General features: G+C 32.2%; 1 protein-coding gene and 1 pseudogene across 1 annotated transcript; both read left to right on the top strand.

The window, feature by feature from the left end:
* Nucleotides 1-26,352: 26,352 nt before the first annotated feature.
* Nucleotides 26,353-26,946, top strand: LOC129286426 (receptor-like protein 43). The gene has a single exon (XM_054922387.1). The coding sequence runs from the start codon at nucleotides 26,353-26,355 to the stop codon at nucleotides 26,944-26,946; it is 594 nt and encodes a 197-aa protein (XP_054778362.1).
* Nucleotides 26,947-34,016: 7,070 nt separating this feature from the next.
* LOC129286427 (receptor kinase-like protein Xa21) lies at nucleotides 34,017-36,233 on the top strand (annotated as a pseudogene).
* The last annotated feature ends 35,856 nt before the right edge of the window (nucleotides 36,234-72,089 follow it).

The following is a 72,089-nucleotide window of genomic DNA, read 5'->3' on the forward strand; positions in this document are numbered from 1 at the left end:
ACATATTGATGATGCATATTAGTAGAGGAAGAATAAATAAGTCCACACACAAAAAGATAAAAGTGAAGTAAAAGGACTTCATAATTAACATGGAAAAAATTAAAAAGCAATGCTGTTCGTAAGTGATGAGTCTAAAAGCAGAAGAGTTGCATAATATTAATGTTATTTAAGAAATTCACTACATAATCAATATATTGTTTGAATATTAAATAGTAATTGGAAAAGAAGTTAAGAACATGCACTTTTACAGTAACTGGCACTTAGTATTCATTAAACTGTAAAAGCATGAATACAAGCTTTTCAAGCTGACGTTAGAAAACATACGAGGTAAAGTAAAGAATGAATAAACAAATCCAATCTACAAGGAAAAAAGAAGCAAATACAATACACATCTAACCCATGGATAGTTAAGAAGCTGGTGTTCACTATTATATATAAGGAATAATATATAAGATGTTTTGGTAGTGAAAGTATGAATCCTGCTATGAAAAGGTACTTTTGAATATATATATTTATATGTATAGACACATATTTACTTTGTGAATACACACACGCACACAAAAGTACAAAAGTTTAACCTATTCCAAATATTTGATTCTATATCATAATATATATGCACGGCACGTGAAAACTATAGATATATATACATATAGACACAAATTTAAAATATATATACTTTGTGAATAAATATATATATATATTACATATCATATATAATATATTATATTACCATTCCATATATTTCATTCCACATCATTGAAAATGTCCAAATAAAGGCACAAAAGGGTACTACATCAAAATTCAACTACTAACCCATATAAAAAATCAACCACTAATCAGGTAGTATTTTCTACACCTATGCAAAAAGTTAAGGTTAAAATATGCAAAACTTCTCTAAATTTGAGGTAGTTGCATGCATAGAACTCTCCTCATATTTAAAAGTTTGAAATCACCTCCCTAACCTTTTATTTAATTACCACGGACTCTTCCCTACTATTATTTTTTAGTTATCTTACTAATAGAACTTGTAATGTCATATTAAAAAAAGACATGAAATAACTTAAGCTGTTATTCTACTTCAAACCTCGTTCTCCATAAAGCTTGTTCACTACATCAGCCTCACACATTACTAATAATTCAGAATCAAAAAAGTGATTAAGGGCCTGTTTGTTTTTTATTTTTATAAACTGTTTTTTGTTTTTCAAAGAAAAAAATTTAAAAATTTATTTGGATAAATGTTTTTCATTTAGTTGTTCCAAAACTGCTTTCATTTTTTGTTTTTAAAAAACAAACAAATAGAAACAGCTTTAAGCTATTTTCATTTTATTTTTCTTGTTTTTAAAATACACTACATTTGATTATTGAAAATTATATTTACCTTGATCAATTTCCATTATTAATCACCATCATAACTATCTACAACAATCACTATCAGTCATTTTTTAATTCTAAAACTATTTTTTTAATTAACATAGCCAAACGGATTTTCATTTTATATTGTTTTAAAAACACTTTTAAAACTGTATTAGAAAACAGTTTTTAGAAACAAAAAATTAAAACAGAAAACAAACAGGCCTTAAGCTTTTGCAATAATGATGAAATGATAATAAAATAGTAATTGCCATTGTAAAATGTAAGATTTAAATTCCTCTAATGTTACATTTCTAAAGATATCGTTGGATGCATAGCATTTTGGATTTTCACTAATCCCCCATTTAAATACAAAAAAAATGTATGGATTTGGATTTAACTTATTTATAATTTTAAATTTCCCATATACTCATATTACTCTTGTCTTTTCTATCATTTCTCATTTTCGTCTCTTTTCAATTGAAAAATAGAGAGAAGCTCACTACCAATCTTCTATTTTTGCTTCAAATCTTAGCTCAACTCTTTTTTTTTTCATTGAAATTTTTTACATTATCCAGACAAATGATTTTAAATTCATGGATTTTAAATGTGAGATTTTAAATTTTAAATTTAAATTCAAATTTATCAATCCAAATGCTACCAAATGGAATTGTTAATATGAACACAAGAAAAGCATCATTGTAATATCCTAGGAATTTTAAATATGTGTATGTGTATTATATTATTTATTATGGTAAGGTATTTTTTTATTAATTCTGGAACAGATATAACAAAAGGAAATGTTGGTCTAGTCCGAGATTGAGCCAATATCTTGTTAGCCAGGTTCCAAGTTTGATCCTCTTGCTACAAGATAGTGCTTTTTATTTTTGCTTTAGTTTTGCTGCTGAATTTACCATAATGCCCTTCTAGTATTAAGAAAATAATTAAAATAAAATAAAAGAGGGGGGAAATCTGAAACTAAAATCACGCATCCCTTCTCCATTTCCCCTTCGATTTCTCTAGAAACCTATGGAGAGAGAGCTCTAATCTCTCATCCCCCTCTGTCGTTCCTTCACCCTTTTACGCCGCCTTTTTTTTTCTCGTTGCCATCGCCGTGACCGTGGCTATGCTGGAATTAATCCTCCTCTTCCTTCCTCCTCGTGCTTCCTCCACGTACCTGTGTAATGTGTCTAGGTCATCTCCATCCATTCTTTGTTATGCCTTCTCCCTCTACCGTTAGTCCGTCATTGATGTAATCCATCACTGTTCTGGTATTTCTGTTATCATCATGGCTTTTTCGTCCTCCCTTGCTTCACGTTGCCAAAGCTTGCTCCTTCCTGCTTTACTGTGCTTGATTGATGGTTTAGAGAGCATATATAGTTGCAAAAGGTCTAAGTAGAAGTAAGTTATATATTTGGAAATATATCAGGTAAGTGAATAGCATCCCAATTAACTTATATGCTAATTCCATTTTATCAAATATTGTTAAATTTGCATACAAATATTAGCATAACTCCAATTTCTAATATTCACTATTTTGAGAGGAACTACTTCCATTTTATTAAGTTTTTTTAAAGTAAATATAGAATTGTTTATGATAGAGTATCTTTAATCATTTACATGATAAAGTTTGATTTGAGTGAGAGGAAATGAGTTATCAATATGATTCATGTATGGGGATTTATAGAAGAATTGTTTTATGATGCTTATGATGTGAAGAGACAAAAAATATTGTTTTTTTAAAGTAAATATTGAGGGGCTTAATTTTAGAATGCTAATTGCTAACAATAGTTCTATTAGCCCTGGTGTGCTATGGTTAAATCTTAACTAGCTTGGCATTCATGAGCACCACACTCAAGCTTGTTATTTTGAGCTTAGTACTCACGCTTGTATTTGTGGGTTTCATGCATGCGCTTGTTTGTGGGCTTCTAATCGTGCTTGATCATTTCATTGCTTTAATCTGTGTTTGTTGGTTTTTTTTCTTGTGAACTGTGTGTCCAAGTTTAATTGGTGATTTACTCTTCATTGATTGTTTGTCCATTCTTGTTAGTTATTTACCCTCATAGATTGTGTGTCCACACTTGTCAATCTTTTAATTATGTCCCATTAAAAAATGAGTTTTGAAACTTATCGTTTATTCAAAATGATATTGTTAAATGAGTTGTGTTTTTCATGTATAGATTTTGAAGAGTTGCATATTTCTTAATTGTTTAAAACATATATTATAGTAAGAAAGTGAAATTCTAATGCTATGTCATTATTATTAGAATTCATACATATATGATTTATATATATAGATTTACATAGAATCTTCTAGCCTATGAGGTATAGATCTCTATTTTTTTTTCAAGTGGATATTTCTATTAAATCCTTGATTATGTCATTATTACATAGTCTCTTTATTTCTCTTGATTTTAAATTGGGATGTTATTCACTGAAAAATATTTTGGCCTTAAATAATACTTGACCTATATCTACTATTGATCACAAAGCACTTTATTGCTAAACTAAAGTAGAAGAATTCTTGAACAAATCTTAACTTGATCTAAATGTGATCTTATATATTATTTTTATAGTTTGCTTCATGTTTTCTTCATTGAATATAGATAGGATCTTAACCTGTTGTATACATTGATTGTTTATTATTGAGGATTGGAGATCCTTATTGCCAAGGTTCTATCAATTTTTTAAGAAAAAGTATTATTTTTTTTGTTTATAAGGAAAACATGGAAAGAATTTTTAATCTTATTATTAACGAAATTAAAGTATGAATTTAGAAGTTTTTTGAATTAAGGCTTAAGAGATATGGGTTATTTACGCATATCCTATGCCAGTCACATCTTATTTTGGGGCATAACAATCATCAACCCTCACATTGTTTTACACAAATGTCAAATATTGGTCATTGAATCTCATCTCTGTATAGCCTGCATCATGTCTCCCAAAGGTTATAGGCCTCAAGCTCATTTACTTGCTTTTCTGTCATGTAAAGACAGAAAAAGATGTGTAATTGATTGTGCCTTTATTAATTAATTTTATGATGCAGCTCTCAATTAATGGGCTCCAATCTGCTTCAGTTTCCTTGTTAATTAATTTGTAATAACCAATGAGCAAGAAGAGCATTAACCAAAAAAACTAATTATAATTTCAATATATATATATTATAAGCAAAAACATCTGTTATTATTGTCAACTCATTGTCCATTTCCAAGCATGATTCTCTTCATGAATTTGTTTCCATTTCAAATTCTTGTGGGGGCCAAGATTTCAAACTTTCCTCCCTTCATTCCCTTGTTTCATTTGTTTTATATTTTTGAAGGAAGACATTATATCTTATCAAGACTGTTCATCTTCTTTCTCTGAAGACACTTTCACACACGCAGCACTATTCTCATTAATCGATTGAAAAAACAAGGATTGGGATTAAATCAATTCAATTTCACTTTTGTTACGCTCTCCACAAGTATACGGACTGTGACAAGTAATATAATGTGAATAAAATATCATTCCCATGAATATTTTTTAAAAATCGTGACCAAGCAAACACTTCTAAAGGAAGGACTTTTAACAACGGTTATTTTAAACTTTTTACGTCAGTTATTAGGAGAAACAAAAAAATAGGAAGTGAAACTTTTAACAACAAAATAAAAAAAACAGACAAGATTTTTCTTAAAAAACACAACAAATTTTTTAAAAAAATGAACTTTTAAAAACGGTTATGAAAAAACTATTGTGAAAAGTCATGGTTATCTGTAGATAACCATTGTTAAAAGTTCATTTAAAAAAAATTGTTTGTTTTTCTGTATATTTAGAACTTAAAACCTATAAATTGTATAAGTTATACAATGAGTATAAAACAGCCAGTCAGTGAAATCATAATGATTATAAACAAGTTACAATGCACTAAATATATATTTATAAAACGAACTAATATAATATTTCTCCATATAACTAATACGTTAATCCATATATATATTTGTTCAAATGATAAAAAAAATATAAAAAAATATAATTAATCCAAGATCAATAACAATGTTAACTAAATCAATCCAACAATCTAAATACTCAAATGTAAAAACATTCAGTTAAATCAACTATTATGAAGTAAAAATTTGAGAATTAAAAATAAATATTTGAAGGCATAAATTCATCTATTAAAACACCCAACTGTATAAACATTCAATTAAATCAACCAATCACAATACCAATAGGCAATAAAAATTAAGAAAATAAATAAAAATAAAGACTTACAGTAGACGTGCTGGCAAAATCTCTCTAATGGAAGAGGAAGATGGAAGATGAGCAAAACCTACACCAATAAGTTGAAATAGCAAGGAGGAAACTACAAGTGAAAGACCTATGCACTGACCGCCACCAACATACCACTTATGGTAACCCACACACCCCCATGACCAAGAGAGTAGAAAAGGAATAGAAAAGTACTTGAATGGAAGGGAATTATAAAGATGGAGAGAAAAGTTTTCTCATCCAATTCTATTAAAAATGGAGAAGAAATGAAATATACATACCTATGAAACCTAGACGACAACATGATAGAGATTGAAGGGTGGCAAGGTGACTATAGAACAGTGACCGATGGGACTTTAAATGGTGGAAGGAGGAGAAAAGTGGAAGCTTTAAGTGAAAAATGAAGAAGAAGAGACAAGAGAAGAGTTGTATCATGAATCTAAAAAAGCTCAGGAAAAATAGATTTGCTGCGCCTTGCCAAATTTTAAATCGAGATACACGTTGGCTTTTTTCAAATTGATGTGGTATCTTTATTCCACGTCAATTATTTTGAAACGGACGTGGAAAAGAAACAATTTTTTTAAAAAAATAGTTTTTCATGTTGGTTTTTTTATAACCAACGTGGAAAGCATTTTTTACCTCAGTTTTTAGAAAATGGATGTAAAAACTATTTTAGGAAAATTATGAAATTGCTACCGCCTTTTTTAATTCAATTTTTTGTAAAACTGATGTAAATTACTTAGTGACGTTAAAGATTATTTTTATAGCAGTGAAAAGACTATGCAAATTCAATTTAGTTGAGCTAAACACAATTCAAGAATAAAGTTGATTTTGCAAGTCATATTAAAATTAAAAAAAAAAAAGAAAAACAATTGATTCCTAAACTTCAAGTACAAATTAGAACCTATAATTATTTATCCCTCTTACGTCTTATAACACTAAAATTACCTCTTCACATAAATGTTTTTAATGAAAATAAGTACTAACTGGGATTCTAAAAATAATTGAACAAGCTCTCTTAAGTCATGAACAAGTATTTAATTAATTAATTTTCCAATATTTTGTCACAAATTAAAAAGACACAATTTTATGGTCCAACCCTAATTTGGTTATGCAAGTTTAATAAGTATATTTCTATCTTACTAACCCAAACCATCCTCTCATGATATAAATTCAGTTCAAGTTCTTGCACTATTTTATCCAAGTTATACGCTCAAGTCAACCCTCTCTAATATCACCCAAGTGAACACATCATCTAAATGGTGGCCCAAATACTTAGAAGCATTAAGAGAATAGTAAAATTAACACTTATATATCATTAAACACAAAAATAGAGGAGGAATTAGTGTTAATTCATGCAAGGGTTCCAAATAATCTTTAGAGCAAGGAATTTAGCTACTCATAATCATTACAAACCACAAATACACAAAATATTTGGACCCATATCAAATTATAAGAGAGAAAAGGGAAGTGGAACAGGGAAAACCATAAAAATTGATGCAATGAAAAAGAGAGAAAATTATGTTAGCAATGAGAAGAAACTTTGTCCCTAAAAGTGGTCCATATATCACATTTAGGATCATATTTTCCTTACGACTATATTGTATAGGAAATAGAAAGTATATAGCAAATGAAAAGAGGCATTGTCATTTTTGAAATATACTTATTGGATCACATTTTCATTTTCATTGCATTATTTTATTTATGGTCAGCCTTGTAGGACATAGAGAATACCCTGAAAAGAATGTCAGTGAAAGAAGCTTATGTATGGATATATTGTGTCTTCACAAACAAATATAAGAAAAAAATCTTTATTTTTTTTGTATAAAAAGCTCTTCAGTTTAATTTTATTGAATGTATATTATATCTTTCTATCACCTATTTGTTGATACATGGCATGCTTGACATGTGAGTATACTTCAAGTCACACTTCATTTCATAAGAAACTTCTATCTTTCAATGAAATATTTTTTTTTTATCAGCTTTTTCAAGAATATTTAGTTTTCGTAATTTTGTCTTGGTTCAAAGAAAAATACCACTTAGTTAGGTTAAAAATACATGCAAATAATAAAATTTTTATAAATATTATATATATTGATAATGCATATGTTAGTAGAGCCTTTTGAAAGAAGAAATAGATATATATATATATATAAAGATAAAAGTGAAGTAAAGCATTTCACAATTAACATGGAAAAAATTAAAAGCAACGCTGTGCTAATTGATGTGTCTAAAAGCAGAATAGTTGCATATTATTAATGTTATATATATATATATATATATAAGACATTCACTACATAATCAATCTATTGTTTGAATATTAAATAGTAATGGGAAAAGAAGTTAAGAACATGCAATTTTACAGTAATGGGGACTTTTTATATTCATTAAACTGTAAAAGCATGAATACAAGCGTTTGAAGCAAGAATATAAGAAAACATATAAGGGAAAGTAGAGTAAAGAATGAATGAACAACTCCAATCTGCAAAGAAACAAGAAGCAAGTGCAATACATATCAAACCATGCACATCTAATCCATGGTTAGTTAAAAAAGCAGGAGTTCAACTATATATTTCAACTTCACTATTAACTACTATATATAAGGCATTATATATAAGTGTTTTTTTTTTCCCTTAGTAATGCAAGTATGAGTCCATGCTCATTCCAAAAGAGGCAGTGGAGGAGGAGCCCATGTTTTGTTTACTTCCCAGAATTTTTTTTTAATACTATATTATGTCGTTGCAACAATTGAAATATGAAACATACTTTATGAATATACGCTCAGGTGCAAAAGTTTAACCTATTCCAAATATTTGATTCCATATCATAATATACATACACACGTGAATATATATATATATATTATATTCAACAAATTTAAAAAATATATACACTTTGTGAATATATACATATATATATATATAATATATAATGTATGATTTAGACTCCTCTATGGTAATGGAAGGACTTTTGTTTCTTGAATGTTAGATTTCCAAGATCTTGTGTTTGGATGCATGGGATTTTGGATTTGAACCAGATCCCCCATTTAAATACAAAAAAGTGTATGGATTTAGATTTAACTTTGTAATTTTAAATTTCCCATCTACTCGTGTTACTATTGTCTTTTCTCTCATTTATCCTCTCTTAGCGATTACCAAATAGATGTAAGCTTGACACTCACAATCTTCTATTTTTGCTTCAAATCTTAGCTCATCTCTCTTTTTTCATTGAAGTGTTTTATACTATAAAACAAATGATTTTAAATCTATGGATTTTAATGTGAGATTTTAATATAAAATTCAAATTCAAATCTATCAATCCAAATGCTATCAAATGGAATTGGAACACTGGAAAAGCATCATCAACCCCCACATTGTTTTACACAAATGTCAAATATTAGTCATTGAATTCTCATGAACCACCTAAACCGAGTAAAACCATATAGGCCTTCCATATGTATATAAGCCTCAAGCTAATTACTTGCTCTTCTGTCATATGAAGACAGTGGAAGATGTGCAATTGATTGTGACTATATTCATTAATTTTATAACGCTGCTCTCAATTAAAGGGCTCATTCTGCTTTCAAGTTCCCTTGTTAATTGATTTGTAATAACCAGTTAGCAAGAAGAGCATACACCTAGTAAAGTAAAAAAAAATTTAATTCAATATATAAATATATATAAGCAAAACCATCTGTTATTATTATCGACTCATTGTTCATTTCCAAACATGATTCCCTCCCTTCAGCTTGTCCAAAACAAATATCAACGGCACAAATAACCAATTTGCACTCCTTAGTGCTTACACTCAGCTTGTCTTTTCTCCATCTAAATCTAACCTATCGGCCCCAAATCTTTCATTTTCAGCTTAGATGATGTACAATCTTAGTTAGTCATATATAACAATTTTGTTTCTTAACTTCTCTGGCCACCAAATATTTGAGTGTTAAAAGGACTGATGTGGCCCCGAAAAGGTTTTTCTTTCTATGGACTAATTTGTATATTTGTTTTACCAAATAAGTGTAATAATTGAAGAATTCTTGCTCGTTGGTTCCAATAAATTGGTGTTTTTTAGTGTAATATCGTATTTAAAGAAAATGGGTCTCAGTTTATAATCATAGTTATTAATTATTAATTATGGGGTAAATTGTTGTTAGGTTTGTGAAAAGCTTTTTTTTTAATTTGATTCTTTATGTCTATTCTCTTTATTTAATTATTCAACCCATAAAATCCTGCAACGGATGTCTTTCTTTATGAGGCTTAATTAATTGAGAATAAAAGCTGCGACTTCAATGGATAAAAGATGAAAACAATTTGAAAAAGGGCCTATTGCATGGTTAAACTAATCATACATTGACTCACAAGTTGCGTATTGTGAACCAACACTTAGAGTTATCAATAAAGGCTAGCTTAGCCCTTAAAGGCTTAATGCCACAAGCTGTGTCCAAAAAGTGAAAAATCAGTGAGGTTAAAATATTCTAGAAGTTTCTAGAGTGAGGCAGAGGGGATTGGAGTGATCTAGAACTATCAAGAAGGCCGGAGTCTTCTACAATACATTGGCATGGTTTGGAAAAGCCTAGATATCTCTAGAATAGTATGGAGAGTACATGGTGTATCTAGATTATTCTAGAGATATCTCTCATGTATGTTCTAGATTTTTCCTTGTAAATATCTAGATATTTCTATAGAATACTTTAGAGGATCAATATATACTGGAGGATTGGATTGGTCTTCCCTGTCCATTAAGGAGGCGAGAACTCTCTAGAAGAAGGGAAAGGCCTATAAATACCTTCTCATCCCTCATTTGTAATGAATAAAGCAATTCAAGCAAAGTTCTAAGCTTTTAGGTTCTCTCATCTAAGCTCTCTTCTCTCTCGTGTTCAAGTTTCCTAATTTCTTTGTCTACATTTTGAGGGTTTGGCTATTTAGCAAAGATCAAGAGGTTGATCATGTTAGAGCCAGCACAATTCAAGGACAAGGGAGTTCCAAACCGTGACATTAAGCCCACGAGCCATCTTATTATAAAATCAACACTTTTCTCAAGTCTGGCCCTTATTGACAAGGACCCATGCCTGAGCTCAAAAAGCCAACATAACTTTTTTTGTTTTTTTAAGTTAAAAAATTCTAATTATATTATTACATATATAAATTACAAAGTACTTTAATTAAATATCTAAAATGTAAATATTCTTTAATCTCTATTATCATCAATCTTCATTCAAAAATAAAATGTAGACCCCTCAAAGGGAGGTTACTTGGAGGAGGTGGTACTATTTTAACAACCTCAATAATGTCATCTTCATCACCTAAAATAAAATATTAAACAGTTTGTGTTATTCTCATATAGTAATTCAAAATTTTAAATAAATTATATAAATAAAGTTGCAAAAGAAATTATAAGGGCTTAATAACTAGTTAGAGTCATTGTTCATTTTCACAAACCTTATAAAGGTAGGGCCTAAATGCCCTGTGTTATACAAAAATTTTATATATTTTCACACTTTATAAGTCTTCACACTTTAATTTGTCATTAAGTGCTTGACTTGTGAGTTGACCCTAAAATCACACTCCATTTCACACGAAACAGCCGCTATATGTCTCTTTTAAGTACATTTTATTTTGGTAATATCATCTTAATTTATCCAAAAAAATCACAATTTACTTCAAAAATTACATGTAAATAGTGTGGCTTTTAATTTTTCTTTTACAAATTTTTATATTTTATTTAAATGAAGTTGTGCAGTGAAAGAGAAGACCAAACTTTCATTATCATTTCGCTGTGTTATTTCATTTGTGGTTAAAATTGTGTGAAATGGAGATATTTATAGAACGAGTTTGAGATATTTATAACTATTTCGTGTGAAATGGAGTGAGAAGACTGTGAGGTTTATTCATAGGTTAAGTACACCATATACTTATAAATAAAGGTTAATGTATATATTTAATACATCCAATACAATCAATTAACTATAAAATATTCATTTGTGTCAATATTATTTGTTCCTTCACAATTCCTGTGCAATCTCAAAGGCGAATATATATAATATTTAAAAAATTAAATAACATAGAGAAAATAAATAATAAATAATATATATGAAAATAGGATGTAAATCTTATAAAATGGTAGGCGTCAGAGCGTCCCAAAAGAACCTTTGGGAGGAAAAGATTGTAATGATATTTTTGTGTATCATGCTTTAAGGAATAAAATAAAATAAATGAATAATAAATATAAAAATAGGATAATTCTAATTATGGATAAAAAAAATCAGAAGTCTTCCATCTTTAATTGGCTATATCTATCAACTTTTATTTTATTTGTATGTATATGAGATATAGCCTACTTGACTTGTGAGTATATTTTAAAGTCATGCTCCATTTCACATGAAATAGCTTGTAGATATCTCAAACTCATTCTAGATAAAAACACAAATTTCTTTTTCAGTGATCACAAATCAAAATAATGCAATGATAATGAAAGCACGGTCCCTCATCAACAAATAACAAAAGAAATTATACAAGTAATATTCTTTCTCATTCCTTGTATCAATTTTAGGGGACGGAAATTTTTCATGGTGGAGAAAACACAATAATCCTAATTAAGATTAAGAAGTTTATTATTATATGACTTATTATAAATTTCTAAATTTTACTAATAAATTTAAAATAAGTTCAATAAATTTCCTTAATAAATAATATTTATTTTTTTTTATTTTTAAATTTTATATAAAATTTCAATTGAAATGTTCTAAAAATAGTAAGATCCAAATCTTACTACATATATGTGTATGTGGTGGTGTCATTGGCATGTGCTGATAAACATTATCAAATAAGTGATAATCAAATGATGTTTTGTGTTAACTTAAATAATTATGTTTATATAAGCATATGAAAGGAGTCTTTAGTCACACAGCTTATTATTTATATTTTTAATCACTCTTTATTATTATCTATATTAGTGTCAATTTTCTAACAAATAAGTAATTACCAAAATATGGGACGCATTTAACTCCTTCACATGACCAAGAAAAATAGTTAAACTAATTTGTAACACTATAGTGGTAAATAATTGTAACTACTTTTCAAATTTCCTTCCAATTAAAATCAATATATATTAATTACCTTTAATTGTTTTCTCGTATAATCTCTCTCTCTATAATACAATTTAGGGTAAAATAGTAATTGGGCCCTTAAACTATAGACTCAAGAGCATATGAAACCATAAACTCATTTTTTGTGCATTTTCACCCCGAAACATTTTATGTAGTGCCAAGCTTCCCCTTGCCAATTAACTCTGACATTTATTTAATTAAAAAAAATTTAGAAAAGGACTTCAAAAATTACAAAAATGACCAAAAAAATTACAGAAAATTCCCAAAAATTACAAATTTTATTTTTTTGGTCATTTTCTATAATTTGTGGATTATTTTCTATGATATATACCTTTATTTGTAAGTATATATATGGCGTAACTGACTTGTGAGTAGACCTTACATTCTTTTCGTTCTATTTCATATGAAACAACTTATAAATATCTCAAACTTGTTCAAGTTAAAAGAAGCACAATTTTCTTTTTGACCAACCACAAATCATCAAAATAATGCAATGATAATCAAATAAATAACATAATAAATTATACAACATGCAATCTTGTTTCTCATTCTTTGTATCAACTTCTTTTAAGGGGAAACATTCAGTCTTTCATATTGATTTGTGTCCTAAATTGTTTTTCTGATGAGTCAGACCATGTTCACATTATGACTTAAGTCCACCTAAACCCAACAATAAAATTTTCAAAATCAAATCCAATAATCGTGACTTTATAGCATATGATTCACTAATTTTATATTGGTTATTTTATATTTTATATTTTATATTCAAGAAAAATAGATAATCTCTAAAACTTCATTCAGATTTTGCTTTAATCTAAAATATCCTTGCTCATATAATTTTAAGGATTTCAAAAAGTCATAAACTATTGCCGATATAAAATTTTAACACACAAGTAAATGAAGTTGCATTGTTTCCTTTGGTCATTCATAAGACGATGTTTCTTGTCCCATGGATTGTGACTACAAGATAAAATACAAATTTGACTACCATCAAGTATGCCAATGTGTTTCTTCCTATACATTTCTCTGAAGACTTTAATTTTAATATATTTCTTTGTAATTTTGTGGTCTTCTCACTAACATTCTTTTGGGGATACTGTAGCCTATCAAACTTTTGACCACAAATGAAATAACACGGTAAAGCGATAATGAAAATTTGGTCTTCTCTTTCACTACACAACTTCTTATACACGACAACTTTTATTTTTTATAGTTATTTGTGTTCTTATTAAATATTCTTTTTTATGGGCCAGACCATGTTCCCATAATGAGTTAACTCAAGGAAAATATATACAATTTTTATGTTGATTGAGATTAATTATTCTAGTAATTGACAGTTTAATTATCAATAAATTCTAATAACAAATTTTCATTTGAAGAAAAAAAAAATATCATAACATTTATTATTTTATATTTTCTTTTTCAATACAATAATAATATAATATAATATACACACTGTTCTCTTATGCAAAAATTCTATTTGATTACTTGATTTCGATTTAGAGAGAATACAGCTCCTCTTCTTTTTGTTCTGGTTTCTTTTCCCAACAGCCATTTCACTATTCACGCAATTTTTGTCAGATCACATAAGTTAATGGATTGAACTTGTTAGGAGTTAATTAAATATATGTGTGTGTGTTAACAAATATTTTAGACTTATACGAAATATCATGTTAATTAAATGCTTTTTAATTCACATATCAGTTTTTACTATATCTTTTACATTATCATTGTGACGAATATTCGGCTTTGAACCAATATCAGATTATTCATAATGTGAACACACTATCTTTAATTAGTATTAATAATTAAAATTTATAAATCAAATTTACCAATTAAGTTTTAATTTTGTTCGGATGTTAATCCTTCAACAAAATTTTCCAAAATACTTTTTCTTTTAAATTGCATATAATTAATTACCACTTCAAGTGTCAAGCGTAAAAAGTGCATTATTAGGTTGAGTGCACTGATTTTTGAAAAATACATACTCTTTTTTCCACATACATCATATGAAATTTTTAAAAGAAAAATTAAAATCCACGCTATTTACATATGTAGTTTTGAAGTCAATTGTGGTATTTTTCTTTATATAAATTGGCATGATATTACCAAAATAAGATATTCTTAAAGGAGACCTATATAAACTATGTCGTGTAAAATGGAATGTGACTTTGAGATCTACTCACAAGTCTAAATTCAGATCCTCACGCATCCCAATCTACCTAGAACCTTTGATTCTTGTTCCAGATTTCTGAATCTTTTAATTCTCATTTAAATTTATTCAATTGTTTGATCATTTAATGTCATCCCCTTTTCAGGTCACAGGACCTTTAGTGTAATTAATGATTTTTGATGGCCCAAATATATCATTTTGCCCTAAAAATAAATAAAATATTAAAATAGCTAGGAAACTCTTAACGTAAAAGGAGGGAAAAAGGAAATTCTTGTGGCTGCTACTACTACATAATTATGCTGTACCAAAAGATTGCATTATTGCGACGCTAGATTCTTCTGCCATCAAGCAATATATTTTAAGAATGTTTTTAAGAAACAGCATATACAAAATTCATTTAAAATCAGTAAAGTACCATATAAGTATTCTGTATTTGATTTTTTAAATTAAATTTAATATTTTACTTTAGGTTTAGTAAAAACAATTACATTGTTACTCAGGAACACTTGATTCAACTGGTTAAGGGTGTTCGATCAACTTATCCTAGGATTTCGAGCTCAAGTCTTGAAATATACATTTGCATTAAATAAACATGCTAAAATCGTCTAGCAATGAAATAAAAAAGAATAATAAATTATTGGCACTCTAACCTTCACTCATTCAGATATCACAACTCAAGCGCTACCAGATTTTACAAAAAAAAAAAAAGATTAATTTATAGACATTGAAGCTATTTTTTATTTAATTTGATCAACTTTTAGGCCCTCTGATACGTCAACCATTCTTTGCTTTGAAATTATCTTAAGGGGTGATAGATGTACTTCATCTACTCTAAGTAAGACCTAACAGACTTAACCACAATTTAATGAAACAATGCAGTGATTGATGTGATCCTCATAGTAACAACCTAATCAATAAGGATAGACCCCATTACCAACAGCGTCTTTTGTTAAGACTTTTGGATAAGGGACAAAAATATTCAAAAACTTTTTCTCTAGAAATTTTTGGTATCTTAAAGTCAATAATGATATATAGGTACTCATTAACTTTATAAAAAAGGCGAAACTTCTTCAATCCATTATATGGTCAACGTGAGGCTATTTCAACGGATTAGGGAATGTTGGCCTTACCCATACATCAAAGTTGACTTAAGGAAACTAGAAGTTCTTGGAGAAAAAAAGTTTCAAGATATTTTTGCACCTTAATCCTTTTTCATTTAATAAACTAGTTAAGCCTTGAGATTCTTCACCTAGAGATTAAGGGGCGATTGACGGTCCAAAATACATAACAATGTAGTATTGGTCTAAAATGTACCACACTTTGAAAAGTTAATAACATTAATTTTTTTCTTTTTCACTAATGCCTTTCTTAATTGTATTGTGAGGAGGGATTATATATGGAAATTAAAGGCAATTAAGATATATTCTTTCCTTAAATTACCCTTATTTCATAAGGTATTTCACTTAAAAATAAATATAAAATGATTTATTTATTAAGGGCATTTTTGGACAAGGTATTAATTATATCTTGAAACACTAAAAATACCTTACATTTTTTAATGAAGGGAGTATTGATTTTAATTGGAGGGTAATCTTAGAAAGTAATTATTATTTTGTTATACCATTTAATGATCTAACTGCAAATGCATAAGTTTCACTTATAGATAAAACATTTGATTTCTAAATATAATTCTCATAAGTTTCAATTACAGGGATAATTTAGTCCAAATTTATTAAACTCAAACATAATTATTATACTTAACTAACTTTTCTAAACTGTGTGAATTAGTTATTTTCTCCAATATTTTTTGTTAGTCGAAGTTATTTTATCCAACATTTAAAAACGGATATGCGTAACCAACATTTGTGACTGATACACATGGTGCTTCGCGAGGTTTTTGTTATCATCAACAAAATCTTTCACAAATTTAATTCTATGTATGTGCACATCGAACTCCCAAAATGCACTAAATGGAGGTTTTGCATATTAAATCAAAAACTGATTCGGTATAATTCCTCTAATTTAATTTAATTAATCTAATTATGTCTCACCTCACACCTTATGTTTCATCAGAAGCAATTAATTTAAGTAATCACATATGATGAGGGAAATCCCGGGGTATATATATATATATATATATATATATTTGAGAATATTAGCGTAATGAGTCTTATGCTATTAACCTATTTTATTTTACTGCTCGCTTTAACTGTGACACGTGTGTATTTGTTTCTTTTACTTTACACAAGTTTTTATTTTGGTCCTATAATTTTATAAAGTGTTTTTTTTGTCCTTTAACCCCAAAATTGTTAGTTTTGTTAATAAAAGAATGCTGTCACTAAACTTTTAAATGTTGATAAGCAGTTCTCAAATATTGACATATTAAGTTTAGCGTTTAAATTAACAGTGTTTGACACACAAATAAATCATCATTCAAGATTAATGGTGTTAGGATTAGAAAACTGAAAAGATACTTTATAAAATTAAATGAACAAATTATATGAAGTTAAAAGACTAAAAAATAATTCTTACTTGGTATTTATGTATTTCAGTTTTTGTTTGATTCGAATATCAATTTTTTCTCTACAAAAATAACAAATGGATATAAAAATAAGATGATATGTTTTGATGGTTTCCATGTACGTAGCAAGATATCAAATAAAACATTTCCAGCTTTATCATAGCTTTTAGTTTTCATCAAGGAAATATTTTCATAAACTTAATCATAATATGTGTGCACATCAGACTCCCAATAAATGCTCTGAACAAATTTTACTGAGTAGGGCGATCACCAAAGAATATAATTAATATGCCTCACAACATTGCAAAGAGTGTTTATCATAAATTAATATATTTAGTTTTCACACTAAACTAAACCAACCTCAATTTTCTTACGAACTCATCCAGCAGTGTAATTCTATAAAACTTTTTCTTTGAAATTGAAAAATAAAGCAATACCTATTAGTCTCTGGCCAAAAAATGGATTATTAGATTGACAAAGCCGCTTTATTGAAATATACATGCAAAAAGGTATTCTTTATTTGCCACATACAAGAATACATACTTCAAGAATCTCCACATTACCATAAAAGCATATTCTTAATTTTTCACTTTACAGTAAATATTTAAATAAAAGGTTGATTATATAGTGAATGTATTATATAACATTAAAACATATTATGCAATTTCTACTTTTAGACTCAACACACAATTATTCACAACGTAGCTTTCAAGTATTTTCATGTCAATTATGATATGATATGCTTTACTTTTATTTTTATTAATTATTGTATATACCTTTTTCTTTTGTAATTTCTTGAATCTACCAATATAAATCATATGTGTGTGTGTGTATATGTATATATTATATAGTTTACAGAAAGCTTTATTTTCAACGTTAATTAAGTGGTATTTTTATTTGTGAAATAGGGAGTGACTTTGATGCCTACTCACAAGTCAAGCACGGCATTTATCATATACCTACAAATGTATTATAGATATCCAACCCAAGTCTAAAGAATTTTGTTATCCAATCAACAATTTTTTATGGCTACTCATCACAAGTCTTCCCATCACTATTAAGGTTCATTTGGCGTATCCTCCATATACGGCCTACCAAACCAGACCATAAATGAAATAATACAATGAAAATGAAAATATGATCCAAAAAGTAAAATTATATTCATCATAAAGGGACAAAACTTCTTCTTACTGGGTTACTCTATTAACCTATACAATGATATGATAATGACAATATCGTTCATGAAGTGATAACAAACCACTTTGTGGGACAAAGCTTCTCCCCATCACTAACATGTATAATTTTCTTTCTCTTTCCTTGGATCTTCTTTTACGGGTTAATTTTTATGTAATCGTTATTTCTATCTTTTCCCAACCCACAAGTCAAGCATGCCTTTCAGTGATAATACTAACATTTTAAAGTTATTTTTATACTAACATTTTATTATTTGCTTTACTTGCAAATTTTCTATCAAATAATGATGATTTCAATAAATTCATATGTATTAAATTATACAGTCAGTGCCCCTAATGCTTATAAATTTGTACATATAATTAATTAAATTATAACCAATTTGTAGTAATTATAAATTTCAATTTCATGCAAATTATAACCAAACATTTTATAAATTGAAGAATCTCTATATCTTTAAAACTACAAATGTCAAGTAATGATGAAATGAATAATTATCTCACCCAAAAATTAAAAAAAATGCATTATTGAAGAGACAATGTATACTCACAAATTCTTTTTAATGCGCGCTAGACCTGACTATAAATGAAATAATACAACAAAAATGTGGTCCCAAAAGTGAAATTATACAACAACATGCAAGGACAAATTGACCGCAAATAAGATAACGAAGGAAAAAAAAAATTTGGTCCTTAATCAATATGATAATGGAAGAAATTATACAGCATGCAATTTTCTTTCTCTTTTATTGCATCAACTTCTTTGAAGGAACGAATTAAATTTTAATCTTTAATAATTACTTTTATCGTCAAAAGAAGCAGATATATTAATTTGTGCCCATTCCTCAATTCACAATCACAAGTCCAGTATGACTTGAGCCTACACATTCAAGGATTTAGAAAATATCAATCCCGGGAAGTGTGACGTCAAGTCCACTCATCAAGTCAATTAAGTTTCGATTAATTACCTAATCATCAATTAAAAAAACTAGAAAGAGAATCCTCTACGTTTGAAGACTTTGGGTATTTTCATAATTGCAACCAAAAATATAAAAAATAAATATGGTATCTGATATTTAAATTACATTTTGAGAATGTCAACAAAATATGAAAAAAAAAAACACTTCTGAATTTTTTGATAATCAGTAACCATGCATATGATTTTGGCATGTTGTTATATCTAGAAAATGAAAAAAAAATAAATCGTAATAAAATATAGTCATACACTTTGGGAAAAGAATGACTAATGTTTGCCGAATGGAAATTAAAAAAAAAATTGCCATGGAATCGTTGAAGTATCAAACGAGATACCATGAATGATACTAGGTCATCGCAAGTATCAAATTTTGTATTAAATTTTCATAATTAAATTATTTTATAGGGAATTCACTTTGAAAATTTCTTTAGGGTTTGCCATGAGTGATACTAAATCATTGTGTGTCTTTAGAACATCAACCAGTGGATTGTGAGTAATACTAGATCACCACAGGTTCCAATATTGATTATTGTTCTCTTACCCAAATGTATTTCCTTGGAATAATTTAAAAAAAGTAAATAAAATAATATAACCCAACATTCTTTCATAAAATAAATAGTTAAAAGAATAAAAAAACTTAAATAATAACACCTCGAACTACATGGACTTTGATCTCAATCACAGGGTATATAAAACCTAGGCTTTTATCCTAGGTCAAGTCTTCCCATGTAAATAAATATTTTATTTTCACTTATTTTTATTTTGCATGTAAAGGATAATTAAAAATATTAAAAGGCCAATTTAATTTAATGCAATCAACTTAGGGTAATTGTTCTTCTAAATAGGTGTTGTGGGGTGCCCAACACCTTCCTCATGTACAATCGACTCTTGAACCCTTCTTCGCAGACCATACTTTCCATTACATGGTTTTTCAAGTTTTCTCTAAAAACTTTCATGACAACTCTCATTTCCTACTTTTATCGACCTTCCCTCTTCACAAAGATCACGATCCCAGTGCGACAAACCACATATCAAAATGGTATAATAGGCCATGATTTGTTATTAAAAACTTAGCTAATTAAGTGAATATCTTAAATGTGACCCACATCTCACAAGAGTCCAATGCTCTCAAGCTAGGGGACAAGGTCTTGTTAGTTGCAATGTGATACAACACTATAGCTCTAAGAAGAAAGTAAAAAATAAACATGAGAAATTCTTTGTGTGTATGTGTGCGGAAATTAAAATAACAACTGAAAATTTTTTAACTTATTAAAAATTTCTATCATATCTAGCCTGTTACTTGGTTCTCCATTAAAAGGATTGAGGTACCATATTTTGGAGCAACATGATGAACCACAATAAGCATCCAGTGCCCCATAACAAGAAATAACAAGTGTTATCAAAAAATAAAAAACATTTACTCCACCGAAAGTAGCTCACCCTTAGCAGTAAGGAGCAAGAAATATAGTATCATTGTTTGCTCCCCTATACTTAAAATGATCCAAAAGCTTCCTTACTTGATCTTCAAGAGCTTCCTTAGTAATATCATTATAGGGAGAGACACCATGGAGATTAACTAGCTTGAACCTCAAGGCCACCAAGAACCACAAATGAAGGTGACTTGGGTGAAAAAAATAAACAGGTTAATACACACACATATAATTCAAGTAATTAATTAAGCATTATTGAATAATTATCTCAAGTAGAAACTCATCAAACTAGTGCTTGCCATTTTGTGCTTGAGGATTTCATTTAAAATTTCATCCTAGATGACTTCAAATGAGCTTGGTCTACCATATAGCCTCTTATCAAAATTAATGATATCCCCAATGGCCACCTAACAAGCCATTCTTATAGCCATCACATAAGTCTCAACAGAGCCATAATATTTGTGTTCTACAATAGGTATTGGTGTCAGATGCTGTGAAACTGTGGTTTACTCTTTGGTATAGCCCGATGCCTTGCCTTTCAAGTTGATCTTCCCCCTCAATTGTACAACATAAAAGTTTCATAATTATAATTATATTACAAGATTCTAAACAATTATTTAAACCATACCTTTTTAATTCCTTTGGTGACAATCGGTCCTTTGCTGAATTTGGCATTACAACTGTCACAAGGTGCTTAGGCCAAGCAATGAAGTGCCCCACTGCATCTCCTACCATCCACACCTCATTAATAGGAATAGTCAATGGATGCTTGTGATCGATTGCAACAAGTAGAGAAACCCTCATGTAATCGGGCAGGAAAGGATGGTTATGGATTGTGTTCATAGGAATGTTGTACATGCACCCTTTGCATTCAGGATTGTCTCCTAAACAATTGCAATCATTCTCACCCTAAACAAACAATGATAGTCAGTTTTTAAGATAAAAAAATTAAATAAAGTTAGAAGATAAAACATATTATCTTGGTTAGTTTTTCTGAAGGGACTGTGCATCTATCTTTCCTACTAGGGCTATTCTCACCCAAAATCCTTCTAGCTTTCAGTATGCCCCAACTACAACAAATATCATCCCTTATCTCACCATGCATTGTCCAATACTTGTAACTTTGATCCATCCCATTAATCACTAAGTGTTCTTCACAAGTATCTAAACTAACTTGCTTCACAAGCCTGTACTTTAAATACGGGAAAACAATTCTAGTAAGGTCATCCACATGCTTAACTAAAAACTTAACGAAGTCCACCACTCCATCCCAATATTTCTTGGATAGACAATTGGTAGACATCCATTCCTTATCCATAATTTCTACAAAGATTAAGAGGGAAATGTGATTAGTAACTTTGACTACTCTTAGATACTAGGAGAGTTAGATACAAAGGATAAATTAGTTAATGAGTCACTAACCACATGTTTGCACATTCAATCATTAATCTTGTTTTAAACTAGTAACTATTTTTTAATGCTAGACATTGAAAAAATTTTGACAGCATAATGGCTTAAAAAAGAGTTTCCCAAGCTTTATACCCTCTCTTTATTAATTCGTTTGACAACAACAGCAACAACAAGAACAATCACATAAAGTTATACCCAAGAACAATTTAAAAAAAAGTAGTATAATAGTTTAAAAATGACTATTACCCAAGCTTTATGCCCTTAGAAAAATCATATTATTCACAACAAAGACTATATATGGTTCAACAACAACAATAACAACATCAATAAGAAGCCAAATTTTAATGAAAATCATATAATCCACATCAAACACTACATATATCAACTTAAAAACTCAAAATTATTTTCATATAAGGCAATTTCCAATCAATTCAGGCACTAGCAATGTGAAATTGACAATTCAAGAAATAAAAAATCTAAATTAATCATTCAATTACAAAATAAGCACCATCAAGCACCAAAACTCTAAATTTCAAATACCCATTAGCAAAAACACAAATGGAGGTCAAAATAATCAATATTGAAACCACCCACTGTGTATATAAATTAAAATCAACAACCCATGAACTCAAAATGAGGAATAATGATTGGGAAGCAAGAACCAACCTCAAGAAGAAGAGAAGACAACAAAAATGGAGAAATGGCAATCATGAGTGTGACAAATCCACCACATGAGCTTAAGATTGAGGCCGATAATCCAAAGCCCACTATGAATTGAGTGCAAAATCATGTTTTTTAGCTGTTGGAGTAATAGAATATGGTTTTCTGGGGGCCTAGGTGTGTTTCTAATGACTTTCGTGTTGCAAAAATGTAAAGAGGAAAGGGTTTTGGAGGGGAATTTAAAACATAATACTTGATGGTTATTTCAAAATAACTGTCAAGTATTACAATGTCAAGTATGTGCTAGACATACTTAATAGTTGTTTTATAACAAGTGTCAAATAAATATGTTTGTTCAATTTTTTAAAATTATCCATTTGACACTTGTTTAACAATGATCGTCAATTATATTATGTATATATTTGATGGATATCTTTAAACAAGCATCAAATAGATAATAAGTATTTATTTAACAACTATTTCCTAATAGTTGTCAATTATGCGTTTAAATATTTGACAGTTGCTTATAAACAACTGTCAAGTATTCTATGCATTTTTTATTTGTCATTTTTCTCAAATAACTGTCAAGTATTGGGGCGTCAAGTATCCCCTTCCTATGGCAGTGATACTTGACAGTTAAACAACTATCAAATATATGGCCCTATACTTAATGGTTATTGGCAAATGTCAAGTATAATATACCAGCAGAAATGGTTCTGGTCCAAAGTTGAAAAAGTATATTCAATGGTTATCTGAAATAATTGTCAAATATGCCTACCTATATTCTACAGTTATTCAAATAACTGTCAAATATGTTTTGGTATTTTTTTTTAAGTGTGGCATCTATGTTTTAATCAATCCCCTGCAACAAAATTGATAATTTACTCCTAGAACAGTCACCAGACAATCCAACAAGAATTATCATCAATAACATTGTTTCCAAATTAAAAGAAAATATATATACATTGCAAACAACCCCAAATTCAACCATAAAACTTATTCCTTGTGCTCAAAAAGTCACAAATCTTATTCCTAAATTTCAATCCTATCCTAAAAAATGAAATAATAATCCTATCCTAAATCACATTCCTTTTGCTGCTAGACCAAATGCACACTCATTGAGAATTAATGAGTGAATTTTGCATGATCCATACTTGAAATATGTGTTGATACCACTCTTCCACAACTTCATTGATGTTAGCATCCCCAAATTCTTCACAATACGTGTCATCATATTATTGCAATTTGAATTATAACCACAACAAAGTTACCTAACTAATTAAATTTTGTTATAAATAAAATGTAGTTAAATTAAATATGAACCTTGGTAGGGGTTGGAGTCTTGGCATGAGTGATGATTCTCCAATGAATCTCATCATGCAATATCCATAGTCCACTGAATCTGGTCTTTGACGTGTGCACTTTTAAAAACCAATAAAGATATATTAAAAAATTACATAATTGTTAATAAATACTTGAATAATTAATGTTTAAACATATACCCTTATTACTGTCCATGTGAACAATTGGTCAAACGGTTTGACCTTGGGAATAGTTAGAGATTCATCCATGTAGTACAAAGACATAGCCCTAACAAAACAGAAGTTGGCGTAAGAAGTTTGAAATATAAAAAAAAAACACAAGTATGAAACTTAATTAATGTGCTTACTTGTTGATTAGTTCCATCATCTTTGTGATTATGCAAATAGATAATGGAGAAGATGATGAGTCTCTAACAAAAAGGTGATTTTGATTTTGAAAAAAATTATTAACCCGCCCTTCAGTACAAAATGCCTAGCCCTAAAAAAAGTTTGTTTTTTGGGGGGGGGATGGTCTTTAACCCTAAAGTATATGTATGTTTGGAATTGTTTTAGTAAAGATGATTTTATCTCTAACTTTTATTAATAAATTTGTATTTATGGTAAAATATCTATATATATATATATATATATCACCAATTTTATTTTATGTTGGTTTTTATCTAAATCTCTAATCATATAAATGACTGAAAATATTTTTGGCTTTGAGTCTCATAATCGGTGGTAACATTTTAAAGAGTAAGATGATAGATTCTATTCTTTTTTTTTAATTATTTTGGGCCAACCATAGACTGCTTTTGATTCTCACACAGGGCATCAACTACATACACTAAATTAATCTTTCTCGAATAATATTGAATACTCTAGTCCTAATATATCGCTACATTGATTTAAACTCTCAGAAAAGAAAACATCTTGTCATTACATCAAATATTTGAATGGATTGCATAATTGTCATCATCAACATTTCTTTGATCGTATTTCAAAGCTCTAGACTTGACCATCCGTCTGTTCTTCTTCTGTTAGTAATTTTGGGTGTGTATGTGTGTTTTGAAAATTGTGTAGTGTTTTCAATACTCCATAGTCGTCGTGGTCACTAATGTGGAAATATATATTTAAATGCTATATTTGTTATCTAAAATGATAATGACACTCCAATAGCGCCTATTTAGTGGAGCACTTCATAACAATTAAAATCCAACAGAATTTTTGGTATGAAGATTAATTTGATTTTTCCATAATCATTCATAATGGGGCATTTTGAAGTTGTCACCTACCAACTTGGTTGACTTTCAGGTCAACCCTACAGGTCAATCTACTAATTATATTTTGATGTACATACAACGAATAGCAATTTGGAATTGCTTTGTAATTCACATATATTGACAAATGTTATAAACAGAGGTGATAACTTTGGAATTGGAATAGTAGTGTTGATAGTTGGTGTAGTGGTGGTAATGATAATGATGATAGCAGATGAATGAAAGAAGGTGGTGGTGGTGGAATTTTTAGTTCTTCAAGTTTCCATTTATTGAAGTTCAAATTACTTATTACGCGGGTCTTCTTAATATCGACAACATTTTGTTGATGCTAAAAATGAATATGATGCAAAACATTATTTAATTGTTATCTGTTAAAAAACTCTTATTCTTTAGCTAGATTTTTCTTCTCGAATGCACTGGGCGCAATTACTGCATGTTTCACGGCAAAGTCCCTTCACATAAACATATATCCCAAAAGTCTTTAGACTTCCAATATAAAAATAGATATTATTTACCTAACATGCTAATTATAATTAATATTTTAGTTGAAGTTTTTTTAATCTTATTATGAGAGATGTCCTTCTAATTTTCTATCTGTCATTGTGTTTGCACACCTTGACTTGAGTTGGAATTGGAGAGGTATAAAATGATACGTGTTTTCTTAGATACACACCTTGCAATTTTGACAAGTTTGATATGCTCAACATGGAAAAATCTCCTTCCTTTGCTTTCCTCATGTTCTCACTCCATTGCTTCATATCCTCCTTGGCTTTGATTGATACAAACATCACTACTGATAAATCTACCCTTCTTGGCCTTAATTCTTTTATCACTTCAGATCCATATGATTCCTTATCTACTTGGTGTATCTCTTCTTCTCCATGCAATTGGGTTGGTGTCGCCTGCAATACTCGCCATGGAAGGGTCCATTCCTTGAATCTAGGTGGCATGGATCTCAAAGGCACCATATCTAAACTATTGGGAAATCTCTCATTTCTTGTTGAACTTGATCTTAGTAGCAACAACTTTTATGGTGAAATACCAAGAGAGTTAGTTCAATTGCGTAGATTGAAACTACTGAACTTGAGCTTCAATGACTTTCATGGAAAAGTTCCAGCATGGATAGGAGATTTATCTACAATGGAGCACTTAAATCTTCGAAATAATGGTCTTGTTGGATTAATTCCACTATCTGTGTTCAATCTATCAAGGTTAGAGACATTAGATTGGAATTTTAATTTAATTGAAAGAATCGTTCCTGTTGAGGTAGGAAGACTTGAGCGTTTGAAGGTTTTATGATTGGCGGGTAACAAGCTTTCGGGAATCATTCCCCAAATGATTTCCAACTTATCATCACTTGAATTACTGAGTTTGTCTTCTAATACTTTGTCAGGTATGTTTTGGAATTATTTTTTATACCAATATTTATTTTTGCTCTAAACTAGTCTATTTGGTTAGCATGATATAATCCCATGATGAACATCTGGAAGGATCTAGGTTTTTTCTCGACTATTTTATATTCTTTTTTTTTTTTGTATTTTTATGCATTTTTATCAGATTTCATTTTTTATAATTTTTTATCAATTTGTTTTCAATAAATCAAGTATCTACATGAAACTGAAGCAACAGGATATTTGTTTCTTTACTACAGTGCATTCCAATAATGGCTAGCATGAAAATAATAGTCTACTTTATCACCGAAGACATTTTGAAGGGTTTTCCCCCCTAAATGAGCAAAGCTTACAATACATGGACCTGGAACATTCAATTTTAATTTGGACTATTCAAATTATATTTTAATTATATTATTTATTATTAACTATTATTTCTTTTAAAAAATTTTGTCGTCAAATATTAATTTTCTGTTATGTATATTACTTGCTAAAATAAAAATAATAAAATTCAAAATTTAGATATAAAGAATTTATATTCAGTTTGTACATGAAATATATCAATTATCACATTTGCAACGTGACTTGGACTTGGAGAGAAGTGCAAGCTTCTTTTTCCTTCATTTTCATTTCTTTATTTTTTTCCCCCTTAAACCAATGCTAGATGCGAATGTTGCTTTTCCTTATTGATAATGACTAAATCCATTATAATTACACAAACCACCAAAAATCTGTGGCCTTCATTTTCATAATTGAAGTTAACTATTTAGAAAGTAAGGTGATATAACATAGCATTCACTTTTTCAATAATAATACTATTGAATTCACTCAAAAATAATAATAATATTATTGAATAACTCAGTTCTAATATTGAAATTTTTGTGTTGTTTTGTGCAAATTTACATCATTCTGAAAATAAGGTATTTGTTTAAATTCTAAGGAATATAACATTTGGATCAGGACACTTTAAAGGAAGCAAGGCAATATCTTCAAGGATACCCCGGAAGCGCACAAGACTTTATAACAATCATAACAATGCAACCCTCTACAACTTTTGTATATTTTATATTGGTTAGAAAAAAATTTAGGTGAGTTAAGTCTTCAATAACTGAGAACTTAAGAGTTAGGATATGCATTATAACTCCAAAAGTACTTACACAAATATTTACATTTTAACATCTACTAAGGATCTCACATCTGTGACCTACTTTAAGCACGTGTCTTTATAAGATATGAGTTATATTTTTATCAACTAGAAAAATAGTCTTCATTGGCCTAATATGTTGATATCCTATATGGGACTTAGTTAGTTAGTAATAAATTCAATTTCTGAAAATAATTATATTTCTCAACATTGTGAGCTTTATTTTCTAAAGATCAATATGATCATTAAGTATAAATTTTGTTTTTGAATCTTGCATCAATAAAAATAAATATAACTACCCCTATTGTCTTCAACGTAAAACACATGCAACACTAGATGAGAAAGTATTCATACTGTAAACATGAATTAAAAAAAATGCATACTTTAGAAAATTCTTCCTTATGCCTAATGCTCATGATACATATTGACATATTATTTGTCTTTTGATATTTGAAGGAGGCATTCCAAATGAGATTGGTCATCTTCCACAGCTACAGATAATATATCTTGGAAATAATCAGCTTTCAGGCTCGATGCCAACCTCATTACTTAACAGTTTGATGCAACGACAAATTGATCTTGGAATAAATCAATTGTCAGGGAGTATCACAACAAATGTGTGTCTTGGGCTACCAAAACTTGAATTATTTTATGTGGATAGAAATGATTTGTCTGGTAAAATACCCTCCATTTGGCATCAATGCAAAGAATTGGCAATGTTACAGTTAGGTGATAACATGTTCAACCTAGGAATCATTCCAAGTGATATTGGAAATTTGACAAACCTCCAACGCTTGTATCTTCCCTACAGCAATTTGCAAGGTAAGAGTTTAAATTATATGATTTTTTTATACCATGTGTGTCATTTTTTGTTTGTTTTAATCTCTCAAATAAAATGTTATTTTAAAATATGTGTTTCATGTTTGTGATGGATGCGTGCAGGCTAGGTGTGGTGCATGTATTTGTTTGTTTGTTCACATAATAGTGGGGCCAAAATTTGTGTAAAAACAAATCTCCAAATAAATCGTTTATCAATTTATGGAAAACATTCCCAATGCCATATAATTAACTATACATATTTAATAGAATTTTCTATGAAATATTTTATAATAAAGATTAATTATCTTAATTTGATAGAAATAACTAGTTAGGATTCCATGTATATACCTTTCATTTAAATGGCAATTTGCCAGAAGAAATATGTCATCATCTCACTTTGCGGGAAATCTTGGATGTTGATGATAATTATTTAGAGGGAAGCATTCCAAAATTAATAAGTAATTGCACAGTTTTTAAAGAATTATATTTGAGCACCAACTCATTTACACGTATGCACTTGTGTAATATGTGTGTTTTTCCCAAAGTGATTATGAATAAAATACCATTCAGCTCTGAATTAGAATATTAGATTATTTAATCCCAATGTGATTATGGATAAAATGACATATATGACATAAAGAATTATATTTGGGTGTTATTACATATATATCCATATCCGTATATGTATGTGGTTGGGCTGTTGGGGTAAATGGTGTTTGTTTTTCTTCCTAGTCTCTTGGATAGAAATAAATTTGAAATGAAATCATTTTGTTTACACATACATGTTTTCACGACACACACTCATGTAATAGTGAAATAAAATTTTAAATTAGTTATACATTTATGTATGTGTATTTTTCCTAATCTTTTTCATATTTAGTGAATCTAAACAAAAGAATTTCTTTGTCTTCATCTCAGTCATATTGTACATTTATATAATGATTTGATTTTGTATTTGAAATACGCGTATATTATTTTGTCATTTAAACTGAATAAATGAGCAAATTACTCTTTCTACTTTAGGTCAATAGCACTATAGACCTTGAACTCGTTTATTGTTTAAATTATTTCTTCAACTTTTTAAAATAGTGCAATTTGGCTCTTATGGTTAACAAAAGTTAACTTTAATCATTAGTTAAAAAAAAAGACATAAAAGGATATAAAGAATTAATTACAATAAATGACCTAAAAATTACAGAAAAAGACCAATTTTTTTTGGTGATTTTATGTAATTTTTGAGGTCATTTTCTATTATTTTATAGTCAATTATAGTTAGAATTAACTTTTGTTAATGGTAGGGGCTAAATTACATCATTTTCAAAAATTAAGGGAGCAATTTGCACAATAAACAAGTTCAAGGTCTATGGTAATACTGGATTAAAGTTCAGGAAATAATTTGCTCATTTACCCTTAAACTTTCTTGAGGGGTTTTTCAAAACGAGTAAGACTTACAAGGAACATGTATGGAACATTCAATTTTGCTTTGGATAATCTAAATTATATATTAATTTTATTATTTATTATTATTTTCTCAAAAATATTTTAGTTCTAGATTATATCATTTAATTCCAAAGTAAATTATGAATAATGATAGAATTATGTTTGGGGCTGCCTCATTTACAAATATGCCCATATCCGTGTAAGTATGTGTTCGTGTGGATCTGTCGATGTCGATGTTTGATTTTCTTCCTAATATCTCCAATAGAAATAAATTTTAAATGAGCTAGATTTGCCTTTTCATCATTTCATTCATTTTCTATATTCATATAATGTGGTGTGGTGTGTTTGCATGTCCACACACACACACACACACACACACATATTGATGACATGCATTTATGCTGGTCATGTGCTGAGTAGCCCATTTATTTTTCTATTTAATGTTTTTGATGTTGACCAACTCATTAGAACACGCATTAGTGGCCATTATTTTTTTAAAGAAGGAAAATTCTCCAAAAAGAAAAATAAATTTTTGGATAATAAAAGAAATTAGGGAGCCCAATAAAAATCAGCATGAAGAAACTTCACAGGCCTTCAACATTAATTTGATGTGGCCTAGTAATCTTCACGCTAATAATTTTCCCACTCATTCTAAGATATGAAATTCATCACTCTCTTCTCATCATACCATCCAACTTTTATGCTTTTAACAAATTTTGATGTTTTATTTATATTTCTGTGTTGATTATGTCAAGTCATTTGTACCTAAATAACATTGTGAATCAACAAACATATATTTGTGACTTGTTTATTTGTTTATGTGGCTATGTTGTGATTATCGCTTGAACATTGTTCTGTTATCCTTTCATATTGCATATATCCCCCTTTTTCCGGTTAAAAAAAATGATATTTTACATTTCATCATTTCATTCATTTTGAGACTAATGGTGTTTAGATTAGAGGGCTAAAATATAATTTATAAAATTAAGAGATCAAACTGAAATTTTATATAATGTTAGAGGATCAAAACTTGAATGTGTTTTTCTGTATACTTTTACAAAATAAGAATGTATTTTTTGGCCTTCCAAAACTTGAATAATTTTATGTCCATAAAAATGATTTGTTGGGTAAAATTATACATATATGGCTTCAATATAAAAGCATATATACCAAGCGATGGTGGAAATTCAACTAATTCCAAATTTACATTTTATGGGAAAAAAACTTGCAATGTTTTATATTTTTTTTTTACTAAATGGAATGTTTTCATTTTAACTATATCCATGATATGTTGATACAGATGCATGAATATTGAAATATTGTTTTAATATTTATATTCTCTAACAATACACCAGGATAGACTTTTCATTTATTATTTATGCTTTTCTATATTGCTTGCATAATTTTTTAACTGAAATTGCTTTAATAAAAATTATAGTATACTTGATATGTTTAACACAGTCCATTTTTATTAACCAATAACTTCAAATTTAATTTTTATGTGAAGAAAATTCATTTGTCTTATTCTACATTTTCTACAAAATTCATTACTGAAAGTATTTTAATCCCTTGAATAGCTACCAAAAACTTATCTTTTTTCCTACCATGAATTCATCCTTAAAGTTTAAAGTTATAGCCTTGTAAATATTAAATCATTTTATTGAAAAATATAAATAATTTTATTGTTCTTTTTATATAAGTAAAATTAATTTCACAATCTATTTCACCATATCTCTTATTTAAAAGAAATTTTAATGTGCAATTGGTAATTGATATATTGGAAGATTCCCATTTAAAGTGCTTTCCAACAAAAATAGCTTATTTTCTATTAATTTTAAGTCTCTAGTAGCAAAAACTAATTAAAAAAATGCTATGTTTTGTTTATATGATTGGACATGAATTCAGGAGATTTCTAGTCTTACTAGCAACAAAAAATATTTTGTATTTTTTCTTGTAGGCCGAATTCCTTCATTTATTTGGAACATGCCTTCTTTGAGGCGGGTTGATCTTGGCATGAATTATTTAAATGGTAATTTGCCAGAAGATATGTGTCATCAACTCCCTTTACTTGAAATCTTTGCTGTTGACGGTAATCAATTAGAGGGAAGCATTCCAAAAACAATAAATGACTGCACATCTTTGAAAGAATTATATTTGAGTAATAACTCATTTACAGGTATGCCCTTATTTATGTGTTTTTTTTCTTTTTATTATTTTCTAAAATGATACTTTTTTTCATCATTTTATTCGTATTGTATATAGCTAGTGATTACGAGCCCAAAATAACACAAGATAAGACTACGAACTGATAGTGCTTCATGATATTTGTTATATATGATTCTAGGGTTAATAACATTTGAAAAATTTTGTATGAGAGAAAGTTTAATATTAAATTTACATTATAATACAGACAAGTTTAGAGTTGTTCGTTTTCTTATTTATTATATATAAAAAATTTAACAACTCTATATTATTTAATTAAAATTATATGTGAATTTTTTTTAAATACAACATAGAAATTAAAAAATTTACTATATATAATAAATTAATTGAAAATCATTAAAAATAAATTACAAATTACAATATATAAATTAAATAAAAAATTTAAATGCAACTCTGAAAACACAAGTACAACCATATCTTAAGTATGAGATAAAAGAGAATTTGAGATGTTTTTAATAGTCGGACAAATAATTGCATCATTTTAATTCATTTGGGTTTAAAGAAGAACTATTCAACATGTTCAATTTCTGTGAGATTAAATAAAACCATTCAAATTTAAGTTTTTGATATAATAGTTTTTGAATACTTATTTGATTTGAAATTTAAAGAAGTACGCAAAATCAACAGGAGGGAGAAAGTATGAAAAAAAAAAATGATACTAATAAACACGTGGACTCGTTGCATTTAATGTCGTACTTTTTTTTTTCCTGCTGAGATAAGTATACTTAACAATTTCTCACTACAGCTATACCAAAAAAGAAATTCGCCAAGAAAGTTGTCTGATATAATTCTTTAGGCCTCACGATTAATTGGCAAATATTCATGTTTTGGGAATCAGTAAAACACGTTTATTTTCTTTATTTTTTGTTCTAGTATGTATGTATATATATATATATTTTAAATATAATAGGAGTAGTCTCCGTCAATAGCAGAGAATATGTCCCTGAGGTACTGAGAGTAATAGGTAAACATTTTCCAACTAAATTGCTAAATACACAAGGATTGGGTTCAAACCTCAAACCACTTGCTTAAGTGACAAGAACTTCTATCACTCACTCTAACTTTCGTTGATGTATATACATGTATGTGTGTGTATTAATTACATGAAAACAATATTACATGTTTTATTTTTCTGTTAAAATCCGCTCAGTTAAAAAAATGTTATTACCTATCAAATGATTATATATGTATATTATATGCTTAACAGAAATATTTAAGCTTTTAGATTAGTAAGATACATATACAGTGTTTTTTTATGTTATGCAAACATGTTATATGTTCGTTTTACAAATCCATTAGTTTAAAAATGTTATTACCTTTTCTTTTCTTTTTCATTTCTAGGTTTTATACCCATGGAAATGGGCAATCTTGATAAACTCAATGTCTTGGCCTTGCCCTTTAATTATTTCAAAGGGCGTATTCCTTTCAATATTTTCAACATTTCAACATTGACTCGCTTACACCTTGACCAGAATTCCCTCTCCCGCCTTCTCCCAACATATTTAGGAATTGCCCTTCCCAACTTGAAAGAATTACAATTGGCAGGGTATGAACTTACTGGACAAATTCCAAACAGCATATCAAATTCTTCTAATCTCATTTTGTTAGATTTGTCATTTAATAAATTTAGTGGGGTTATACCCATTGTATTTGGAAATCTAACAAAATTGATGACGCGATCTTTGCATGGGAATTATTTGAATGGGTTGATTCCTGATATAGTTAGCAAATTACATAGCCTCCAGTTTTTAAGTCTTAGCAACAACAGATTGCAAGGGTCCATTATAGATGAACTTTGCCAACTCAAAAGTTTAAGTGAGTTGTATCTTGCCAACAATATGTTTTTGGGGGTGGTTCCAGGATGCTTTGGGAATACTTCTTTGCGGAAGTTGAATTTTAGCTATAACAACTTGATTTCTTGTATACCCTCTTCTCTTTGGAGTCTCAAAGATATCTTGGTATTAGACATATCATCCAATGAACTAAGTGGGACAATTTCACTAGAGGTATCAAACTTGAGAACAATTACACTATTGAACTTGTCAAGAAATAATATTTCAGGAAGCATCCCTACAACTATGGGTAGCCTACAAACTTTGCAAACCCTATCTTTGTCCCAAAACAAATTACAAGGGAATATTCCTAAATCACTTGGTGGCATGATAAGCATGGAGACTTTGGATCTTTCCCACAATTATTTGTCTAGTGTGATTCCAAAATCCTTAGAATTACTTGCCTATCTTCGACATATTAATCTTTCTTATAATTTACTGCAAGGAGAAATTCCAAGTGGGGGGCCTTTCCAGAATTTCACTGCTGAATCTTTTATGATGAATAATGATCTTTGTGGGAAGTCCCAATTACAAGTTCATCCATGTAGGAAAGAACACAACACATGTCAAATAAAGTGAAGCTATTGATAAAGTGCTCATTGCCTCTCATATGCATGGTTGCCATTTTGGTTTTTTCAAGCATTGTCTTTCTAAAGTGTAAGAGAGATCATGTTCATGATTCACCCAAAAAGGGTTTAATAAATTTTGAGACGCCAACTAGGATATCCTATTATGAGCTCTGGCAAGGAACAAATGGATTTGATGAGAGTAATCTTCTTGGCTCTGGAAGTTTTGGATTAGTATACAAAGCAACTCTTCCAAACACAAAAATGGTTGCTGTCAAAGTATTCAAGTTAGAAGTTGAAGAAGCATTAAGAAGTTTTGATATTGAATGTGCTGTCATGTGTAATTTACGCCATCGCAATCTCATTACGACCACCAGTTGTTGCTCAAATGATCATTTCAAATCTCTAATAATGGAATACATGGGAAATGGAAGTCTTGACAAATGGCTGTACTCTCATAACTATTGTTTAGATGTCTTGCAAAGGTTGAACATAATGATTGATGTGGCATTTGCTTTGGAATACCTTCACCATAGTTCTTCTATACTAGTTATTCATTGTGATGTGAAACCAAGTAATGTTTTGCTTGATGAAGATATGGTGGCACATCTTAGTGATTTTGGTATTGCTAGATTGTTTGGTGAAGGACAATGGGAAATTTATACCAAAACTTTGGCTACAATTGGTTATGTGGCACCAGGTAATGGTATAATAATATTTTCTTGATTTATTTATATGTTCTTTTGTTATACTTTATAAAATTTTATATTATTTTATTACTAAATATTTGTTTGTTAACCATTCAACAGAATATGGATCAAAAGGACTTGTTTCTGTCAAAGGAGATGTGTATAGTTATGGTATTTTACTAATGGAAATGTTTACAAGGAAGAAGCCAACAGATGAGATGTTTGTTGAAGGATTAAGTTTGAAGCATTGGGTTAGCAAATCAACACCACATTCAATCACCAATATTCTAGATGCCAATTTGCTATATAGAGAACATCAAAATATTGATAATATATTACCTCATATATCATCAGTTTTTGAGCTAGCACTGAATTGTTGCCATGGCTTACTTGAGCCGTGACTTTCAATGGCTGATGTTGTGGTGTCATTAAATAAAATCAAGGTTATATTTGTGAAAAATGTTAGAGGAGCTTCAAGTTGAATAATTGTTAAAACAAATTTTAGTTACAATTTATTTAACATTTTTATTTCTCTTATTTTTGTGGGTACATATACTCTTATAAAATGGAGTGATGTGTGTTGTAATAATATATGATGTGAAATTTGAGATTTTCTTACTTGATTATATGGGTTTTGGTTTTCTACATGTTGTTTCTTGTTTTTTTTTCTTTTTAGCACTTTGTTTTTCAATAATAAGAACCTAAATTCCACTTTTTGTTCTTTAGTTTGATTTGGAGGAAATGGTTTTCTAAATAAATTGAATTAAGATCTACAATTTTCGTTTTCTTCTCTATTTTCTAAATGATTATGAATTAGAAACCTCTTGTGAGAAGAACTTGAATAACTAATGTAGTATTATTAGCTCTGTCACACCTTAAAAATTGAGTGTGAATGGCACGAGGTATATGCACAACCACACATCCATCAAGCCTAAAATTTCGATAGCATTTCCTTTGTAACTAAGGTTTCCTAAAAATTCTACAATACCATTTTAGACAAAATACCACAATAACAAGGAGGTTTGCTTCTTTCAGCCGATAGACAAAGTATGTGACAACAATAGAACCCTAACTATAGATTGTGTGAAGTACCTAACCATATTTTCAAAGTAAAATACATAAATTCTATAATTACATCCAAAGGAAACAATTTCAATTAAAGCTCCACCTGGCTCAGCTATAAGACCCTGAGAAGTCAGTAAGAGATTTAGCATCATCAAATGAATCTAAAATCACAAGTAACTTTTCAGTGAATAATGTCCCAATTTAAATTTGAAAGAAATAATGGAAAATATATCAATAAGTTAATTATAAACTTAATAAAATAGTCAATTGAAATAATATAAGTGCATACCTCACATATATCATCAGTTATGTAAATGTAAAAACAAGGAACATATGAATTCAAATAAAAATTATTAGAAATTCAAGTTCCACTTTTATCTTCAACATATGCTTAAACACTTTGAGAATCATGAAGCTAAGATAAAATAAAATAAAACAAAACAATTCCATATATGGTAAAATAATAGTTTATTTTACAAGATCAATTGTTAAAAAAATAAGTTTCAAAACTCTTTAGTAGGACTTGATCAAAACAATTAACAAGTGTGGACACACAATTCACGAGGGTAAATAACCAATAAGTGTAGACATACAGTTCACAAGGATAAATAACTAAGCGTAGCTTAAAGCCATGAAATAATCAAGCACGGCTAAAAGCCATGAAATAAGAGCAGGTATGAGGCCTACGAAAACAAGCGTGAGTACAATGCTCACAAATAATCATCCCTCCAATCCACGTGCGTTGACCTTCGCACGAGACTAGCACCTTCTATAAACACCTTGCTAGCTAGGTGTATTATGGCATGCCAAGGGCTAATAGATTGCTATTAGTAATCAGCGTTCTATAATCAATCCCACTAAAATATTTATTATTTTTTCATTAAAAAATTTTTGAAGGATCTTTTTTTTAATAAAGAAAAGAGTAAGTCTTGCAAGGCACAAATTTGGAATATTTAATTTTGATTTTTATAATCTAAATTATATTTTTTATTATTTTTTTAAAAAGCTTGTAGTTAGCAAAAATGATTGTTTTTTGGGAGTTTACCAACAAATGTGTTTTGATAAGAATGTTGAAAAGCAAGGGCCAAATTATATATATATATATATATATAGGAATTTGAAAAAAATAATTAAGCCACCAAATCTGAAAGAATAACAATAATAAATCTAAATTAAATTATTCTAATTTCATATATTCTACAATATGAAACAAAACAGAATAAACTGAATTTAAGCATAAAACAGTGTAATGGGCCTTAGGGAATAGCCTAATATATTACCCGACATTAATGCATCCAAATGTCTCACCGAATCACATATCCAAACAATTTATTTTATAGTTATTCCTATTTTAAAATAATTGCAGCTGTGTTTTTATCGTTCGGAATATATTTGTTTGTGGTTGAACAATAACTACCAGGCGTGCCAAAGACGCTGAGTCTCAATAGATAACGAAAAAGGTCCCGAGTTCCCTTATAACAGTTCTCTCGGATATAAAATGATACAAGGCTTTGGTAGAACAAGTGTATGATTTTATTGAAGTATAAAAAGATTACAGACTAAAAACTGAAAAAATGAAAAGGGCTAATGAATATAAAATTTGCGAGTCTTGACAGAGTATTGACTAGTTTCTTCTATATTTTCTATTTTTATTTATAGTGTCAGAATAGTGGAAGCCTTTTCCATGAAACTTAGCACGTTCTGTCGAAGAATCAAGAATCTCGCAAAACTTATGGCACGGTCTCTTCATTTTGATAACCAGCCCATTTCATCGAACTACTTGGGCGTAGATTTTAACATTACTTAGGATCATGTCTTTGTGCCAGCGATCTAATATTTACAGCTGATAGGATTTCAACAATTTACTTATTGTGGCCTTTATTGAGCTTCAGGGCCGACCCCTTTTATTTATATTGGGCCTGATGCTTCAATTACTCAGCCCAACTAGCCTTGTGATCTATTTGAGTGACATTTCATATTTAGCCCAAACAATGCCCCCTGCGTGCCAATGGCTGGTAACATAAGCCACATGGCACGTTTGAAAAAGCTGAAACGTCTCTTCGTCTCTAAGTGCCCTCTGCTGATATAAACTCATTTCTTTGTTCTGGTCACTTCTCTTGCCCTCTTTGTCGTTTCTTGAACTTCAAGTTTTCAATCCGCTGCATTTCTCTTACCCCAACTTTCAAATGGCTTCCTCCGTTCTTGCCGTTTCTTCTGCCACCGCTCCTTCTTCTACTTCTACTAGTAGTCTACTAGATTCTCTAGCGACTATCCAGCCAGTTAACCTACTTGGTGGGCTCGTGACGGTATGTTTCTAATGGTCTGAAAAACCTTTTTTTCCTTTAGATTGGTTTCCCATTCTAATAGTCATTCATTTCTTTTCAGGAGGACTCATCATTCCACGAATCAGTGGCTTTTTGGTAAGTTTCTCGCTTATCGCATTTAGCCCTTCTATTTTATTGAAAAGTATTTTAATTGTGCTTCATTTTTTCCAGCACTTCACCTTGGAGTTTCCAAATCTCCAACAAGAGCAACGTCAGGTACCTAACAATCTCTCCTGACCTGTCCAAAGTCACTTCTCCTACTCAATCAAACCCATGGCCACTGACCTCTATTCGCAACTTGGTCTTAACCTGGACTACCTCGCCCTTCCCCGAGTCATCCTGTAGAAAACTCAGGAACTAGCCCCGGTCTTCTAGTGCTTAGGTCAACTGGGTAAGGCATTTAAAGTTAGAAACATATGCCTCAGTGGAAGGAGATGGGTCTATATAACCTTATCTAGTTATCTCTGGCCGATGTCGACATCCCCGTAGAGCTTCTAACTGCCCTCCTCAGCTTCTGGGCTCCAAGTTGCAATGCCTTCATCTTCAAGCTTAGCCCATTGTCCCTTATGCTATGGGATGTCTTCATTTTCCTAGGGCTGCCTATCACTGGAGAGGAGAACTTCTACATGATCCCTAAGAAGCACAACTCCTATACTGCCCTCGCCACTGATTTGGAGAGCAAGATCAAGAGCGCAAGCTCCTACATGAAGATTATGGAGCTGTTCTTTGAGAAGCCAGCCTTTGAGCCCGTCACTACCACAGAACACCTGGTCTTCATATAAATCCTACTAAGTCAATAGATCTCGGCCCCAGGGGGAGGGAAGCCCATGCAGCTGCACTTAAGGATCACCCAATCTCTACTCTACAATAACAAAATAGCCCTGAGGACTATGTTTCTATGTTATCTCTACGATGGCATGAGAGAGTTGCTGACCAAAAAGCCCTTCAACAACTTCCATGGGCCCATCTGGTTTTTGAAGTTATGGACGACAGTTTACTTCCTAAATCTTCAGTGGGAGCCATTCCCAGATGATTCCCATGCCAACCACCCCTTCACATGTCTCCTAGGTGGTCATCCACTGACCAAGTCGAAGAATTTCTTCGAGTTCTTCTGTTAGTAAAGCTGATTCTTAGGGAGGACCTTAAAAGCTTTTAACTTCCCAGACCGCTACCTCCCCACCTAGTACAAGTATATAGTGGAGAAGAAGAATGAGCTCGCCAATCCCCTGAGGGATGAAATCTTCCTTTTGACCACCACTCCCTGAAAGATGTGGCTGTCATACACTGGCTCCTCCTCCAAGTCTTTGAGGGTATACTTGGAGTCTTAACATCCTCAACTAGTGGCGGGCTAATTTGGATTGAGCTAATGTATCCCTAGGGGCTTGTCCTCTCAAATTAGCGTGGAGCTACTGGACAGGGAGGCTATCGACCAAATAGCTGTTCCACTCACCACTTAGAGGCAGTGCAAGGTAGAACTTGTAGATAGAGACACCTGTCTCTGCTTCAATAAATAATGGCCCCAGCACTTTAGGTGCATAATAAAGAGCCATACTAATAAGTATTATCTCCTGCATTTGTCTTATTTTTATCCTTCTTATTTTGTACCCCAAACTAATCCTATTTTAGTTTTTATAGGCTGTGATTAGACACAATCCCACATACTTATGACATTCTTGAGGGGAAACATTAACATCCTTGCCACTTCTGAGACCCAGAAAGCCCCTTTATTGAGGACCATGGTCCAGGGGATGGAGCAAGACTATGCTTCCTCCTAAGTTTCTGCTCCCTCGGTCTCTAGAAAGCTCGAGGTTAAGAAAGGCTCCTCCAGTCATCCCGACAAAGGAGATGTTCCTAACAAGAGAAAGCAGGCTCCTTCTCCATCACCTGAAGCTAAGAGGAGGAAGAAGATGATGCCTCCTCCACTCGATCAACCTTCTTCTACCCCTCTCCTAACCAGCCTCATGCCTCAGAAAGGAAAGCGCTTGCATAAGCGCCAATGGACGATAATCTTATTAGCAGATTCTGACGATGACAAAGTGAGTCTTGTTCAACAAGGGGAGAAAGAGACCTAGCTCCCAGATCTCCAAATGGTCACTTTCCACACTGCTGCCACTCTTGAGCCAATACTCATGGACCTAATTAAAGTCGGTCAAGAGGTGACCTGGGAGGTGACAGAATGTGATGAAGGTCTGGGGGCTACCCTGTCTATTGCATCCCCAGGCAGTCCAGAAGACATTGAGGCCATCCTTTATTAGGGAGAGGCTTTTGCTACAACCCCTAGTGATAAGTTAGAGTTTGAGGTCTAAGGACTTGTTACTACCAAGGGCCCCAAAATGGTCTCTTCAATCAATTTGATCCTTTCCTTCTACTTGTCAAGTATTTAAGAGGTTAGGAGCTCTGAGAGATCCCTGGAGGGATTCCAGACGATGCCTGTGAGTAATGCTTTGATCGCTCTGGTCCCTACCCAAGGTGGCTCAGTGTGGGATCAAACTAACTCTTCTACTCTTACGGGCTATATGGAGAAGGCTCTGTACTCTACGGTGCAGTCTGCATGTACTCCTTCCCCTTCCATGAGCAAAGACAAAGCACTCATGGACCCAATTCAAGTATAGTCTTGTTTTGTTTTTCCTTTCTAGTCCTTCCAATTTCTTCTTGGTTTTGTTGCTGACCTTATTTTGTTTTCTTTAGCTAGCTGCACTGGAGGTGGTGCCTACTGACGCCCTCCTATCCCGCATTCACGTCCCTGAAACGGATGTTGTGTTGGATGCTTGAAAGGTCGTACAGTTCCAATTCAGCCACGATCCACTTATCATCCCTGAACAAAATTTTGAGGAGATGATCTGGGCTCTCGAAGATGTCGAAAAGGTGATCTCCATGTATGAGTTGGCACTCCTGAAAGCTTAAGTCCTAGCATGTTATGGTATTATCAGCCAGTGCCATAAAGAACTCCCCCTCCTGTCAGAGTATTTGAAGAACAATTGGTTAGTGAGGGACGAGTATTTGGCCATCAAGACCCGAACGACTACTGCTACTGATCGGGTCCAGGAGATTGCCCCTCGCGTGGATCACCTCTAAGTGCTACCGGCTAAAGTGGCAGACTTGAGGCATCAACTCATAGCAGCTGAAGAAGAGTTGGCAAGAGCTGAAGCTAAAGACGGTCTAGCTGAACTTGAGCTGGAAATCACCACCAAGGTTCTGGATCAGGCATAGGCCATTTTGGATGCTAAGCTTCAATTTATTCTTGAGTTTGAGATGGCCCTTGCTCACCATCCACTACAACAAAATAACGTTTTTCTTACGGCATAAATCTGTGAGAAATCACTTAAATTTCTGTGAGAAATAATTTTCTCATAGCATTTCTCACGCCAAAAAGTTCATCACTAAACCTATCGAAGGAAAAAACATTTCACACGAATGGAACCGTGAGAATCATTTCTCATGCCCTTATCTGTAAGAAGTTCTTACTGAGATGAAATCCGTGAGAAGTTCTTGCGGAAACTTTGTGAGAGTATTTCCTGTAATATAAATTTGTGACAACTTCTCACATATTATTGGCATAAGAAATTCTCTCATATAAGGATGTTGTGAGAATTTCCTATGATAATATTCTATGAGAAATTCTCATGCATAATAAAGCTGAGAGAATTTATTTTAAAATAATGCTGAGAGAAATGTAAGACAAATTCTTATATACAACATCCATGAGAAATTCTCTCTTAACAATACACCGTGAGAAATGCTAACAGTTTGTTTAATTGTTTTTCTCACTAATCTGATGAATTAATTTTCATGAGAAATTTATTCTCACAGAATTTTATTACAAGAAATTTTGCGAGAACTCTATATTATTATCATTATTTATTTGATTATTTAAAAATTTTATTATAAACCTGTTAAAATATTTCTCAAATAACAGACAACAACTAAAAATAGTTGACATATAAGCACATATGTCACAATTGAACCATCAAAAAATTGCATTATATCATAATGTTTATAGCAAAGTTCATAATACTATGCAATAAAAGTCATAACACATAAAACATGAAATCACATAAATTCATTCTCACTGAACTCATCATCCTCTTCATCATCAGAACCATCTTCTTGTGAGTCATTCTCCAAATCACCACAACCCTCCTCATCATTGGTTTTAGAAGGACCACTTTTTTCAAATTTGCTTATTCGTGCCATAATCATTGCCCATTTTTGATCCATTCTTTCCTCCCTAGCACGAAATTCTTCCTCCCTTCTTTCTTCCCTAGCTCGAAATTCTTCCTCCCTTACTTGCAAAGATTCAATAACCTTTTCAAATCTATCCTCATAAAATTTTTTCTGTTCTTCTAGTTGTTTCTTTAAGAGTGCAATCTCACCAGATGTATTGGCACATTGAGTTCCATTAGAATTAAGAAGCCCTGCCTGTGTTCCAAGCCCATTAACTCAACCCCTCTTATTTTTCCCCCAACCACCTGAAGCCATAAAGCAGAATCGGAAATACTAGCATCAGATTCTTGACATTCTTTTAATCGCTCAAACTCATTCTGCATTAAAACAAAATAATGTTAAAATGTATGCCTAAAAACAAAAAAAAAGAATAAAGACTTAAATAACTTACATAAGTGTCAGCAGCTCTCTTTCCAACCCAACCTTTTTCCTCATCATGTTGAATTTTCTTGAAAACCTTAGGATATTCACAAGGCCTTCCCAATTCAACTTCCTACATGATTTATAAAAAATGATAGGATTAACTCAATAATTAAAGAATGAAAAAATACATACATATTTGAATAATTCTTACCATTCTTCTTCTATGCTCTGCAAATGTTATTCGTCCCCCTCTATGCACACATCCTCCTGTGTTAGCTGCTCGATTTTTTATATTTTTCTCAGATTTAGCTTTAAATTCATCACTTTCCCAATATTTTTCAAGCTCCTTTCGAGGTCCAGGCATTAACCATTCACCTTTTGTTTTACCAATTCGAATGTCCCTCAAAGAGGAGCGAATTACCCCACTACATTTCTTCTTCCATATTTTATGAACATCACCATCTAAAGTTGGGTCCCAAGCACATCTTAGCTACATATAAAAATATGAAAATGTCAAGTGCTACAAAATAAAATATTTATATCAAGAAGTTGTAAAGAATTAGTAAATTAGCTCACTTTGAATTCATTAAACCATAAATTTTTAATGTGTATAAAAACCTTTCAAATGGATACATCCACCTGTATTGTACAGGGCCACTAACTATAGCTTCATAACTCAAGTGAACAGGTAAATGCTCCATGACATCAAAAAAACCTGGAGGAAATATCTTCTCAAGTTTGCATAAAATGATGGGAATGTTCGCCTCCATTACTTTTAGGTTATTTATATGTAATGTAGGCGCACAAAGGTCACGAAAAAAATGACTTAACTCTGTTATAGGATCACATACTGAGGGTGGTAACCCAGTGCACACTATTGGTAATAGTCTTTTCATGAAAACATGACAATCATGACTCTTCATTCCAACCAACGTGCAACTTTTCAAGTCAACACAACATCCCAAGTTTGACACATAACCATCAAGAAGCTGTAGACTTTTTACCTACTCACGCACTGCTCGCTTTTGTTCCATATTAAAAGTATATGTAGCTCCATTATAAGGACGTTGACAATATAAAGGCAAATCTAACCTAGCTTTCTCATTATCTTTCGTTTTATCTTTCACATTCATTATAGTATTAAACACATTGTGAAATACATTTCCTTTTGTGTGCATTACATCTATGTTATAGGGATTTAAAAGGTCATGCCAATAAGGAAGGTCCCAAAAAATGCTTCGCTTAGTCCAATTATGCTCCTTGCCATATCCTGGGAGATGTAAATTTAGTGATTCTATTATTTTAGGAAATCTCCTAACTTGCTCAAACAATTCACCACCTGAATATCTTGATGGTGGTTCAGAGTTCTCTATTTTGTTCTTTCTAAAACTCTTTTTATTTCTCCTAAACGGATGATTTAAGGGAAGGAATTGATGATGACAATCAAAATAGCAAGGTTTGATCCCATGTTTTAATCGAAATGCCTTCGATTGGTCCATACAAATTAGACAACCCAATTTTCCTGCTGTTTGCCAGCCACTTAACATACCATATGCAGGAAAATCATTAATCGTCCATATAAGGGCAGCTCGTAAGTTAAAATTTTGTTGTAATGATATGTCATACGTCACTACACCCTCTTCCCAAAGCAACTTCAATTCATCAATTAAGGGTTGTAAGTAAACATCAATTCAACTTTTTAGATTACTTGGTCCAAGAATTATGATTGTCAAGAACATATATTCTTATCGCATACACATTCTAGGTGGAAGGTTGTAAGGAGTAACAATAACAGGCCAACAAGAATATGGCTTAGAACTCATGTTGAATGGACTAAAGCTATCAGAACAAAGACCTAACCGAACATTTCTTGGCTCTAATGCAAATTCTGGATGTGTTAGATCAAAATGCTTCCATGCTTCCCCATCTGATGGATGGGATAAGACACCTTCATCTCGACGATTTTCATAATGCCATCGCATATATTTGGCTGAGGCTTTAGATGTAAATAACCTTTGGAGTCTTGGAATTAATGGTAAGTACCACATTTGTTTTGTTAAGATCTCTTTAAACCTTCCTTTTCCAATTCTTGCCTCTTTAAATCTTGCAATCTTACAAAATTGGCACTTCCTCTCATTTACCGCATTGCCATAATACAACATACACCCATTACTACAACAATCAATCTTTTGATAACCACAACCAAGTTGGGTGACTAATTTCTTGGTTTGATGCAAGTTTGAAGGCATATGATGGGTTTTTGGCAAGATCTCATTTATCAATGTGATAATTTCATCCACACAAGCCTGTGGAATGTTATAATCAGACTTGATGCTCAATAATCTCACAGCAATTGACAACACAGTATGATTTTCACACCCATCCTATAATGGAGATTGTGAAGCACGAAGCATGTCATAGAACTTTGTAGAATTTGTGTTAGGATCCTCATTCATGTCATGGCCATTAAATGATGGCCCAACAGCATCCCTAACCATTTGCTCATATGGATTTGAAACTGTGTGAATGTTAATGTCAGTTGAAGCCACTTGGGGTCTTTCCTCACCATGGTTGTGCCAATAATAATAGTCAGGCATAAACCCTTTATTATACAAATGCATCTCGACTTCAACAGGCTTTAAGCATTTTTAAACATTTACATTTTGCACAAGGACATCTAATTAATTCCCTATTAGTTTTAAAATCCTCTCGATTCTTTACAAACTTAATAAACTCTTCTACCCTAGCAAAGAACTCATCAGTGATCTTTAATCGCTTCCCTACACATCTATTGTCCATCCAACGACGATGTTCAGGTGGAGTCATCTATCAATAATGGAACATTATTTCATAAACCATATTCTATCTTATAAATAAAAGTTAACTTTTCCTATAATTGAATTTCAAAAGTTGTGTAACGATAAGGAAGTGAGAGCAATATAATGGTAAGAATGAAGTGATAGTGAAAAATTATATATGGTTGACAATCCAAAGAGGTAACATGTTATTGTCTCAAAAATGAAGAAGAGATTTGAAAAGGTCTAATTATATTTTCTTTTTATTTTTAATCATAAATCAATAAATTGAATTCAAAATAAATCAACAATCATTTATTTTTTAATTCACGTGACTATCCTGTTATTTATTTGAAGGGGTTTAAAAATTAAAGTAATGCCCAGGTTCTTTAGAATGCAAGTTATAGGTTAATATCTAAAATTTTTTAATTTCTAATGCTTTAGGTAAATTGATTTGATGGGACATGGATATTTATTTACATTTTTTTATAGGCCATTGTCTTTATTGAAGTTTCATTCACAGATTTGAGGTTATCTCTCATCTAGTCATCTTATTAGAATTTTTCCATAAAAAAATAATTAGTAAATGTGGACTAACACTTTTAAGTTTAAGCTCTAGCTGAATTTTAGCTTTGGTATATAATTAATTTGTGGCCGTAGGGGTTAGCATTTGCCATAGATTCATGTGCTTATACATGTGTGTCATAATGCTTGCATGTGTGTGTTTTCCTATTATAGTTGGGGCTTTAGGATCAAAGTTGTTTTTCAAAACAACAACACAACAGAGTCGATCAAGAGCATGGCAAAGAACAGAGTAATAATAAGCAAAGCAGATCAACCCAAGCAAATATTCATTATTAGAAGTTTTGAGCAAATAAATGGGTGTCCACTCTAACCAAGCAATAGAAGGATTTCAATTTAGAAGATTAAAACAGAACACAATATTGTGCAGCAAGCTAAACTCATAAATTGAACAAATGTACCTTATATCCTTATGCTTCACAATCCTTTGTGGGATTAAACTCAAACTTGAAAAATGAAGAAGCAATCACATAAAGAGGAACATAAAATTTTCTAGCAAAAAGAATTAGATTAAATGAAATTTATATGTGATAATGAAGTAAACATTTTCCAAGCATTGCATTGATCTGAAAGCATATTACTCCCCAATGAAGCCTTAAGGCCTTTTGTGTTTTTATCTCAATTCACTAGCAAGCATGCCACTTGATTATATAATAACGTGTATGTGTGCATGATAACAAGATCAATCTTTTTTATGAACAGATATGTGAAAGCTCCTTTTTGTCATGGGGCCTACAAGATCAATATTTTTAAATTAGATATATATATATATATATATATATGAACTCATTAAATAGAGACCTAATGATGCCATGTGCCATGTGCAGTAAATCAAAAACCCAAAATGGATTAGGGGCAAAACACTATACCTGACAAATTGAAGGAAATATCTATCCCAAAATACTATACTCTGTTTTGTCATACTCATTAAAAAATCTTATTCAACCCAAAACAAAAATTTATATATATGTCCTGTGATACCCATTAAAAAATTACAGAGAACAAACCACTAAATTTGTGCAATTAAAACCATAAAGGATGGAAAGCAACGTGCATTGAATAGGAATCAAAATTATTATTATTATAGTAGTAAAACAAGAGTGTACGAACATGGAAGAGGAATCAATAAATATATATGTCTGTGTGCCACTCCCAACACCTAAATAAACAAAGATAATTAATCTTGGGAGGGGCCCTAGGCGAAGATTAAAAATGCAAACTTGAGTTAGCTTTATATATTTAATATTAATCAAAGAAAGGAATGGAGGAATAGAGGAACCTTATCGCAGGAGAAAGAGGACGATGATCTTTAACGTGCAAGAGAGAGGAATGGAGGGACTGTATAACCGAGAGAGAGCATGAGCTGCAAATGGAGCGATCTTCGCAGGGCAGGAGCACGATTTGGGTTCTAAACAACTGACTCTCAGGATACCTAAGCTGAAGGAGCAAGCGGGAGATGAAATTTTTTGAGCCAAATGGAGGGACTGAACAATAGATGAAACGGCAAGAATGGAGGGAAGAAAGAGGGCATTAGGGATTTTAGTGAATTATTTTATAAAATTAATACCCACTAATTCTTTTTATGTTTCAATTTTAAATCTTACGATAATATAAATTTCATAATATTAAATGTTTTTAATATTATATTCTGAAGTACATTTTTATTTAATGACATAAGATATATTAAAAATTATATTATAATTTTTTATTGTTAAATTAAACAAAATTTATCATCGGGTCTGTTGTTATTTATTTTATTTTATTATATCAATTATTTAATTATTTTTTTGTAAATATTTTTTATTAACATTTTATTTCAAGTAATAAGTAATTTCTCATAGTAAAGTAGTTGAAAAAAAAATAATTTAGAGGGAATCCAAGTTATTAGTAAATATTTGGCTCCAACTCAATTATTTTATATGAAAATTTTGAAAAAGATAAATTTATTAAAAATAATTAGTTCTTTGTAAAGAAGAAAAAATAGCTTGAGATGTTAGGGTCAAGTTTAGCTATATAGCCTCTATCATAAATTTAATAAGTAATATTTATATACCATTGTTGACTTAGGATATATACCAGAAACTCTGAGATAAAAAATTCCTACGTATTTTTGCACTTTATATTTTATTTCTTTTTCTTAATGATCAACGTTAACCAACATCAAGCAAAATTAACAAGATAGGGAATATGCTCTCACAAAAAAAAATATTTATGAATACTCATGTACAATCGTTTGACATAAAAATACTGATAGCTAAACCCTTATAGTTTGGGTTGGGTTGGAATTTCTTGCCTATATTAAAATGGGTTGTGCCCAACCCAACTTAGTTCCCTCTCCCAACCCATGTGAGATGTGTTGGCCCATATTTTCACCTCTAATTTGAGCATTAATAGAAAATAAATATTATATAAATTATTTTTAATTAATTAATAATCAACTTCATATAATGTGTTGGCCCATATTTCCACCTCTAGTTTTAGTATTAACAGAAAACCAATATTATATAAATTATTTTTAATTAATTAATAATCAACTTCATATAAAATAAAAAATATACACTTAATTACGTTTTCCATATAACTAATTTTTTTAGTTAATTAATATCATCTAATAAAATTATTATTAAAATTAATATACACTTAAATAACTTCCTCACACTCCTTATTAATAAGACTTTCTCATGTCTAATAAACTGTGCAAAATTGTTCATAATAACACTTTCTCACGGTAAGAAATTGAGAGAGGTTCTCATGACATATAAACTGTGAGAAAACTTTACATATACTTTATTTTATTATATTTGTTATTAATTTTATTTGTAGTAAAAATAAACTATTTCTATGCTTAATAATCAATTTCATATAAAAATAGAAAAGTATGTACTAAAATAATTTTTCATAAAAATAATTTTTAATTAATTAATATTATTTAACAAAATTAATGAAAAAATAAATATACATTTAAATAATTTTCTTACAATAATCGTCAAGGACAATTTCTCTCAACTAATAAATTATGAGAAACATTCTAAATAATAATTTCTCACACATACTAAATTGAGAGAAATTCTGTTTACATTAATTTTGTGAGAAATACTTGAAAGGATTAAGACTTTCTCATGGAAAAAAACTTGAAGAGAGGTTCTCACAGTATATGAGTCATGAGAAATGTTTGCTCAAAAGACTTTCCTGGGAAAACTATTTGAAGAGAATTTCTCACGGTGTACAATCCATGAGAATTACTTATGGGCACCAATTCTGTGAGAATTTCTCATAGACAAAAAGTGAAGGAACTCTATCATTTAGAAATATTTCTCACAAACACAAATTCTGTGAGAATTTCTTTTACATATATTGTTTGTGAGAAGTTGTTTTTATTATATTTTGACAATATTTCTTTTGTTTTCTCACGACTACCAACTGTGAGAAAATTGGCGCCATAACGCGCTATAGTTCTTGCAAATTTTCTCATGCAATTCTCACAAATATTTCTTTTATATCATAGTCGTGAGAAAAAGGTGTGAGAAAGGATGCATGAATTAATTTTCTGTGAGAAAGCTTGCAAGAAATTCTCATGTTTCAATTGTCGTGAGAAATTTCCTTGAGAAAAAGACTGTTTTCTTGTTGTGATCAGACCCTTTCTGCGGATTTAGACTCGGCTTTGGCGACGTGGGAGACCATGTGCAGTCTTTGTAAATAATGTATCTGTGTATATATATGCACATTTTTTGTTTTTTTCATTGTTTATTCTTTCTTCTTCATTCCTATATTCCATATCCTTTATAACATGATTTCAAACATAATAATAAAGAACAAATGATTTTTCTCATTGTGCGACTTTTGTACGCCGGGAGGCCATTCTAGGCCTCGGGTCCTTAATCACTTTCTTATTATAATGACGGCCAATATTTCTTCAAATACTTTCCATTTATGGCCCGTCTGTGTGGAATCCCATCGACGCTAGCTAACATGTATGTGTTCCCTTTAAGTACTTCGTCTACCTTGAACGATCCTTCCCAATTAGGCAAAAACTTACCAAGTGTCTGATCTTTAAAACCAGGTGGTAACACAAGTTTCTAAATGATCTCGCCCCCTCGAAAGTGTTTCCTTCTTATTCGCTTATTATATATTCTTGAAACTTCCTTCTTCTGGGTGATTATATGATCGAGTTCTTGTAAGCAAATTTCATCTAACTGAATTAACTCATTCATCATAGCTTCATTATAGTCATCAGATGGTCTTCTTAGACTGCTTGCAATGCGTAGTGAAGGGATTGCTATTTCCATAGGCAAAATGGCCTCGTGCCCATATATTAACACATACGAGCTCGTGCCCATAGCTTCTCTCTTAGATGTCCAGTATGCCCATAATGTCTAGGGTAATCGTACGTGCCATTCTCAAGGATTCTCTTCAATTGTCTTCTTTAGAATTTTGAGGATGATCTTGTTAGAAGCTTCAGCCTATCCATTTGCCTGAGGGTAATATGGCGAGGTTACCAATAACTTAATCCTACTTTCCTTGGTGAAGGTCTTGAATTCACTTCTGTTGAACATTATCCCCCTGGTTTGTTGTAATCATTTGAGGAATCCTAAACTGAAACACGATTTGTTCACATATGAAGTTAATAACATTGCCCTGTTCTACTTTGTTCATAAGGATGGCCTCGACCCACTTAGTGAAATAATCTGTGGCTACTAAGATGAATGAGTGGCCCTTGGATGAGGCCGGATAGATTTTTCCTATTACATCCATAGCCCATCCTAAAAAAGGCCATGGTTTGATGATTGGATGCATGTCTGATACTAGCACTTGTTGTGTTGGCCCGTGAGTCTAACATTTCTTGCACCTCCTAGCATATTCGATGCAGTCTTTTGTTATCGATGGCTAATGGTATCCATGCTTATGCATTAACCATTGCATCTTTAGCCCTGACTGATGAGCCCCGCAGACTCCCTCATGTACCGTCTTAAAACCTCCATTTAATCAGTGAAGGCCAAACACCTAAGTAATAACCCATCGAGGCCTTTTTTGTATAACTCATCTCTAATTAAAATGAAGTGTTGAGCGCGTATCCTTGTTTTGTAAGGGTATCGTTGACTGGGATCTTGTAGATAACTTTTAAAATCATCTCGCTAACCCTTACAAGACCATACTACATTGTATTGTCAAATCACACTGAGCGATTAAGGGATGTTCTTTTTGTTCCACCACAATTACCTTTCTGGTGAGTTCGGGTGACAGCCTTACCCCTGATGCTATTTGAGCCAGTTCATTGGCTTCCCAGTTTTGAGCTTGAGGAACGTGAGCCAATATTACCGTTTCGAACTCTTCTAGAATCTAAGAAGCCCCAATATAATACATCACTAGATTTGGATTTGTACACTTCACTAGTACAAAATTTAGCTTTTACAAGGGACTTTTTACATCTGTTGGAAGGCAAACGATGTAAAAAGTCCAGGCGGTGGCAATTTTGTAATATTAGCCATAACTATTAGACTTTTTACATCGGGTGCTTTTTCAACTGATGTAAAAAGTACTTTCTACATTAGGTGTTTTATCACCCGATGTAGAAATTAGAAAGTATGCTTTCTACATCGGGTGATAGAGCACCCGATGTAAAAAGTACTTTGAATTTTTTTAAAAATTAAAAAAATACACACTTTTTACATCAGGTTCTTTTCTACCCAATGTAGAAAGTACTTTCTACATCGGGTGTTTCCACAAGATGTAGAAAGTGGACTTTCTACATCGGGCGCTCTATCACCCGATGTAAAAAATATTTTGAATTTTAAAAAATATTAAAAAAAAAACACCTTTTACATCGGTTTTAGTGGTAACCGATGTAAAAAGTATTATCTACATCGGTTACCCTAGCAACCGATGTAAAAAGTCATTTAAAGTTTCAGTTCTCATCATCTTCCTCACACAGAACATGTTTGCATCATCTTCCTCCTTGTCTTCTACTCTCCTCACCTCTATATTGTGTTGTCGTGCTCCTCCTCATCCCTTCTCCCTAAACAAGATACCTAAAACCCAAGATTCATTTTCTCCAAATCCTTCTCCTCCTTCCTCCAAAGTTATTTTCTCATATTCATAGGACAGTTTTAGTAAATCTGCTCTTACAGGTTCGTTAACCGTTGGATCAAGCTAAAATTTTGTCAAATAGTTTGGAACATCCAATGCGTTATTTTTAATGGTTGGATCGTTAATTAGTTTCCAGATGTGAGATTTATTTTGTTCACATGACAGCCTCTGTTTTGGGTGCTTCCACCATTCTTTTCCTCCTTCTCTCACCTTCTCTCTCTTATGTAGCATCTCATTGGTGTCATTCTTGTCAAATTTAGGTTCCCTTAGCTTGAATATTACTCATTCTCAGTTATTTATATGTTGCCATTGAATATGAATTTGATCTTGTTTGATATTGCTTATTTGCTTTTAGTTGGATTTACTAATTAAAGGATATGAAAAAGTTAATACCCTGTTCGATTTGTGCATCTAAGTTCATGACTGAATTATTTTCATTTATATTTTATATATGTTTGCAGTAGCCTCAACAAAATAAAATGAGAATAAAAATATAATCAAACAACTATATAGACAATGTTAAGGTCTTAGTTCTTTCCCTTACCCTGTTTTTGGTTATTCAATATATCATGATAGATTTGCATACTAATTTGTGCAGTTTTTAGGTTGCTTGTGGTGGAAATGGTGATATATTTTTTCTACAACCATATTTTTGGCTTCTATGGTGATTTTCTTATTAATGATTTTCATACTTTCTTTTGTTGTTGTTTAATACCCCTTCTATATATGATGTTATTTTGGTTTCATGGCATAAATACTATATGTTTAAGAAATTTTCTTTTCCTTGTTTTTTTAATTAAATGATTTCATGTCTTAATGAGGTGAGGAAAAGGATTCATGCTCCGCACCTTAAGTTGGCTTTACATATATTTTTCTACTCATAAAATGTTAAGTTAACTTCAACAAAGTGCTACTTACTTGGTTCATTTTCATTTATCTATCTATTTATTAATATTAATTATTTTTCTTCTTCTTCTTCATGTTCAAGGTATCCACTATAGGAGGAAGTGGTTGCAAATGCAAGAAAACAAGGCATTCTTCAATACTTTTGAGCTAGTCTTACCCTGTCTGAAAGGTATCGTATGGTTGGAATATTAGAAATAGTCAAATATTCAATACTTATAAATATAAGCTTTCATGTTTGCATATTCAGATTACTTGAGTAATGGCTATTCTTGGTAGTTTGCTTCAAATTTTCTATTTATAGCTAACCACTTTTTTCCTTCCAATGTCTCTTTAGTTGTGTTGAGCACCTTTTGTATATGATTTTGGCCTTCTACTCTAAGATAACTGTCCAATGTAAGCTAAAATTAAATCTACAATATGATTTTTTTTTGTAGTATGTATGTACCTATAATGTTTTCAGTAGTTAATAATGTTTCATTTTCTTCTACAAGGGTATGAAACCCATAGGACAAAAAAGCTAAGGCCTAACTAGATTTTGGGAATAAAGAGTATCAACACTTAGGGTGTGTATGTGTGTTCAACTTGCTCATATAGGCAAAGAACGAGTTGTTGTCAAGAGCTTGTTCCCCTTGCTTTTGTGCACTTGTATTTTCTAAGGAATTTTAGGTTCTTTTAATTTAGCATACAAAAAATTTGTTTATATTGTTTAATTATAATTCTAATTCTTTTATTATGATTTAAATAAATGAAAGCTGAATATAAATTGTTATATATTTGAATAAATTAAATAACTCTTTCTTATTTTATGGCTATTGAATTTTATTTCTATTTATTTTAGAGGTGTTTTTCTGGATTGTAGGGTTCACAACCTAGAAAAACCACCTTATTTTTTTTCAAAATAATATTGCTATCTACAGCGGTTATAGATAGAACCGATGTAGAAAATGGACTTTCTACATCGGTTGTGGCAAGAACCGATATAGAAAGTCCACCTTCTACAGCAGTTCTGGCTACAACCGATGTAGAAGGTGGACTTTCTACATCGGTTCTAGCCAGAACCATTGTAGAAGGTGGACTTTCTATATCGGTTCTGGCTACAACCGATGTAAAAAGTCTTGTATTTTCTACATCCCCTGGAACAACAATGTTACGTGAACCGATGTAAAAAATATTTTTTAACCACTGTAAAAAATATTTTTTATAGTAGTGCTTGTACTCGTTAGTTAATTATTTGATGACTAACTGAGAATCCCCTTCTATAACCACATCATGGGCTTTCATTTCTTGAAGAATCTTGAGCCTTGTGGGCAGTGCTTTGTATTCCGCCTAGTTGTTAGTACACTCAAAATTTAATTGAAGAGGTAGTATTGTTTTTATCCCCATAGGAGAGGTTATCACTATACTGACCCCAGATGCCTGTTCAGTACTAGATCCATCGAACTTAAGCACCCAAGGCCCCATATCTATTGAGAACACAGGTAGTTCTTGCTCATCTTTAGGGAGCCTGGCTGAGGGGTGATTAGCCAAGAAGTCTGCTAACGCTTGGCCCTTCACTAATTTTTGAGACAAAAATATTAAAGAAAATTTTGCCAAGGCCAAGCTCTATTTCCCTATACGACCCGTCATGATTGGCCGATTAAGCATGTATTTAATTAAATCAGAATGGGAAACCATATACACAACTGCGTTTATTATATAATGCCTTAACTTAGTACAAGTATAATATAGCGTCAAACACGCTATTTCCACAGCTAAGTATCTAGCCTCTGTGGGAGTTAAACACCTAGTTGAATAATAGACCGCTTGTTCACGTCCCCCGTCAATATTTTGGGCTAATATACAACCTATGGATGTAGCGGTAGAAGCTAAATACAATAAAAATAGGGTGTTCTCCCTCAGGGCTGCTAAGATCAGAGGTTTTATCAAGTGTTCTTTAATCTTGTCAAAGGCTACCTGATGATGTCCAGTCCAGGTGAATTCCTGGACACTTTTAAGTTTCAAGAGTTTAGAAAACTCTTTCATCTTCCCTGCAAGGTTCGGGATGAAACGCCTGAAATAATTGACTTGCCTCAGGAACCTTTGAAGTCCTTTCTTGTTGCTTGGTGCCTTTGCCTCTAAGATAGCCCATGCTTTATTCTGGTCTACTTCAATCTCCCTTCTGTGGACCAGGAATCCAAGAAAGTTACCTACAGTTACACCAAAAGCATACTTAAGTGGGTTTAACTTAAGGTCGACCTCCCTTATTCAAAGGAAACTCATCCTCAAATGCTCAATATGATCATCTGCCTTCTTAGATTTTATCATTATGTCATTTATGTATTTCTAGATGCTTCCCTATCATATTGTGAAAGATGGCATTCATAGCCCGTATCTATTATGGGATTCATGCTCAATGTCTTCTTTTGCAATAAATATTTGATTGTATCTGGAGAAGCAATCCATAAATGACAATAAAGCATTTCCAGCCCCAGCATCTATTAACTTGTCTGCAATAGGCATTGTATACACGTCTTTAGGTGTGGCCGTGTTTATGTTTCAAAAATCTATGCAAACTTGCAGCTTCCTGTTCTTTTTGATTACTAAGACTATGTTTGAGAGCCACTGAGCATAGCTGTAGGGCCATATAAATCTGGCCCATAGGAGGCATTTGATCTCCTCCTTTACTCGTAGCTCTACTTCGATTGGCATTCTCCTAGTAGGCTATTAGTACAGTCTATAGTTTGGCTTTATAGGAAGCCTATGTTCGACCAACTGTTTAGCCAGCCCTAGCATTTCATCATAGTCCCATACAAAATAGTCCTTGAATTCCAGCAGTGTTAGCTTGACAGCATTCTTTTGTTCTTTATCTAGTAGTAAGCTAATGAATGTGATCCTTGACTCTTCTAGGGATCTAAGGTTTATTTCTTCTAGTGGATCCTGGATCTCCAGGGCTATGTCATCAAATTTCAAAGGTACAGGGTCTAGCTCGTGCAGTTGTGCTACCTTTTGAGTTTCATCTTCATATATGACTTCGGTCTCACAAATCTTGGGTCCGTAGTCTTTTAGTTTCTCTTGTATATTGTGCAACCATAGCTTTTAAATGGCCATGGCTGCTATGGCCTTTCCTCTATTTGTTTTAGTCATCTACCATTTCTATGATGGGCTCGTGCCTCTGTGAGGTTAGAGGCACTATAGTGTCTGTTGTTGTTCTGCATGAAAGGATTCCTTGAGCCTTTCAGAATGTAAATAGGCCTACATCAGTGTCATAATACCTCACATCCACGAAGTTAGTGACTACTGTGAATGGCTTGTCTTCAGCCCAGACCACTTTTACCTCCTCTTCTTTCCACATAAAGAGCATCTAGTATAGTGAAGAAGGTATGCACTCATTGGCATGGATCCAATCCCAACCTAGGAGGGCTTGGTATTATGTTGTGGTGCTAATCATGAAAAAGGCCGTCAGTGACGACTTAGTCCTGACATCAACCTGTAATGGTAGTATGTTGAGGACCTTAGATGCAGTCCTAGTGAACCTTACAACTGATATCTCAGTCAGCATCAGATCTTACTCCTCTTATCCTATCTTAATCATCATGCGGGTCGGCAGAATGTTCACCGCCGAGCCATTATCCACGAGGACCCTAGTCATTGGATTCCTATCGAAATGTACCCTGATGTACAAAGGCTTCGAGTGTTGAGTCATCTTCATGCTGGGTTTCTCCAAGATGGCTCGCTTTGGTTTTCCTTCTATTGCTTGCAAAGTGATTTAGCAGACGGATTCTGCAATCTCTTCTTTCTGTACCTGCGTGCTTATAGGTTCATACCCTTCTTCTTCTCTTGGCTCCATTAGGCAATACTGTTATGGGCCCATCTGTGTTGGCCCCAAGGAATTCTGTTTCTGCTGGCCTAGGAACCACCAATGGTGGACTAGAATTGATAAGGTACTATTAATGAGACCACATAGCAAAGGTTGAGCAGTATCTCTCCAACATGAATGGTCCTATTTTTTTTGATTTTTGGTCTCGCTTCCTTCATCCTGATCCTCGATGGACTTCCTTTTAAACTTGCTAGCCTCCTGTTGAATGTCTGGGCTATCCTGTACCTCAATTTTTTACTGTTCGAGGTACCTCTATGTAGCCCATTTTCATTGAAGACATCGATTCTGGGTTCTTGTTACGGCAACTGGGAACTTCTTGTGCCTCATAACTTTTTATTTCAAAAGTAGCACATTGCCAGGTTATGTAACGAACTTGCTTGAGCCCTTAGTGGCTTCGGTTCTGTGTTACTTTCTAATGTCGTTAATGGCGGTAACGGTAGGTTTTTGGGGCCTACATCCCAACTCGTTGGTATCCCTGTGAATGGTTCACCTGCTCCAGGAGGCGCTGAGTATTTTACAAAGAAGTCAAATCTGCTAGACGGTTCCCCCAGGCGATCCCAGACTACTTTAGATCTATCTGGCTCTGTCATTATCAATCCCTCTGAGCCAGTATCCCATCTCGAGGGTCGTTTGCCATTTTTCTTCATTTTTTACTGACTGTCTTCATTATAGGTTTTCCTCAAGCGATCCCAAACTACCTTGGAGCCATCCGGGCTTTTCATGTTTTGCCCCTCCAGGCCTACGTCTTATTTAGAAGACTTGTTCTTACTAGACCAGCTCGATCCCATACTATCTTAGAGTTTCCTTGAGTCACTTTATCCCTGTTCTAGACATTCCAGGGTCTCTCATCCTTGTGCCTACTATCACTGTTCTTAGGCCGTTGTTTAGCAGAGTTTATCTCCACCATGTTGACCACAGTAAATGGTGGGAACAAGTCCTCATCTATAACCATGGACTCTTCCTTGGGAAATTTTAAAACTCCCTTGTTGATCCAATCTTGGACGACATTCTTGAATCCCTCACATGCCTCTGCTATGACTCCACGAGTAATGGTACTTACAATATTCCTTCCCTCTCTGTTCTTCCTTCGAAGGGATTTTATGATCCATGAGTAGGGAGATGAAGTTTTTTTTGAGGAGGAAATCAAAAATTTCTTCTGTTTTAATAGTATCAAGGGTGTACTAAACTGCGTTCGGCCTTTTAGGAAGTTCTCCAGTCTTCCTTACTAGAACTGGGCATGTGTAGTTACCAACATTCTTTAGTTTTGCACCGCCACGTCTAAGTCTCCAAAATAGGTCCCTGCTGTAGTCCGTCGGTGATGGTCCTCTTCCTTAAGTAGTTCCTCATAACCCCATACCTTGGCTGTGAGCTCATAGAAATCTCAAAATTCCATCTCCTGGAATTTCTTTTAGAGTTCTATATCCAGTCCTGGCTGTGCTAGTTTGATGAATTCAATTTCTAGAAGTGGCACATGGCACCTGCTCCTCAAACATTTGAACCTCACCAAGTATTGGTCTGTCGTCTCACCAGCCCATTGTGTGAGCTTGCAGAGTTCTGCTATGCTGACCTCTGGCTCTGCTTTATAGAACTAGATGTGGAACTTCTGCTCCATTTCCATCCAGCTGATGATTGAGTTACGGGATAGTAACGTATACCATGTAAACGCTGGGCCCGTGAGAGTATTCGGGAACAATCTCAGCTTCAAGTTAGTGAAGTTCTCATAATTAGCAATCTCACCACATTGAATTGTGAACCTCCCAATATGCTCCAATGTTGACTGCGTTTCATCTCCTGAGAACAACGTGAAGTCAAGGATCCTATATCCTCGAGGGTATGGGTTGTCCCTATCTATATACTTTAGATAAGGTTTTGAGAAGGTAGGGCGACTAATTGGCCTCAACCCTAGTCCATATATATCTTGGATAGCGTCCCTCAGGGCCTCCATGTTCACTAGTTAGTTTTGAGGCTCGGTCTGACGTTCTGGGATCACCACCGTGCCCCCCGAGCCATTCGTGCCAGGTTCCTGTAGACAATATGAAAGATTAACTAAAGGATGAGTATGGGCAAATATTTAGGGGTTAGGGATGTCTCTTATAAGTGTGCGGCCCCGATGGCCAGCACCTATATTGATTCCTGTTTGTTGCCCTCCAAGCGGCCCTACACTTGAGCCTACTTCCAAATGAGTGCCTCTCAATGATGCAACTATGTTCTTTATGCCTTCATGCAGAGCCTGCATCATGATCTGCTATCGTTCTTTCTCCCTGCGTTTTGATGTTTCTAGGGATAATGCAAAGAACCTTTAGTTCTCTTCCAGCTGCTTATCCATCCGGTCTTGAATTCCCTGCAGCACTTCTACCACAGGTCTGTTGGATATGATCAATGGGTTAAGATGTCTACTTCTTGACTTTGATCCAGGGCTCATGTTACTGCTACCTGTTATCACCGGCACTACATGCTCACAATGTTCAGCTGCTTCAGCATCGGGTGATAAGTGTTCTGATCATGCGTGCACAAAGATCCCTTCTGGTTCGTGAGAACTAGCACTGTTTCATCAGTCCTTTTGTCTTTTCATGTCCTTGCTATCTTTGTTACACAAGTCCCACTGGGTGTGCCAAAAAATTGTTCGTGGTTGAACAATAACTACCAGGCGTGCCAAAGACTCTAAGTCTCAATAGATAATGAAAAGGGTCTCGAGTTCCCTTACCACAGTTTGCTCGAATGTAAAAAGATACAAGGCTCTGTTAGAACAAGTGTATGATTTTATTGAAGTGTAAAAAGATTACAAACTAAAAACTAAAAAACTAAAAAAGGCTAACGAATGTAAAATTTGTGAGTCTTTGATGGAGTATTGACTAGTTTCTTTTGTATTTTCTCTTTCTATTTATAGTGTCATAATAGTGGAAGCCTTTTCCATGAAACTTAGCACGTTCTGTCGAAGAATCAGGAATCTTGCGAAACTTATGGCACGGTCTCTCCATTTTGATAACCAGCCCGTTTCATCGAACTACTTGGGCATAGATTTCGGCATTACTTAGGATTGTGCCTTCGTGCCAATGGTCTAATATTTGCAATTGATGGGATTTCGGCATGTTTACTTGTTGTGGCCTTTATTGAGCTTTGGGGCCGGCCTTTTTTGTTTATATTGGACCTGATGCTTCAATTACTGAACCCAACTAGCTTTGTGACCTATTTGAGCGACATTTCATATTTAGCCCAAACAATATTTATGTTATTTCTTTGTGTTTTATTACTTTTATAAAAATATATAATTATTGCTGACATGCTATTTTTTATCCCTACTAATATTTCAAGGAGACATTCCAAATGAAATTGGTGATCTTTCACAACTAAAGATATTGTATCTTCAAGCAAATTAAGTCATCAACTTGTTGGTTCTATACCATCTTCATTGTTTAACAATTTAGTGCCACAACACATTGACTTTGGAATGAATCAATTACCAGGGAGTCTTCCAACAAATGTGTGTCTTGGGCTTTCAAAACTTTGAATTATTTAATGTAAAAATAAATGATTTGTTTGGCAAAATACCTTCCATTTGACATCAATGCAAAGACTTGAAAAGTCTATCATTATGTGATACCACGTTCAACTAAGGAATCATTCCAAGTGACATTGGAAATTTGACCAATCTTCAAGTACTTTATCTTTCCAACAGCAACTTAAGGTAAGAGTTTAATTTATATGATTGTTTTAGAATCTATCTCTAAAATTTGATAATTCATTAGTGAATCTTGATAATTTTTCTAGATTACTTTTAAAGGCATGGATTAGGATGCTTTCTTGTGATCAAATCATGATTAAAATGTCAATTAGATCTAGATTAGGTTTTTTAATCCCAAAGTGAATATGAATAAAATGACATATGTGATATAAAGAACCGTAAAAGTGAGGTGAATACAAAGAGAGGATTGTTTGGAGGAAACATTCCTGAAGCTATATACAACCTTGAAAGAATTGAGTCCTCGTTCATATAATGGGTTGTGTGTGTGTATTGATCACCGACATTCATGTAACAGTGGGGGGCACAATTTGCTTAAAAAAAACTTCAAATAGTGAATCAATTTGTGAAAAAAATTCTCGATGCAACAAGTAATTGGACATATTTAAAAATATTTTATAATTTATCAGTGACAAGCTTTTAATAATATTAAATTTTGGTGATTTAAAATATCTATATTTGCCTTTTATGTTTCATTTTTTTTTTTCATGTAATTTCTTTTCAAAGGCAAGTTATTTTGTTCCAAATATTGACTATCTATCCAAAATTATCAATGAATCACACATTAAAACACACACACGACATATAATTGTAGCTCTATATCATCATTTAGAGTGTGCTAATGTTACCACAGAACTTCTATATCATCATTTAGAGTGTGCTAATGTTACCACAGAACTTCTATATCATCATTTAGCGTGTACTAATGTTATCACAGAACATGAGTAAGTCTTGATTGATTTTATAAAAAATATAATGTCATACCTTAAAAATAGAGGGTGATCAACATAGGGTGTAAGTCATATTAGCTATCGCACATCCCTTAAGCTTCAAATGGAGAAAATTTTCCATTTCTAAACGTATCTAGATTTAAATTGAAATTTTGATACCCTTGATAATATTCATTTTTTATGAGGACTTTATAGAACAGATAACAGATATGGATACACAATCCATGAGATAACTAACTAGACATGGTTGAAGCCATGAAATAGACGTGGACATACAATCTATGAGGATAACTAACCAAACACGGCCGAAACCATGAAATAGATGTCGGTACATGACCCATGAATAACAGATATGAGAACATCGCTCATGAAAAATCAAACTAGCTAGTCATTAACCATGGCATACTAAAAGCTAATGGGACTGTCATTAGCAACCAGTGTCTTATATAAAGTCCCTTTTCAAACACAATTTCAAACATGCAAGAAAATAATCATTATTAAATTAAATATTTAGTAAAAACTAATTTTATTAAAAAATTAATTGGGATGCTATCCACTTACTTGAAATTCTCAATGTTCAAATTTTACCTCTAAACTTTAATCAAATTTCTCATTTTCCAAACACCTTATAAATCATTAAAAATTTATCAAACCTTTAACCAATACAATAGTTCCTTTTCAGCTCCATCTGCACCAAAGTTAAACTATAATAAACTTTAGAACCAAGGTCTTACACTTTTTTTTTTAAATACATATATCATTTCCAACCCACTCATAAAAACTCTAGCATTCAAATATTTCATCAACAAACTATCTGCCTCCAAGAATTCAAAAACATCACATATTATTAATTTCATAATCAAATCTCCTTTGCAACTTCCAAATTAAATTCACAATATAATAGCATCCCAACCAATTATGTCTCCCAAGGAATTTAATGACATTTTAGTAAATACACAATTAAGCAACTCTCTCTAACAAGCATTCTAACAAACATCTTATAAGTATCATTCCTCAAGTCTCATATTTAAGTTCTTATCTTCCAACCACATCCTAACCAAATCTTCAATATCAATCAATTTAAATAAAATGAATTTGACTATAAAATTTTGACCCTTATGTATCATCATCATGCTTCAATACAATTTTTTTCAGCTTAATTTAAATCCTCTCCTTCTTACACAGTCACGGCAGTAGCAAAACACAAGAAAGAGTTTTGCAACTTTAACAATATTTCATCTTACACTCACATGCACAGCAGAAACAACAATGGGAGGGTTCGAAAACGGAACGGTGGCGGACGAACAGAGAGAAGGAAAGAAAAGTCTTGAATGCTGGACAGGAAAAGAGCTTTAACGGCTCTTCCACGGTCTTCAACGGAGATAAATAGTAACGCGAATGAAAGGGAAGAGAAACCTGAACGCTCACACAATCACTTTAACAGACAAGGGAGAGATTTTTTATGGTTTAAAACAAAGAAGGAAGAGAGGCTGTGAGGTTGAAGGAAATGGCATGGTGCACCTCTACTCCGGTGACGGCGACTGACACGAAGGGTGGAGCAACCAGCGATTTGAGGACGAAGAAGACAGAGATCGAGAGGTGAGAAGGCAAGGGTTGTGGTACATTGCTCTATAACACTCTCTGCTTCTCAGAATGCTCGAAGAAGACAATAAAGAAGAGGAAAAAAATCTAGTTGAGATAAGGACAATTTGGTAATTTCATGAAGTATAAAAATAAAATACCTCTCCTTGGGCTATAATCAAATTCGAACTTGAAACCTAATGGGTACGTTATTGCATGGTTTCCACTACATCAACACTCTTATGACTGTTCCAAACATTAATAATTAATAGAATATATTTAAAACAAATCAATGTATATTTATTTTATTTATTAGGGTTATTACATATAACTATTTCTAATATACATATTAACTCACTACTACAAAGTAGGGAATATAAAAGGCCATTTATTAAATGATTATTTATAAAACCATTATGGGAATTCGTAAATTAATTATTAAGCGGTTATATCAACAACTGTTGGATAAATGAAGAATTTACTCAATGTTTATTAGAAGTAACCATTGAGTAGTTTTGTCAATTTTTTATTTTAAAAATTTCAAAGACTATTAAACGGTTGTTCTACAGGACCGTTAATAGTCCCTTCAAATATTCAACGGTTGCGTATTGACAACTGTTGAATAGATATTACTCAATCGTTGTTTATAAATAACCATTGAGTAATTACTTTTAAAATTTTAAAACGCCCCTCCAAATGCCCGTTTGAGATGTTAACTCTGCACTTTGTCTCTTCACTCTCTCTTCACTTCAGACCACATGTTCACCATGGACAAGGAGTTTCCGACCAAATCCCACCCTTTTCTATTGTTGCAACACTGTGCCGTAGTAGCACCGTCGCGTTTTGAAGGTTTTCTTGCTGCCGTTGTCTTCGCATGGGTTTTCTCTTTGTCTTGGCATGGGTTTCCTCTCTGTCTCATTGTGTCTCCTTATCTTCCTCCTCCGTTCCTTTTTCATTCCCCTTTTGGTTTCTTGGGGTTGTTCATTTGTCCATGGCTGCTCCTCCATTGCTCACTTGGGTTTCTCCTTCTCTCCTCTTCGAAGAAAACTTCAAACCAGTTTTCTTTTTTGGAAAAAACCTAATATATATATATATATTGTCATTAAATGGGTTTTGGTTTGTGCATGGCTTCTGTTCCTGAGTTTGGATTGAATGGGTTTGGCTAAATAATTTTTTTAATTTCTAATATGAAATTGTTCGATGTATGAATGGAAATGCTCTATGCTCTATGCTTGAATTTTTTGACACGCTTAATTGCTGAATGGAAATTTTGTTTAGTTTTGTCCTTATATAATTTTTGATATATACAATGTGATTGAATTTTCTAAAATTCCCTTGTGAAATTGTTAAATGTGGTTGATGGAATTAGTTTAAGTGATATTTAGTTTGATATTGTTGTTAGTTTAATATTCAATTTGTTAAAAGAGGGCAGTAAGTCTAGGAAATACTCAATTTTAAAACTAATAATATGAAAATTGAACAATTTGCATTTTTGTCAAATTTTCTATCATGCATTTTTCAAACCCCTTTAGTATATTAAGGTTCGATTCACAATAAGCACCAATGAGACTCTAATACTTTCTTCGGTCCAACTCCAATTCCTTCCTTAAACATTTCAACAAACACTCCATCTACATGTCAAAATAAGTTAAGAAATAAGCACCTTAATATAAAATAAATAATCCACTTTCAAGCTCAAATGTAATTTTTTAACGTTTTCTTAACATCAATATAAATTTTTAAATTAGAATATAAATTTTCTCCTTCTTGTCAATGAATTCCCAATTTAATTAAATAAATCCATTAACACCTTACTCCTTTCTTTGAGCATTAAAAAAACATCTTGGTAGCATTCACTACAAACTATAATTTCATCAGTATCAATTTCCTTTCATCAATTAATTCCTAAGTCAAACTCCCTTACACTACTCAAGCATCATCAATAATACAAAACATTATAAAATAAATCCCAATCAAGCCTTTGAATCATATTTGAGAAGAAACTAAAATCAACAACGAAAAATTTTGAGATTTCCAATAGATATTATACTTACATATGCTCCTCCAAGATAAACATGAAAATTTAATAACATTTATTTACTAAATTCTTCTCTCAAACATTTGGACAAACATCTAGAGAGCATTCACCAAAGTTGAATCCTCAACAAGCCTCCAACAATATAATCATCTTCCCATATTAACTTTATCGTCAATATTCAGTTTGGCATCCCAATAAAATTATATACGACAGCAACCAAATCAATTCAACTCCTCAATTTCTGAAGAATTCATGGCAGCCATAAAATAAAAACAAAGGCAGAATCTTCGATCAAAGGAGAAGAGAAAAGGAAGCTTACCACATGCATGCACGATGGCCAGAGCGGAGGAGGAACATAAGTTGAAGATGACACACATACAGACGCCAACACAAATCAGGAAAAGAACATAGGAGAACGACAGGGGAGGAGTATTCGGTGACTCCACCCTCACAGCAGCTGGCGACGTGAATGGAGATAAGAGTCGCGGACGAACACGTTGGCAAAGAGGGAATTCGACGGTGAGCTACAGAGAAGCAGATCGACGGTGAAGAGAAGGGAAAATTTCAGACGCTCTCCGTCACTTTCATAGGTTCTGTAGTTTAAATAAGAGAAGAAGGAAAAATCTGATGACTCTAAGGCGGAGATGTGACGGCGAGAAGGAGCACAGACCAACGGTGACTAGCTGAAACCGATGAGGGGGACTAGAAGAATGGATTGACAGTGAAGACTACATTGGCGATGGAGAGAAAAAAGATAGAAAAAATAGAATAGCCGATGCTCTGTTTCCACGCAAGAGAGATAAAAATAAGGACAAAAGAAAAAATGGGAAAAATTGCAAGAAAGGCCCAAGGAAAATTACAAAAAATGGCATAAGAAAAATTATAACAAGGAGCACAAAAATTTCCTATAATTTTTTTTAAAAAAATAACACTAAATTTTATTCATTTATTTTTTTTATTAAAATTCAAACTATGGACCTTCAAGAAAGTTGTTAGTATAAGTTCCACTTAAACTACCATTCTCTACTTGCTACAAAACTAATTTAAATAAAATATCAATTGGGATTTAAAAAAAAAATTAGAGTCATTACATTCTTCCTCCCTTAGATGCCTCGTGTGCTCTTTCTCATGCTTAGAATATATCAGTATGTTGTATAGGAACATGACAACAAACTAATCTAAGAAGGGATGGAATATGCGGTTCATGTAGTCCATGAATACTGCAGGCGCATCCAAGCCAAATGGCATCACTAAGAATTCAAAGTGACTGTATCGAGTATGAAACACTATCTTAGGCACATCCTCTGCATTAACCCTTAAATGTGTTGGAAATTGTGCCCTAGGGCCAATCATTGTACTATACACATTGTTATTTAATGAATTTCTCTTTTGTTATCATAATAATTACATGTTCAATATGATAACTATATCCCTGGAAAAACTATAGTGATTATCCTAAATGTCCCTAGTCGGTCATCTTTGAGGGATCACAGATGAAACAAAACTAGTATGAATTTAATTAATTATAGAGATATAAATTAAAGTCAAAGGCACTTGAAAGAGTATAAGGTGCTGGACCGACCCACTATGAGAAAGCTGCATGGTACAAGTCATAAGCTTATCTCATATGCAACTATATCACTAAGCCCTTTAACCTGAAATCATCATGGATTCCTACATAATGACCACTGAACTTTGACCTAATCAAAAGTTACCTTTGACCGGGTGATCATAATGGCTATGATTGAGTTTAATGATATTCATACAGAGGAATATGAGTGGTCAAGATAGAATTTATCCCTCACATTAAGTGAGAGATATTACTGGGCCCCTCGATGAGTAAGACTGAGAAAATGTATGGCCATACTACAATGGAAAAGATTTTTCCATTGCTACTGTTAGTCTACTCGGAGATCGAGAAAGTAACGGTCAGGTAAAGGAGAATGACAATTCCATGTCTTATACTTGACCGAAATATTGCATGACTAAAAGGATGTAATATGGTTGCATGATAGGTTACATTGGATCATCAATCTCCATGTGAATTGAGTAATTGCAATGTCTTGCTAGAGGCCACTTGTGACTTGTGAGCTAATAGCGTAATTAGCCTACTGCTAATTTCATATGGGCCTACAGGATCACACACAAGAACAGCCCAACTCGAGCTATAATGTCCAAGTTCATTGAATCTGGAATATGTCTAGATTCAATAAATATAATATAGGGTGAATGAATTATATTTATATATATTTGAATATTTATTTGATAAATATTTATATATATATATGATATATGTATATGATATATAAAATTAAATATAGATAATATAATATATATATATATATTTTCAAAATATATATGTATCTATATATATATATATATTCGTATATATATAATACGATATGTATATGTGATATATTATATTATATTATATTATGTTAGTTTTAAATTTAATTTTATATGATAGATTAAATTTAATAACTAACATGATATGAGATAATATCATGTCAGTTTTATAATTTAAATTTATAAGATAAATTCAAATTAGATATGATATTATGAATTAAATTTATGAGATACATTTAATTAAATTTTCGTGGGCTTTTAAGTTGAAGACGAAAACCCTTATCTATATACTATATAAAGATGGGGATGTCCTTTATGAAAGTGGAGAGAGTTAGAAAAGTTCTGACGGCAAAAATACTCTGAGAGCCACGGAACACCCTGTAGAAAGAAAAATTAACGTTCAAAGAAGAATGGACGCTGAGAGCGCTAGCACGCTATTTGAGTTAGAGAGATGTTCGTGTGGATACCGGTAGAAGGAGCAGATCTACGTTATTAGCTCCTGAGATCCAAACTCTTGAAGAGAACGTGCGCTAACTTCAAATAATTAAAAGGTAACTCTTCTATCCACCTTAACTTAAACGAGTTCGTTCGGTCCATATCATGATAAGGACTTTGGAATTTTAATCTTCTACTATGCCTCCCTATCCAACAAAATGATGGTACCTAAATCGCAAGTCAACCTTAGAAAATATTGAAGCTCCCACTAATTGATCCAACGAATCATCTATCCTAAAGACTGGGTACTTGTTCTTTATTGTCACCATGTTCAGTTGCCTGTAGTCAATGCATAGCTGCAGGCTGCCATCCTTCTTTTTCACGCTACGGCATAAAAAGCCTTTCTCTAACAACTCCTTGAACTTCTTCTTAAGTTCTACTAATTCTAAAGGAGCCATTCGATAAGGTGCTCTCGAAATAGGTTTAGTACCAGGTGCCAAATTAATAGAGAACTCTACTTTTCGCTCTGGTGGCAAACCCGATACCTTATTTGCAAATACCTTAGGAAACTTATTTACAACTTGGATTTCATCAACACTGCTACTACCACTACCTCCCACTGCAAAGAAAGCTGCATAGGCCTAACAGCCTTAAAAAACCAATCTCTCAGGTTGCACTACTGATAATAACGTTGGCTGACTAACAGTTGTTGTGGAAGTCCCAATAGGCATTATATGAACTGGTAGTAGTACCATCTATCTAGCACAATCCAGAGTAGTATTATTTTCTACCAACCAATCCATCCTAATGATCATATCCAATCCTTGCATGGGAATTAGGATCAGATCTATCACAGAAGCTCTGCCTTTAAAGCACAACTCTACACTTTCACATACCTCATTAGTCTTATCCAGTAATCTAGATGGCATAGAGACCTTAACTATATAAGGCAATTCATGCACAAGCAATTCCAACTCTTTCACACAATCATGTGACACAAATGAATGAGTTGCTCCAGAGTCAAATAAAGCCTCTACTCTTTGCTTGTGGATAGAAACTATACTTGTGATCAGATTCGGTGCAGTCTGAGCTTCCTCTCAAGAAATAGTGTACTACACATTCAACCTGGCACTACTTGTCACTACTCAGAAGCTCCCCCTTGATTCTTGGGGTAATCCTTCATAAAATGACCCATACCGCCACATATGTAACAAGCCCAACACCTTTCAGAATGGTTACTGCCACAAATTGCACACACAAGCGAGCGTAAGGCCTACCATACCACTGTTCAGACTAAGTAATTCTCTTCGCATATGGATGGTCTCTTAGGTTCGTCATGGTGGAGTCATGCTCTACGCTCTAGATCTTTAGGACTTTCTAGCCTTATACAGAGTAAGACCATGACCCCCTACCCTAGTATATGGATCATTCCTTATCCTAGGTTTGTTGTGGTAGAGTCTAGCTTTATGCTCTAGATCATTAGGATCTCCTTAGTCATTCCTAGCGGAGTCAAGCTCTATACTCAAGACCTTCGAAACTTCTTAGACTTACACAGAGTAAGGTTGCAATCCCTTACCCTAGTCTAGGGTATACTCACATATGCAATGCACATGTCTACCAATGTCCCTTCACATTCATCTCATATATTACTCACATACCCACATACATGTACTTTCCCAATTCTGCTACTCTGTTAGTTCATAAATCATAATGCACATAGTTATATAACATACTTGTAAATAATTTCACAAATGAGTAAGTAAAAGGGTCACTCCAGTTACTTTTAACCCTTATTACTAAGGGTTACCAATCACATTAAGCTCCCAAGGGTGTAGATTCCCACGAGCAATATCACAAGTGATCAATCTACACAATGCAGTGTCCTTTAGTCAATTCTCAATACTTAACATAGCCAAATCTTGTAACTCACAAAATAGTTCAATTAGAACCCTTTAAATTCATAAGCCCACTATCTATAGTTATTGGCCCTATAGGCTAGTCAAATGACCATAACAACCTCCTAACTCATTTATCCATACAATTTCATCCTTTAAACCTAACTTTTTAGGCTATTTGAGCCTAAATCCTTAATGCTTAACCATTTAACTCCATACTAGTCATAAACCTTAGTTTCGTATTCGATAGCCCATTTTAAACCTTTCTTTTAGATTACAACACCTTAAAACTTCCTAATTTGATTTCTCAACTGATCAAATCTAATGAAAATGGGGTAGAAATGAAGTGTAAGGCTGTGCGATACTTACCCAACAAGTCAATAACCAAAGCAAACCCTCGAGCTCTCACAATTAATGCCCTATCAAAGCTAAGCCTCTTCTCCTCTTTAGATATGTTTTCCTAACTCCTCACCTTTATACGTTAGCTTTAAGTAATTCCTATGTAATGAGCCGCAGTGCATGCAGCTTTGCTGTAGCGCATGACACAGTGAGTTCAATCTCACTTCTGCTCACATGTTAAGCCTTAGAATGCCGTTCTACCCTTCAATCCTACCATTACAATAGCCAACCAACACCAAAAACCAACTTAACATCCAAACCATAATCAATCCACTAATTACTAATTTACCTTTGATTAACAACTAGTTTTCTTGGATTGAAATTCAAGATGTTACATTCTTTCTCTTCGATTTCAAAAAAAGCAAGAGAATTTAGCTTAATAAAATCAATCAACTTTACTAAAACAGTCTCTTCTTCAATGTCACTATAAGTTCCTTGTCCTATACCATGTGTAAATAATAAAGTACCCTCAAGAGATTTAGGACTTAAAGGCTTGATCTCAGATAAAATCTCCTAAATATGTCTATGGGGTTGACTACCACTAAACTGGCTTGCCTATAACCCTGCCCTCAACTATGAAAGGGCAATTCATTATGTGGAGTAGAAAAACTATTAGATGCTTTACTGCTACAAGAACTTCTACTAGAAGGATGACGTCTAAGCAGCATACTCATTATACAAAGAAACATAACAAATACTAAATGCGAGACACAATAATAATATAAGAAGCAAATAAATAAGGAAAGGAATAACTCTTTGGGATATCCTAAAAGGCCTTCAATGAAGCCTCAATTATTATAAGTTAAGAAACAAGCATCTTGATATAAAATAGATAACCCACTTTCCAGCTCAAATGTAATTTCTTAACATTTTCTCAACATCAACATAAACTTTTAAACTAGAATATAAATTTTCTCCTTTTTGTCAATAAATTCTGAATTTAATTATATGGATCCATTAACACCTTGCTCCTTT

This window comes from Prosopis cineraria, unplaced genomic scaffold (genome assembly GCF_029017545.1).
Source record: "Prosopis cineraria cultivar Desert tree isolate PC_DT_omini unplaced genomic scaffold, ASM2901754v1 PC11, whole genome shotgun sequence".
Taxonomy (NCBI): Eukaryota; Viridiplantae; Streptophyta; class Magnoliopsida; order Fabales; family Fabaceae; genus Prosopis; species Prosopis cineraria.

Coding starts and splice junctions, on each gene's coding strand:
- LOC129286426 (XM_054922387.1), top strand. CDS start 26,353: ATGGAAAAATCTCCTTCCTTTGCTTTCCTCATGTTCTCACTCCATTGC.